General features: G+C 44.7%; 4 protein-coding genes across 6 annotated transcripts; 2 read left to right on the forward strand and 2 right to left on the reverse strand.

Annotated features, from left to right (window-relative positions):
* Positions 1–22,650: 22,650 nt before the first annotated feature.
* On the reverse strand, positions 22,651–27,781 carry LOC124647622 (PH, RCC1 and FYVE domains-containing protein 1-like). 2 transcript variants are annotated; one of them, XM_047187535.1, is made up of 5 exons: positions 27,690–27,781; positions 24,613–26,599; positions 24,383–24,529; positions 23,721–24,268; positions 22,651–23,261 (listed from the first exon to the last, which is right to left on the reverse strand). In XM_047187535.1, exons 2-5 carry the CDS (start codon positions 26,494–26,496, stop codon positions 23,132–23,134), a joined length of 2,709 nt encoding a protein of 902 aa, XP_047043491.1. In that variant the 5' UTR covers positions 26,497–26,599; positions 27,690–27,781; the 3' UTR covers positions 22,651–23,131. The 2 variants fall into 2 exon arrangements, with proteins under 2 accessions (XP_047043491.1, XP_047043490.1); XM_047187534.1 differs by lacking the exon at positions 27,690–27,781 and adding an exon at positions 27,434–27,620.
* A 10,641-nt stretch (positions 27,782–38,422) lies between these two features.
* LOC124708130 (actin-97-like) lies at positions 38,423–41,876 on the forward strand. Of its 2 annotated transcripts, none has more exons than XM_047239819.1 (5): positions 38,423–38,533; positions 39,907–39,980; positions 40,065–40,458; positions 40,750–41,368; positions 41,486–41,876. In XM_047239819.1, the coding sequence occupies exons 2-5, from the start codon at positions 39,921–39,923 to the stop codon at positions 41,580–41,582; spliced, it is 1,170 nt and encodes a 389-aa protein (XP_047095775.1). In that variant the 5' UTR covers positions 38,423–38,533; positions 39,907–39,920; the 3' UTR covers positions 41,583–41,876. The 2 variants fall into 2 exon arrangements, with proteins under 2 accessions (XP_047095775.1, XP_047095774.1); XM_047239818.1 differs by having other exon boundaries at positions 38,429–38,533; positions 40,750–41,363.
* Positions 41,877–42,350: 474 nt separating this feature from the next.
* LOC124649607 lies at positions 42,351–44,703 on the reverse strand. Its single transcript, XM_047189205.1, has 6 exons — positions 44,605–44,703; positions 43,981–44,067; positions 43,621–43,714; positions 42,912–43,209; positions 42,768–42,822; positions 42,351–42,679 (listed from the first exon to the last, which is right to left on the reverse strand). Exons 1-6 carry the CDS (start codon positions 44,701–44,703, stop codon positions 42,602–42,604), a joined length of 711 nt encoding a protein of 236 aa, XP_047045161.1. The 3' UTR covers positions 42,351–42,601.
* Positions 44,704–47,044: 2,341 nt separating this feature from the next.
* LOC124708851 (phosphoinositide phosphatase SAC7-like) lies at positions 47,045–54,078 on the forward strand. Its single transcript, XM_047240496.1, has 18 exons — positions 47,045–47,407; positions 47,492–47,583; positions 47,797–47,854; positions 48,243–48,299; positions 48,395–48,428; positions 48,917–48,997; positions 49,148–49,254; positions 49,757–49,843; positions 49,982–50,059; positions 50,432–50,502; positions 50,582–50,680; positions 51,294–51,393; positions 51,740–51,848; positions 51,941–52,013; positions 52,506–52,599; positions 52,826–52,909; positions 53,024–53,090; positions 53,661–54,078. Exons 1-18 carry the CDS (start codon positions 47,045–47,047, stop codon positions 53,789–53,791), a joined length of 1,785 nt encoding a protein of 594 aa, XP_047096452.1. The 3' UTR covers positions 53,792–54,078.
* Positions 54,079–71,096: the final 17,018 nt, after the last annotated feature.

Raw genomic sequence — 71,096 nt, forward strand, 5'->3', positions numbered from 1 at the left:
GCCTTGTACGAGAATTTGGGCTGAATTGCCCGTGTATCTGTACATTAGTAGATTGCATCTTAGTTTAGAATTAAGAGATAGAGTTTAGCTCGTACACGGTTAGGTGTACTTCCAAAGATAGAAAGTCTCCGGACTATAAATATGTACCTAGGGTTATTGAGAAAGGAGGACGATCACGTTCACAACAAACATAAACCAGGCGCATCACCACCCCTTGTTTCGAGGGTTTCTTCCGGGTAAGCATCATGCTGCCTAGATCGCATCTTGCGATCTAGGCAGTATACGTTTATTCGTTATCTGGTATTGCTCGTGCTGAAGCGTTGTTGATGGCGAGCAATACTGTTTATCTTAGGTGTTTTGGGGTTTGCATCGATGCTCTTATGATCTGCTTAATTAGCTATGCTGCCCCACGACATCTAGCTGCCCTTACACCTATCTTAGGTGTAAGGGCAGCACCTTGCTTTGTCTTTATTTAGTAGATTCGATCTGTTACGGTTGCTCCTTGTTCTTCAAGGATTAGTTTAATATCTGCATAGTTAGGCCTTGCAAACGGGTTGAACGATCCAGTAGCGCGTAGGGTACGGTTTGCTGATCCTAGAAGGGACGTTCCAGAAATCGACACCATGTTGGTTTTTAGGCCTCATCTAGGGTTAGTTTTCCGTTATCTTACGTATCTGCCAGGCTCAATCACGTGTAGGATGTTCCGGTTATGCGGTGAAAACCCTAAACTGTCGTAGATCTGATTAGTTTAGTATTGATAAAGCAAGAAACCCATGTTATTGCATATCTAACATGATCCATGGGTTGATCGGCTCCTTGAGCCGATCTACAGGGTAACCTGAGAGCCGATCGAGGCTCATTTAATGTTTATCTATCTACCATGCAGGAAACTAATCGAAGCGATCCAACACCTTCCTGACCAGGTATAGGTCAGGTGGCACGCCCTCGCATCCGCTAGGACGCGAGCCGGAGCACTGCGGGCCGTTGATCGAGGTGCCAAGGCCCACGAGCAGTCTTGGGAGCCTCCCGGCTCTTCGTGTTGCTTAACCGCTGCCCGCCGGTGGGTTTTGGCAGGCAACATATTGCATTATTGAAATATATTTCATGCTAGACGTACATAGTATTATAATTTAGCATTTTAGTTGGTATTTGTTTTCTTAATATCATTGTTAAGCTCTTATATATTCTATATGAAAGGGGAGTATAATAGAAACATTTATTTTCCTAAAAAAATGTGAAAGATAAAGAGTCACACTCTATTAATGCAATTATGCTAAATTATTTATAGGCTTTGAAAATACCTTATAGATAGAGGTAAAATTTTGTTTTCTTTTACATGAATTTATAAAAAATGGCCCTTGTTGTTTTTTATTTCTTCAATGGACAAAAATACAGGATGCCGTGACAATTTTTAGCGCTTGCCTCACTTAATCACCACACCTAGGGTAAAAATGAAAAACTAGGCACACTTATGCATCACTCAATTATAATCCACCACTATAGTACGACACGTAGGGCCTAGTATCTTAAACGTCGAGGCACGCTCGTAATCGCCGCAGTCGCACTAGGAGGGCAAACAAAGCCACCAGAGAAAACTGCTCAAGAAAATTCCATATGTGAATTCCTATAACATTGAATTATGAAAATATATTTCATGCTAGACCTAATATTATAAATTAGCATTTTAGTTGTTAGTTTTTTCTTATTGGTCATTGTTAAGCTCTTACATACTTTATATGAAAGAAGAGTATACGAGCAACTTTCTTTTCTTACAAAGTGTGAAAGATAACGAGTCACACCCTATGCATATTTATGCAAAATTATCTATCGGCTCTCGTTATACCATATAGATAGAGGTAGATTTATTATTTTCAGAAATTCCAAAAAATATTGTTGTTAATTTTTAATTCTTCAATGGACAAATTAAAATACAGGATGACATGACAACTATTAGTGACAGCCTCACTGTTGCCTCAACAAGGCTAAAGATGCAAAACTCGGCACAATTATGCGTCGCTAGATGATCGTCCTCCCAATGTAAATTAGATGTGTGTACCACCGAGGCACCAATAAATTGTTGAAAACAATAAGAACTGAGCATGTATATCCTTGTCATATGGTCAAATGCTGCAAACAAAATGAACTGTGCACATCATCTGTAACATCCCAACATTTAGGATCAAACGAGAGGTAGAATTAGGATTATGTGGCATTTGCATGCATTCATTAAAAATTGTGGGGAAATTTTCGCACTTGGAACTTAAACCACAAAGAGATCAGAGTCAAGTGGTGACTAGGTTTTAGGTCATAATTGAGTGGTATGGATTTTGATATTCCAGAAATGTGTGCCATCACTTTTGAGATGTAGAAACTAAACAAGCAGGAATTGCTTGATGATGATCACTTTTACCATATGTCTGAACTGCAGTACTATGTTACAGTGCTCCATGGAATTTATCAAGCTAACAACATCATCGTGAGTTATTATAGCTCAACCATTTTATGAGAGTGTTACTTCTGCTTCGTCTCCGATGCGTTCGAGCTCCGGCTTGCTGTTGTGCTTCTCAGTGTGTGTGGTATGGTGTCGGTGTGCTTGGATCTCCTTCCTAGGACGTCGCCGTTAGTCTGCAGTCAAGCTCAGGGGAGCGCCTCCATCGGCCGACGGTACGGCGCCCTTCGAGCCAGGGCGAGGAGGCAGGGAGCCTTCTTCGGCGATGGTATGGCTGAGGCTGATGCTCGATTCCGTGGGGTTTTCCATGTCCGACCACACTTGCTGTCTCCCTCTCGAGCTCCACCGGCGCCGGGCTGCTGATCGTTGAAGAGGACCTTGGTGTTGCAAGCTGTGTTTCATCTCTGTTGTTTTTTGCTTGTAGCTTCTTTGTGTTGTAAGCTGTTCTCAGCACCTATGTACTCTGCCGTTGTGGCTTTATTAATTTAAAGCTGGGCTTAGGCCTTATGTTTAAAAACGTTATGCCATCAAGCTTTGCACAAGGTTACAAGATCCCACGCACAGGCGGAAGTCTGTTTCTAACATATGGCATGCATGCACCTATTTCACGGAATTACATAATCCATCATGGAAACCTCAACCGGATATATCTTCTATCTCTAAATAGCTAGCCCCATTTTCCTGGTCCCACGTGAGGCCACGTCACCCCAATTTTCTCACCCCTCACCGCACGTTATCTCTCCCTTCCGCACAGTCTCTCTCACGAGCCAGCTCTGTTCCGTACTTCCATTCCATTTGTACAGAGTCGTTTCCCCTTCCTACCATACATTGATGATTGATTAACGCCTAATTCATTGCCCACCTCCCCATCAGTGCAGAATTTATCCCGTTGCCAATCTCTTCTCTCTCACTCCACCAATTTCTCCCCTTCCGTTTTCTCCTCTCCTTCCCAGTTGTTCTTCTCTGGCCATGCCAATCCGCGGCGAAGCCACCTCTGCCCGGCGGTTATATTTAAGCTCCGTATGCAGGGCCAAGGACAACGCCGTCATCAAGGATGCAGACTGTGAAGATGCTGATCAGACATATTGATCTGAACTTCTAAACCCCCATGCTCTGAAGATTTTCCACGCCCTGCACTTAAATCTGTATACTACCCAGTACAGGACCTCAGTAATCTAATGTCTCACGTTTTTCTCTTTCAGTTGTGGCGTTTTCCATGCCTTATTTCAGTTGGAGTGTCCCAGATCTACTAGGCCAATCTTCTCATGACATTCATGTTATTGCTGCGGGTAAGATTGGAATATTGAATTGTTATTCTCGATTTATTTTGCCTGCACTTTTTCTTCTGAGTTTGCTTCTCAGTATTGTCTACATGAGTACATGTCTTTTGTGTTTTTGCTGCCACTGATTTTCAGGTAATGTTAGATATGGGTTGCAGCAAAGAGATTACTATATGTACACAAGAAACGAACGCTGCAAAGGACATTCTCTACCCCCAGATTAGTTTTCTCTTTCAATGTTCCAGCCGGATTTTCTTTTCACATATAAATCTTATGGCTTATTGTGAATCAGGTTAACCCGGGTGATTACTTTATTTCAACTAATCCGCTATACAAACATCTTATCCAATTTATGAGTTGCCTTCATTCTTCTTTCCTTCTCATGGTGTGAGGTGACAGCTTCTTTCATTCTTTAATTGTCCAGGATCACCGCCATACAGAGGGAAGGGCATTCAATTTTATTATCAAGTCATGACATATTACAGTGATTGAGTTTAGGCTTTGGACTAGCTCGAATCCACATTTAGTTTGGTACAACAATAATTGGGTTTGGACTTATTACATGCAGACTCGTGTGCTTATTTTTTGCGATGAATATTTTGATTTGCAGGTTCTTACGTGTGTTGGAAGTTGGAACTAAGGCTGCTATAATGAGGTTTGATCCTGAACGAATTAGTTCCAGGTATATTTCTGTGTAACTCTGAACTTTATCGCGCCACTATGCTAAATTTTCTGATGTGTGTACTCTGATTTTTTTCCAGATAAAGATCCACAAGAGTGTGACCAATTTTTCCAGGTTTAATTCTACACTTTTTAATAGCTGATCATATACCAAAAATTTCCTTTTCCAAACAAGGCGAAGTAAAATAATTCCATTTGTCAGGACGAAGACAAATTAGATTACTGCAATATTCTTAGGCAGATTTGTATAACCACAGTACATTACCTTTTCAGGATGACATATACTACAAAGATGATGACATTATTTATATACTATTAGTCCAATGTAATAGGTACCTATTTATGTAATACAGAAAACATGTGTATGTTTACTCAGTTCCTTATTCACTATTTTCATGGCCCGTGTGCTGTTTAATAATATAATAATATTCCCTTATCAGGTTACTCAACTCTTTCTTATGGGGATGTTACCATTGTTCCATGTAATCATGCTCGCTCCTAGAATAGCATTCAACATTTCTTTCCTTCTTCCGTTAGCTTCCTGTTTGAGAAATAATCTTCTATAAGATTATCCGCAGCAACGCGCGGGGTATCAACTAGTTTCACAATGGCTGGACCGACTTCTGCAACATGAACCAACTTCCAATTGGTTCACTAGTGGTTGTGAGGGCGGAAATCAGGGAAGAATGCATTGGCTTATTTGTGGCAAAGATTCGCTGAATAGACTTAACAATAAAAAAACAGAAAGTGTGGGCTACACTATCTAGATGCATGCAAATATGTTTTATGTTGGGCACTATGAGATAACTATGTTTGTAATGTTGGGCACTATGATTTATGTTTGGCATTATGAGACAACTATGTTTCATCAATCAAGGAACTAGTCTGATATGTTCCCTCTGCTTCCCTAAATAACACAGGCACGCTGTAGAATAGTGATGACCGTTAAAGAGAACTTGAACGCACGAGATTTACTCACGGTCGAGACGGTTAGTTATTAAAACTGTATCCAACATATCTAAATTTTAAATTTTACTCAAGAGAAATTTTTAAAGAATGTTAAGTTGCTAATTCTCATGTATAAACATTCATTTAACTTTATATTTTAATATATTCTAAGCAAACTTTCGAGTTTATTTTTTCCCGGAGTATTTGGATAAATTCGTAGTGTCCGGATTGTATTAAATGAGCATTCATTGAATAAAGATTTTTCTAGGATTTTTTATTGTAATTACATAACTTAACATACCACTTAATGTTGCTAATCTGAATTTTGCATATTTTATACAGTTTATTTCCTATTTATTGAGTTAAATAAATATTTGGCTTTTTAGTGGAATTAATTGAAAATTTATACTAAGCCTTCATGAAAAAAAAAATTTGATGGATGTAAAATCAAAGTTTAAGTACTTATATAACACCAATATCTCATAGCATAAGTTCACATTAGAATTTGAATAATTTGCTTGAATGAAGTTTGGACCTACACAACCTATAGTGATTTTAATTATTTATAGTATCTAAAAATTGTTAGATAATTATGAAACTTGTCATGTGATCATTTTAGGGTACCTATATGGTATGCTAAAAATATTAGTCAATTCCAAAACACTTGCACTAATGTTCTTTGAAACAGGTGTATATCAACGTTGAAAGATCATATATATTGGGGTAAAATCCAAAGTTTGTACCAGGTGGTATACTTCCTTCATTTGAACTTTTTTTCGGCATAGAGCTTCGTTGTGCACTATTAATCCTATATGCACCTTAATTTAACTTTTATATTTGAAAATTTTGCAAATTTAAAGTTCTTTCTATTTTGGAGTGTCCGGATAATTTCGGTGTCTCCGAGTTATATTCATGTTCCGTATCCACTTCATTTTTTCGTTGATCCTCATGTCTTTCCACACATTGACAATTATTTTGTGCCCCTTTATCATTTACATTTGGAAACCTATTCAGGTTTTCCATATTTGGAAACCTATTTCGTATGCACTTCAATTTTTCGTTGATCCTCATGTTTTCAGAAGTTGTCAGATTTTTGATCCAGTCTTGTTTTACGGCCGTCTCCGACGATATATTTTTCTACAAAATAGGGGGATGGGGAAATTTTCCCCATTCTCCTGAGCCGACCGTCCAAAAACCCTCGCCGCCGCTGGTGCTCCTCGACGACTCTGCACCTGGCCGTCCGACCCAACACAAGTCCGACCGCCGCACCCCGTCCGCATCAACGCCGGCTTGCATTGGTGCTGCTGCCTCCCGTGCTGGTGAGTGCTACCACCACCTGACTCCATCCCCATTTAGACCTCCTTTGATTCATAGGTAGAGCTTTTTTTATTCATTGGATCCCTTAGGAACTTATCTTGTAGTAAGTTAGTGTAATTTTGGGGGAAACAAAGCATGAGGTCCACTCATAGTGTATTTTATAGTGTATTTTAAGTAATAACTTGTGATTTATTGTATAGGATATGGCACCGTGCCAAATTTGCATGACCCACTGAAAAGAAAGACGGCACCAAAAGGGAAAACTATTCGGTGCTCATCTCCTACCGGATTATTTCGATAATTCAGTGGTACTAAAATTTACTGGTCACACAAATATTGTACCTAGTAGCTTCCATACTTTGCATTGCGTGAGTTAGAATTAATGTATTAATTTATTTTGTGCTTTTGGTGCATACATAGTTTGTCCCATGCAATGTAAGGGATAGTGTGCAATTCCGAGGGGGGGGGGGGGCACTACGAGATTGAAGTGCAGAAAGTGCCAACTAGGACTCGAGTGAATACATGGTGGGGTCAATTCATCGCCCATCGCCGTCTAATCGGAGATGCATGGTGAGTTTGTTTGCTTTTGGTTGATGGAAAACTGACTCGCAACGATCATTGTCATCTATCTCAACGATAGTGGTGGCGAAGAGGAAGAGGTTGAACAAGAGGAAGAACCACCTCTATCTCCAATCATCTCCCTAAGATGCAAACTTACAGATGGTTAGAATGAACACATCCAACAAATCATCCCTTCAAGCAATTCCTTCACCAGGGTGCCATTTATCACCCGCTTAACGAGGATGAATGTTAAGAGGCACCTAATGGTACATGTATATATTATTTCAAGTGATCCTAACTATAAATTTTATTATAATAGCCGTGTAACATCAAGTTATCTCACTTTTGCATTGTAGAAATTACCTAAGAACATGGTTTGTCATCTTCATATCCCTCCACGTGGCATTGGTGAACTACATGATGGAGCATGTAGTCACCTGATAGCAACAACTCCGTGTGTATCAACTCGTTGGCACTCCAAGCGTAGAGTGTTGTAGCAAGCTTTTTTCTCCGCAAGGGTGACTCGAGGGTTTATATCGAACTCTCGAGGAATTGGTAAGGGGTTTATTCTTCTTCTCCTCTTCTAGCAACCTGCAAAGCAAAGTTTTTATCTTCTGTCCCAACTCCACTGTGTGGTTGTTAAGCACAAAGTTCCATAATAGTAATATGAAATATAAATATAAATAATGTAAAGTAAAGCAAGTAAACTAGGCAAGCAAGATAAATGCAATGAAAAGATGGTTGTTTTGGGGTTTTGTGTGTTTGCAAATGAAGAAAGTATTTTTTGTATTTTCGAAATAATAAATGGCAGAAAATGTAAAGTGTGATTGTTGTGTTTGAAAAGTGTTTCTTATGGTTTAAAATGGACCGGGTTCATGTTCACTTGTCTACTCTCTTTTTAGGTTTTAGTGATACAAACAATTCATTAAAAACATAATATTGGTGGAACTTCAATATGTGTTTGATAAGCATTCATATAGATATTTTATAATACTCCTCCGAATAAAAAGGCATTATTATGAAGCGGAGGAAGTAATAAACATACAAGTAAATAATATGTTTTCAATAACATGTAAATGCGTCCAAAAGCAGCATATCAAATAATTTATAGATATTACCTTAAAAAAGGATTAACATTCCTTGATGCAAAGTCACTTGTGATGGGGTCAATGTTATCCACCAGTTTTTTCTCAATGTATAATGTTGCCAAATTATTGAACCTCCATCAAGTCATTGTTGAGCTCTGAAATGTTTCTCTGGCACAGTAAATAAGATGAGATATGCGCTGGAGATATATTAGGATAACAATTAACTTGTTTGGCAAGGTAAACCTCATTATCTTTAATTCAGTAATAAGATTATATATTGCATGAACCACCATCAATAGAGAAAGTTTGTGCAATTAAGACATAATAATATCATATGCGCCATCTGCCACTTGTCTTGCTCTTTTCCTTCTAGTGTTACCATATGGACATTTTGTAGGTGAGGACGACACAAGTCACACGATAACACACAATGCTGAAAAGGTTACATCAAAATTTGATTGATATCATGTATCTAAATTAGATTCTAAAGTTGAAGATTAGGAAATAGTACTAGAACATACATTATGTTAGCCAAATCGGCGATGTGTGCGCGCGCATATTCCGACACGGGGGTCTGAAAATTGAAATCGGCGAGATGACAACTCGACAAAACTGAAGACAAAGATTAATTAGGAAAAAACGAGAACCCTGCCCCTAAGTCACGAACTGATGAACTGTTACCATGCCACGGCCAGAGGATCGCCGGTCGCAGATCGCAGATGGCGGCGTCTCACTGATCGTTGTGGTCTGTTGACTGTCTGTCGATGGGTGGTGACGGGCTGGGTAGCGTCGAGCAGGGAGGAGTCGAGGAGGTCGCGCCGTCGCGGCCTGACGGGGATCGCTATTGATGCGGGGTGGCCTTCGGACACCTCCTCACCAAGACCAACAAGTCCCCCAAGCGGACCAATGACAAGGGCTCGAGCTAAAGCTCTACATGACAAGGTGAACTCGCTCCTCACTACCCTCGATCTCGATACCCCATTGGATGGAATGCTACCTCATGCCGAAACACTTTGTGTCATTAGGTACGTGGAGCATCAAGACCACGGAGAGGACGGTACGTCATGGTCAAGGGAAGGAGAGGAGCAGCTGATCGAGAAGATGTACACGGAGCTGGACTGGACGTCGCTCGAAGAGCGCAAGGAAGAGAAGAGGGACGGCCGGTCCAGATCCCGGTCAGACCGGCTTCCTGACCGGGCCACCCGGTCCCCAGCCCGGTCTGACCGGCCTCCTGACCGGGCCGCCCGGTCCAAACCGGATTTGGCGCTCGTGCCATCCGGGCAACATACCGGGGCTTCGGGACCTCGTCCGGTCGGCGCCCGGTCACGGAGCCCGGTCGGGACCGGCCCGCCCGGTCACGAGTCCGGTCTGACCGGCTCCCTGACCGGCCTGCACGACTTAAGCTATATTTTCGGCCCAAACTTACCTTTTCGGCCCATGTCGCCTTGTAAGACTATATAAGCACCCCAAACACCCCTTTGGCTCTTTAGACTTGTTTAGAACTCAAACCTAACTTTGAGCTTAGTCTCCCTTGGGTATCATCCCTCTGTAATCAAGGCAACCCTTGTTGTTGTTTGGAGAATTGCTATGTGAGATTCTAGTGCAAGGCACTCTCTCTCCCTTACCAATTCCCTTGCTCCAACACCGATCTCTCCTCCGGGATTCTACCTCGAGTCTCTCCCGGGTGATTCTATTGGCGTGGTCCATCGAGCCACGAGGGTAAGTATCGGTTGTATCGGGTTGGTGTGCGTGCGTGAGTCTCGTGTTCCTCGTGTTCCTCGTGTTCCTCGCGCTCTCCCACCTCTTCCCCTCGAATCTTGGGTCAATTCGCGAGATCGGGCCAAACCCTAGATCTCAGATCTCATCATATGGTATCAGCAGCCTTTGGTTTCCGCGGATTTGACCCTCCACCCACCCAATTGGGTTTCTAGAAAATTTTCCAAAAAATAGCCCAAATTGCCTTTGGACCGATCTGTGATTTGGTTGAGTTTTGAGTGGTTTTGCTCCGTGGATCTGGTGTTGTTGTGCTTGATCTACTATTTCCCCAACTTTTAGCCTCCAATTCCATCGTTTCCCCTCGATTTGGTCGATTTGGCTTGGTTTTCGTGAAGAACAGGAGAGAGAAAACTCACTCCCGCGAAATCCGGTTGAGCAGCCGGTCGACCGGGCTACAGACCGGCCGGGCCGGTCCAGGATCCAGTCAACCGGCCACGCAACCGGCCGGGCCGGTCCAGAACCTGGTCCAACCGGGCCTCCGACCGGGCGACGCAACGCCCCTTCGACTTCGACATCCGGCGATCTCCACCACCACCACCACCACCACCACCACCACCATCGCAGGTATAACTTGCCGTAACCCTTGTAGCCCTCTTCTTTTTGCGATCTATCCCACGAGCGAAGCTTCCGAGTGTTGCGAAACATCGCACGAGGTCCCGACCGTGAGGGTGTGCGTTGTGTGAGTAAAGCTCGTAAGTAGAGCTCGTGAGTGGCCAGCAAAAGAGTAAGAGCATAGTGTGCTAGTGAAAAAAAAAAGAGAAAAGCAAAGTGCAAAGTGCCACCGATACAAAAAGAGTGAAAAGCTTATAAGCAAACAAGAGAGATAGAGAAGAGAGACCTCGTGCGAATCTTGGTGTTTCTAATCTATGCAACCTAGCTTCGATCTCTTCTTGCGTTAGTGTGACATTGAGCACCCTTGCTTAGGGGTTTTTCATTTTTCCGCTCGTTCCTTGGTTGCACTAACCCCGCTCATCCCGTGTGTGAGTTCCACATTTTTCCGTGTTTATAGTGATCGCCACTTTGACACTTGGATTTTTGGACCTTACCCACTCTTAACAACATACTCGATTTTGGATTTTGTCTTTTGGTTTTCCACCATCCATTCCTAACACCATATTTGCTAGCTTTTGCGTGTGCCTTTGTGTGTGTCCCGATACAATTGGTCTTACTTTCGGCTTGGTTGATTGCCTCAATACTATCTTACCACGGTAAGAGTGAGAGGTAGTCTCCTTCCACTAACATCCACAACATAGTTCTTGTCTTGTGATCATGGATAGGCATGGAGACCAAGCAAAGGAGGATGAGGTCCTACACCCCTCCGAGAGGTTGGCCACCCAACACAACCTATGGGTGCAACGCCAAGAGTTCAAGGACCAACTCAACTTGTTCGAGACACGCATCGATGAACAATATCAAGAAGTGGCCCACAACTTCGGCCAAGTGAACCAAGATATGAACCTTCTCCGTGAAGCTACGGACAACTTGCATGACCAAGTGACGGCCAATGATGCAAACATGGAGCGGCGCATGGATAGCCTCGAGCGCGCCATCAACAACTTGGGTCGTCGACATCGACATCGCTCTACTTCCTCATCGTCATCGACATCATCACATGATGACTACTCCCGTGATCGCCATTCGTCCTCAAGCTCCGACTCAAGGCATGGAGATCATCATCACTCTCGTCGACCGCACGCTCGTCATGATGATTCTCGCTCCAACTCAAGGCGCGGAGAGTTCCATCGCCATGCTCGTCCTCATGAACGTCCGCAACAAGAACAAGCTCTTCACCAAGATCGTCATCACGCGGCTCGCCATGCCCACCATGGGCATGACGACCAACCCCAAGACAACGTCCTCCACAACATGGACCCGGCACCTCATCGTCAAGCCCATGTGGATGCTCAAGACCAAGGTCATCAAGATCCACCAAGGCGTGATCTCCGGAATCATCCTCGCCATGACCAACGGGGCCGAGGGCAACCACAACATGATCAAGATGAGAGGGCCATAATTGGGCAACGCCAACAACCTCGCCAAGACCCGCAACAACATCCTCAACATGAGCCAAGTGAAGCTAGTGTTCACCTCAACCGCCAACCCAATGCTATGGTTGGTCGTGGAAGACCTCCTCTACCACCTCAAGTCGCAAGAGATGAAGGCATCCGTCCTCGCCGCCGCAACTTGGAAGATGAAGAGAACATGTATGGGAAACTCAAGTTCAACATGCCCAAGTTCAAGGGTGAAGACGATGCCGAGGCCTACCTCTCATGGGCACTCAAGGTTGACAAGATATTCCGCATACACAACTACTCCGGTGCCAAGAAAGTAGCCATGGCCTCCCTCGAGTTTGAAGATTATGCCAACACTTGGTGGGAACAAGTTGTCACTCTAAGGGAAGAAAAGGGAGATCCTCCAATTGATACTTGGGAAGACATGAAGGAGGAGATGGAAGCTCGCTTTGTCCCTAAACACTACAAGACCGACCTCTTCAACAAGCTCCAAAAGTTGAAGCAAGGCACCAAGACCGTTGAAGAATTCTTCAAGGAAATGGAGTTAACTATGATGCGAGCAAACATCCAAGAGTCCGAGGACCAAACCATCGCTAGGTTCTTCAATGGCCTCAACTACCCCATCAAGAGAGTTGTGGAGTTCCAACAATACTCCAACATGGTTGAGTTGGTTCACCAAGCTTCCAAAGCCGAGCGTCAAGTGAATGAGGACATCAAGTACTCGAAGTCCAAGCAATACTTCGCCTCCAAGCTTGCCACATCAACTCCTACAACAAGTGTCAAGCCAACCGCATCCTCTACGCCTTCCAAGCAACCTTCCATACAAAGTCGCATGAAGCAAACGGTATCCTCCACCGCCTCCTCCAAAGCCTCTACGGGACCCTCCAATGTCACTTGTTTCAAGTGTGGAACCCAAGGCCACAAGTCCTTTGAGTGCAAGAACACCAAGGTCATGATCACTATGGAGAATGGTGACATAGAGACGCTAAGTGAAGGTGAATATGAAGCCCTTGTGCAAGCCGCCGTTGCTAATGAGGAAGACTATGATGAAGAAAGTGGAGAAGACCCTCTCTTATGCACACATGATCCAAGCCCTTCTCTTGTGGTCACTCGAGTCCTCACCACTCAACCTCAAGCTATGGAAGACCAAAGATGCAACATCTTCCAAACGCGTGCCGGCATTGGCACTACAAGAAATGTGTTAACTAGTGACCTTCTCATAGTGACCGTGGATGAATTGGTCATAAATCTATGACCATTTGGCGCTAAATGGTCCTAAGGCATTTTTGAGGGTGTAAACCCGAAATCATTACGACCATTCCAGTCACAAAGGTCCTAATTTCGTTACTTGAATTGGTCATAGAGAAAATGATACGGTCCATGACCTTATTTTTAGCTGATTAAGACCAATTTAAATGGTCGTGGCTCCTAATTCAAATGATTTAATATGACTGGTTGGCCACCTCACCAATATCGCCTACGTGTCATGTCCACATGTTAACTTTTGCAGAGGTGGCTACTTTTAGACCAACCACTAACATGTGAGACCCACATACTGGCCTGGAGGTGCATGATCGACCAATGGCTTAGCAGGCTCACACACGACCACACCAGGCCGAGCCTTTGGACACGTGACACACAAACACACGGCCCCACCAAGCTAATCCAAATCTACAGGCGGGGCCAAGATCAACCAGAAACCAACTAATAAAGCAAACCAAAAAAATCATTTTTGGGGGGATTTGAACCCCGTGGTCCCTCAAAAAGTGGTCAAAATGGCGGGCGAAACCATCCTTTGCTAGGGGTTGAATATTGCACAACTCTTTGAGGATCTCTACTACCCATGAACCTAACAAAAAAAAAATTTGTAAAAAATCATAAGCATGCTATCAAACACATGTAGTTCAAATTTAACTCACTTCCTACTGAATCGGCATAAATTTGTCTTTTTTGTGGGCACTCCTCTATAGCCAATTGGAAATCATCAATCAGCTACCCACGGATCATCCCGATGTCAACCGTCCAAAAAAAACTTGCATCGAACACCCGAAATATCTACCGCCCACGTGTAATCCCGCGCTGGACTTTTGCTCGCGCGCCAAAGGAGTCTAAAATTGGGCCGAGCGATGCGTGGCATCCAAAATTCGAGCCCAGACGTGGGATACGAAATGTTGAGCGATGCGTGGCATCCAATAGAACTACTCTCCCCACGACCTAATCCCCTCCCAGGTCCCAGCGCCTCCTCCCATTTCCTCCACCTCCGCCGCCGGCCAAGATCCCGGCTAACTCCGGCGACGCCCTGGCACACTGAACCCCGCCCGTGAATCCTCTCCTCTCCCTCTATCTATTCCACCACATCGAACCTCCAAATCGTCCGCCCCAATGCAAACCCTAGCACGGGATCCGGCAACAGCTACAAGAGGTGCATGGCGACGGCGGCGCCCCGGCATCGCGCGGTGGTGTCGCGGCTCCCGATCGGCTTTACCACGCGGGGCAGATGCGGCCGGCCAGCAAGTCCCGGCCTTCACCGACGCGGGCGACCTGAGGGTCTGCAGCACGCGGACAACCGCATCCGGGCGCCACAGACTTCTCCGGTGCCGGCCACCCCTCCTCATCGTCGTTCCCCATCAAGGCAGGCTTCCACGATTCTCTCCTGAACGAGCCCCCGCGGGAGATCGACGCCGGCGCCCTCGTCCCTACACCACAAGGTCGACCCGCTGGTGGTTGCCCTCGCTGGCGTCGTGTGGCAGGCCTAGACACGGCGAGCTGCTGCTCCTTCCTCAGGCGATGTTCACGACCACAACCTGCTGGAACGCACCTCACCAACCTCATGCTGCTGGTGAGGTTCTCTACTCCTCAAAGTATTTGTCCTGGAATTTATTTCTTTCATTTATGTGGTGTAGTAGTAGGGAAATCGTGTGTGCATAGGCAGTGGGTGCATAGTAAACCAATTGTTTCAATTTGCTCTTAAAATGTGCATCAGCTCTCACATTAATTTGATCTATAAGATGGCTTGCATCTAGATGTGCAACAGCTCTCATAACTTTTGTTTCGAACTGCAGTCTTGCACGCATCCTATTGAAACTGTGCAATCTGATCTGGTCTTGATCATAGTTGTAACGGCGACAGACACGAGTTGCCTCTTTTTTTAGTGCGGTAGCAGAGACCTGGCAAAGAGACTCATATTTATTTCCTTGGAGTGCGTTGGTGGACCAGTATTTTGTTGTTGTGAATGCACACCGTCTTCTCCCCCCTTGTATCTTTCTTGATTAGAACTAACATTGGAGAAAATCTACCGCGAGTAAAGTTGGTCCATTCTATGTATGCCTGAAGCTGCATGTATGCTTTATGCTGTGAGCTGCTTTCATCAGCCCTGACCCAACAACAGCCTCTCAAGGTTCTGTGCCCTCATCCCCGTCTTTCTAAATTAATTAATGACAATGGGTAGATTTGAGGTGCCTGTGCTTGTTTCCTTGTTCGGTTTGTTATGATATGAAGTGCCTGTGCATGCTCGTATTTGTCCCTAGATGCCATGTACTTGTTTGGTTTGTTATGATCTCAATTACTGATATTCTGTTTTGAATGTTTTGTATGCATATATGTGTCAATTTGTGGCCGGATATAACACAGTGACACAAAACAATAAGCTGACATTTTGAATGCCTATTTATTTTAGAATACTGACGTTGTAATGCTTATTGATAGCTTTCCAATGGAAGTGTACTTCAATTCGAATTGATGTGTGTCGCTAGTTGCTACCTAGATAATGAGCACGTCAATTACCCTATTGTATGCTGCAAAGAAAAGTATTTGTAATATTCTGTAATACTTGCTCTATTTCATAAATAGTCCATTCAACTTCATTGAGTTATATAGTTGTATGCTGCTTATTCCCTCGCCAAATCTTTTGATTTCTATTCAACTACATTATAACGCGTGCTACAATACACATTTCTTCTTTTCTTCCATCATATATTGCTGTCACTGTATCTTCTTTTGTTGAATTGAATGCAAGTAACCAATATATATCTTTTTTTTTTTTTTGCCTTTCTCTAGAGCATCAAGAATTCTGAATGCCCAACTGAGCTTGCGCCTGTTGATGGGAGGTCTAAGGTGAATGTAAATCTTGTCCATAAGGAAGAAAAATGTCCTGTAAATATCTTCAAGGGAATCTTCTGCAGTCGCTTATTTTTTTATAGTGTTGGTGTAGCGCATGAGCACGGTGGACCGCTGAGACGATGAGGCAAGATCATAGCCAAGAAGAAAAATCATGTGTCCTCAGGTGCTCTCCACGCACCAGCTTCGAGGGGACCTCAATGAGGTGCTCCAGTCCCACACTGTCTACTCTAACGTCTTCAAGGGCGTCCGACAAACTCTCCAAAGTACGCGTCAAGGTAGACGACATACCACTGCTCTCTTGGGTTCTCTATCTTGTCCCGTGGATTGTAATCGATGCTACGAATTTCCTACTGATTTTCCAACTGGATTGCTTATTACTGTTGTTGTTATGTTCTACAAGATATTGGAGAAAGGCGAGTTCCAAGTTTCTGGCAAGGAGAGGAAGCAGCAAGCTGCAGTCAGGGAGGAGTACGCCAGACGGCCTCCGGAACAGAGGAGGAGAAGCAGAGCAAGGAGAGAACCATGCAAGACAAGGGGTAACCTGAGAGTAGGAGATCACCGTCCTCTATTAGAGTGGGTATCCTTAAACAAGCTAGGTAAAGTCATATTTGAGGGCACACGTAATCAATTCTCTGTAGGTTCAGTTCTCGTATTCAGATTTTGGTATCCTTACAACAACAACTTCTGTATGTGCGTATACGAATCAGGTTTAGAGCCTGATGTTTGATAGCTAGAACATGTTTTTGGTAAAGGTTCAGATTCCAGCTAGTACCTGTGCATTTCAGTGATGTTTTAGGAAAATATAATTTGCATGTTCATCTCTTTAAATTCACTAAACATTTATTCGGCAGCTAGAACGAGGGTAGCATGGGTTGTATGTGCACTTGCTTGCTTATTGAACTGGAGCGCGTCCTGTTTTGCAAGTTCTAGTGAAACTGGATCTTACTAATTATGGAAATGAGCATTTAGTTTACATATGACTAGAAGTATGTAGTACTCAGCTCGCTTTATGCCTGATAGTTAATTTTTAGAGAAGTCCATAGTATGAGTAGTCCTGATTGCATAGCTAGCCACTATTATGTAGGGAAATGTGAATTGCTTTAAACACATGTATTCTTGCCAAATGTGTTTCAGCTAGTTTAGTTGATAGCGGTACTGTTTTGTAAAATTTATGTACAACTACTAAAATTGCAATAAGGAGCTTGTTCCTGATTCTTTGCGGCTTCATGTACCTTGCTTCCTTGCCTGTTTGAGTGATTAAAGTGTGCAAATAGATGTGCAAATATAAATAACCAAACTGAACCATATTAACTCTGGCATGTGGCACTCGTTGTGCTAATCTCTTACTACCTCTAAACAGCTGTGTGTTTGTTGATGATATGAGATTCCTTTAAGTGAATAGTAGTACTTGGTATTTAGATAAAAATGCTTCTGTTTTTCGTTAGCTATCAAAAATTTCCCAAGACCTGTATGGTCATATGAAGTTTTAGTGTTTTGTACGTCTGCCAGAATGCACCCTTGATTCCAAACCAGTTTTGAAGCAAATGCTCGGACAAGATCATGCACCTTTTTCCAGCTAGTATGCATGTGCAAGTTCAGATATGGACTTGCCGTTATGTTATTACTATTTTAATTTAGAAGCGCTTTCATGGTATGATCTTTTTTATGTTGTATTATCATGTAGGAGTGATCAAGAGAAGTATGATAGAGCTCAAGGTTGAGGAATCTCAAAGAGAAGACTCAGCAAAGAAATGGTAGCTAGTTATTGCCCATAGTAGTTATAATTTGGTAGTTCGGACATCTATCCATGTGATACATAATGTGGAAATATTGTAATTGACTTAACTATGGCAGCAAGAGATTTTTCTTCGTATTAAAGATACGATGGTTTTCTGGTTGTGATGTGACTCGAACTACTGTGAAGTTTCATGTGCTCTCTATCTGTTATGTACGCATTACTGGCTGTTATTTTAAAATTTTCGTATGACGTGAAAGAATTAGAAATTGATGATCAGGGCCTGATACAAAAAGGCTCAAATCGAAAATAAATTATACAAAAGGTACTGGTCGAAAATGAAAAGGGCTAAAATGTTGGGCTCGGCCCATGCATCATAGAAACATTGTTGGGCTCGGCCCATGTGAAGCACCAAACTGGACTGGGCTGATTTTGATTTAGGACCATTTGGTTTGGTCGTAGATTTGCCACGTAGGATTGGCCACATCGGATCTGACGTGGATAAGCAAAATCGCCCATGACCAATAAATTAGTCATAGAATCTACGACCATCTATTTTGGTCGTAGTCCTCTGTGACCAATACAAAATAAAGGTCGTTGTGAGCCGTCAGTGACGCTCAACTGGCGACCAACAGTTTTTGGTCAAGATGTGGTCATAAATGACGTACAATGACCTTCCCGTGACCAATATGGAGGGTCGTGAGTTAGCATATTTCTTGTAGTGTGGTGGCAAGTCAATCAAGGTCATCATCGATGGTGGGAGTTGCCACAACTTGGCAAGCACCGAGCTATGTGAGAAGCTCAACCTCACCCTCCGCAAGCATCCTCACCCATACCATGTCCAATGGTTGAGTGACAAGGGCAATGTCAAGATTCAACACACGGTCACCGTCAACTTCAAGATAGGACCCTATGAAGACACCGTCGAGTGTGATGTGGTGCCTATGACCGTGTGCCACATGTTGCTTGGCCGCCCTTGGCAATTTGACAAGAAGGCCATACATGATGGTTACTCCAATGCATACACCTTCAAGGTCAAGGACAAGAAGTTCGAGCTTCGCCCAATGACTCCTAGCCAAATCATCGCCGACAATGCGAAGGCTTTAGCGAGGGCACAACACCACACCCACCATAGTGAGATGAGCGGTGAGGGAGCTACCCACCAAAAAGAGAGTGAGCGCCACCACCCACATATGAGTGAGAGAAAGAGTGTCCTCCTAGCCACCAAAAGCGAGTGGAGAGAAGTGAAAGACAACCCATCCACCACCATACACTACGTGCTCATTTGCAAGGGCCTCGCGGAGGAGACTAACGACTTAACCAATATTCCTTCGTCTTTGTTGTCTCTTTTGAAGGAGTTCCAAGACGTCTTCCCCGACGAGCTACCTCATGGACTACCACCGCTTCGGGGCATCGAGCATCGCATCGACCTCATACCCGGCGCTCCGCTACCAAACCACGCCGCCTACCGCACCAACCCCGAAGATACCAAGGAGATACAACGCCAAATTCAAGACCTCCTCGCTAAAGGCAAAAATCTTCATGAAAGAACGAACATGGACTTCGACGAGCGCACCACCGCCATGAAGAAACTACATGAAGAGACAAGAGCAACCATACAAGAGCATGTACTTCGCCAAGCTACCCGCCTCAACGCCAAGAAAAAGGAACGCGTGTTTGAAGAAGGAGACCTCGTTTGGATCCACCTAAGAAAAGAAAGGTTCCCACAAGAACGCAACTCCAAGCTCAAGCCAAGAGGAGATGAGCCTTTCAAGGTCCTCAAACGCATCAACAACAACGCCTACGTCATCGACATACCAACATCCAAGTACTTGGTGAGCAACACCTTCAACATCTCGGATCTCTCACCCTATCATGGAGATGAGGAGGAACAAGAGTCGAGGACGACTCTCTCCCAAGGGGGGGGAGATGATGCGGGGTGGCCTTCGGACACCTCCTCACCAAGACCAACAAGTCCCCCAAGTGGACCAATGACAAGGGCTCGAGCCAAAGCTCTACATGACAAGGTGAACTCGCTCCTCACTACCCTCGATCTCGATACCCCATTGGATGGAATGCTACCTCATGCCGAAACACTTTGTGTCATTAGGTACGTGGAGCATCAAGACCACGGAGGGGATGATACGCCATGGTCAAGGGAAGGAGAAGAACAGCTGATCGAGAAGATGTACACGGAGCTGGACTGGACGTCGCCCGAAGAGCGCAAGGAAGAGAAGAGGGACGGCCGGTCCAGATCCCGGTCAGACCGGCTTCCTGACCGGGCCACCCGGTCCCCAGCCCGGTCTGACCGGCCTCCTGACCGGGCCGCCCGGTCCAAACTGGATTTGGCGCTCGTGCCATCCGGGCAACATACCGGGGCTTCGGGACCTCGTCCGGTCGGCGCCCGGTCACAGGCCCGGTCAGGACCGGCCCGCCCGGTCACAGGTCCGGTCTGACCGGCTCCCTGACCGGCCTGCACGACTTAAGCTATATTTTCGGCCCAAACTTACCTTTTCGGCCCATGTCGCCTTGTAAGACTATATAAGCACCCCAAACACCCCTTTGGCTCTTTAGACTTGTTTAGAACTCAAACCTAACTTTGAGCTTAGTCTCCCTTGGGTATCATCCCTCTGTAATCAAGGCAACCCTTGTTGTTGTTTGGAGAATTGCTATGTGAGATTCTAGTGCAAGGCACTCTCTCTCCCTTACCAATTCCCTTGCTCCAACACCGATCTCTCCTCCGGGATTCTACCTCGAGTCTCTCCCGGGTGATTCTATTGGCGTGGTCCATCGAGCCACGAGGGTAAGTATCGGTTGTATCGGGTCGGTGTGCGTGCGTGAGTCTCGTGTTCCTCGTGTTCCTCGCGCTCTCCCACCTCTTCCCCTCGAATCTTGGGTCAATTCGCGAGATCGGGCCAAACCCTAGATCTCAGATCTCATCAGCTATGCTAATTGCTGGACGCGGGCGGGGATCTACTGTGGATGGTTGATTGCATTATTTTTCTGAGAACAGATCGCTGATTTGGTCATAGTGGTAAATATCATGTAGTAGTATCATGCATATGATACTATTTCTATAGTGGGTAGTATCATGGAGTAGTATTATAGTCATGCTATATTTATTATTTTTTAGAATCTCAATGCAAATTTGTGTACAAGATTTATTTAGCATTAACTTTTCTCGCTGTTTGGGCTATGATACAGTATCTACATATGTTACTATAATCTCCTCTCTCCTACTTAATTAGCTGCCACATCAGCATTTTTGTGAAACCAATATGCATGATACTAGCTATGATACTATCACATTGGCTAGCCTAAATACCTAGCGTGGGGCTCCCAGATTTTGGGGGCCTCCGGTGGTCACCGACGATGATTCCGATGACCAATGGTCTTCGCGTCGCCGCTAGTCAACGAGTGACAACTCCCCATGCCGTCTGAGCCTCCCTGGTATCCCTCGTGCCCTCCTCAGCTGTTCCGGCGATCGCCGGAGCCATATGGCCAACATGAATGCTGACATGGCCCCGCAGCCAGTGGCTCCGGCTACACTGCCCTGTGTGTAAAATGTTTCCAGGTCAATTTGATTTTCCAGAAAAATGGCAGAAATGAGTTAAAACTTGTATATAATACATAGAAACTTGATATATCAGAAAATTGCAAATAAGATATTGTATCAAAATGTTCACAACAATGAAACTTTTTCTATTTATGCCAAATTAATACATATTTAAACAACCTTAGGAGATCAAAATAGCCATCCTTCTTTAATTATGGGTTTATACAAATGCTACACGAATATGCATTCCAACCCATTTAAATTGATCTTGCACATAGTGTTAATGTTAAAACCTGTAACATGATATGTCATACATTTGTGTGCATTGCAGTATGCCATGTTAGCTCTACCAAGTGAGCAAATAAGTTACCACTTTCCAGTGAAGTGAAATGGGCGATGTGAATATGAAGTGCCAGAGTCTCCTACTACGGCTGAGCAGTGACCAGGAAACGTTCAACATTAGAACCTGGCGCTACTGTCTCCTATAAGGGCCACTCAATCTTTTCTGAGAAACTAGCAAATCAACACCATCATACGCAATTCATTCGAGATTCAAGACAAGGATGCCATCACAAATAAGAGAATCCGCCCTTAACTAACCTTAATTTGTGGATCAATTTGCTTTCAATTCACTTGATTTGGGTAAAGATCCACATCCATATTAATTAAGGAAGACGATGATAGGTCGAATGGGTAGGGGTATGATTCAGTCGGAAGAAGGGCAATAGGTTCTAATCTCCTTCTTGTACATGTAATGCTGACAAGACATTTACTATACTTGACATGTTTGGCAAATATACATGAGAGCCGTAGATTTTTTATCAACAACCGAAGAGTTGTTGATGTCAAGATCACATCGATTGATACAATTGCAAAAGTTCACGCCAAGCCTCTACATAACAAGATGCATATGGCCACACAAAGTTTCACACCACAATAAAACATGATAAGGTAAAACATAAAGAATCAGAATCTTTGAAGGGAAATACTTTTTTTACACTTCAAATGCTCATGTCGTTTCAGACATTTACATGGTCTTCAATGTTACACTTTAACTATTTTTTCGATAATGGGCGCTTTATTACTTAAACAAGCAATTACAAAAACATTGAGTACCAATGAAAATGTTGTACTATTTAAATAGAAAACGTGTAACTATTATATCAATATGGCCTTGTATATGTCTTGAGCAGGTCTTATGTCTTCCCCAAGAGTTGCATATATCTAGGTACCACAAATGTTGAAACACTGAGGACCTGATCTTGAATGGCATAGAAATAACAGCACTCGCAAATCATATGGAGGTCACTCAAACGCTCGTACAAAGAAAAGAATAAAGAAGAAAAACTTCACCTAGCCACAATGGCTAGTGTGATCTATAGCATGGTGCCCTTTGGCGCAGCTCCCTGTATGTACATTACACCAGGACACGCCCATGCTACAGCCTATCAATATTTCAGTTGAAGTGTAGAAGGACGATAAAAAAGACAGCGACAATCGCCTATGGTGGTCTCCAGCCCACTATGTATGACCTTAATTTTGTTGGTTGGTCTTGCAGTTTGACAGCAAAAGAAACGGTGCCAGCTCGTCACAGGTCGTCCCCGGTATGTTAATAGGCTGACCGGGTCGAGGCTGCTGACGACACTCGTTCAGAGCTCCTCACGTTGTACCGCTCGTACACTTTGTCGCGATTCTCGTTCCACCAGTTTTCCGCCTGATGCTCCCCAAAGCGCCTTCGACTGCATACAAGAAATGTTTCAAGACATGAAAGTGTCAACGTAAAATCGAGTTTACAAGGAAATATGGGCCTGTCAATCAGTATAGAAGAAGCTTAAGGTAGAATCTGCAGCACAACTCTCGGCAAATTATCCTGCTGAACATGATAACCTGAAGTTTTTATTTTCTCATTTGTTAACTGTAGGAATTATTATTGCTCTAGAGTATGATAAAAAAAAAACTACACAAACTGCCTGAATTCTTTGGTTGCATATGAACTTGTGGACAACACTGCCTAATATATATGTTTTTCTTACTATTCATATTCTATATAGGCAATCTGGACAGTAAAATCGCGAGACACTGACTAATCAAGCAACTAGCATTGCGATCATCAATTTTCAATGAGTTGCTTGTATGTGAAAAAATAAAAGCTAACTTGGAAGCAGAAAGCAAATAAGGGAAGAAAAAACGTGAATCACCTGAAGCGAACCCTCTTTAGATCCCGGGTGCCATCACGGAGGGTCGTGAGCGTTATGTAAACACCTGGTTCGTACTGCTCAATCCACTCCGCCTGTACTTGGTTGCTGGATATTGATACTGTGCCTCGAGACTTATAGCCGTCCTCACTGTTTTGAAGGGACCTAGCATCAATGCTGACATTATCATCAGCTCTGCTACTTGCGGACAGCATCTCGTCACTATTGCTGTGTGCTCTTCGATGAGGACGATCTGCTTCGTGAGGACTGGTAATTCGAAGGCTGTGAATGCTCCCTTCACTGTTTTCACTTATATTACTTAGTAATTTATGTTGACTCGAGATTCCGTTTGAATGTGGCGACCATCCAGAGTTTGGACTATGTGCATTTGAAGCATTGGGTAATTCATTCCTTGATGGGTGAATTTTCCCATTCATGCTAGAGTAGATAGCAACATGTGGCTCGACGCCATTAGGAGCGTGTAATTGCTTTGCTTCATTGCAATCATAAGATCCATTATCTGGTGGTAACCTCTCAGCCATGTCCTTGAGCTACATAGGACAATACAAGTTTAACAATTATTTCCAGTGAAAAAGAGGTGTCCTGTTCATTTCGAAAGAAATCAATATGATAGAACTTAAGAGAGCTAAAGCATTGATATGTACCTGTGCTGTTAGTGATTTTATAACTTCTTTTGCAGCTTTAGATTTTGCAGATTCCTCTGCAACCAGTGTCATGGCCTCTTGTACTTTCTTGGCTGATTTATGCAGTTCAAGCTCATGATGCTCACAACGCTGTCTCAGGTTATCAACCTACACATATAGAAGTACTGTAAATTTCTTGCAACTTTATTAGCACCCAAGGAAATTTCTGCTAAATAGAACAAAGTGCATACCTGTGCACGCAGCCTCTCAACTTCCTGATTTAAGAGCTCATTTGTTTTCACCAGATTATCAGTAGCACTTTTTGAGAGAGAAAGACCATGAGTAGTTGGAACTGGTGTGGTGGACCGTGGTGGACTAGACTTGCGAGAGAAAGGGGAAACAGCCCTTGAAGTGGCTACTGACCGTGCTGATGTGCGCACTGTTCTCGGAACTGATCTGTTGAGATCTACACCGCCGGAGAAAGCAATATCTCTGAGCTGCAGTAGCGAACTAACTTGAGGATTCCGGAGAAATGACAATGCATCGGTTCTCTTCCCCTGTTTTGCTGCCTTATTATCCAAACTTCTAATCATATCCATGTTACTAGAAAGGATGGATTTTCCTACTCTAGCTTCACCATTTCTTTCCCCATTACTAGTGTCGGAAGCATTGTTCAGTTTCAAGAAACAAGAATCACAAACACGCTGAAGTTTCTTGGGATTAGGAGCCAATGCTGCTCTCAAAGCCTTCCTTGAGGTGCATGCGTTACAATGGACAAGCCCACAGTTATAGCAGTTATGCCTCTTTCGGGTAAACCCAAACGGCTGTCGACATGAGGAGCACTGTGATTGATCAGATCCAGAAACCCATTTGTGCAGGCATATAGCAGCAGTGAAGTTTGCACCGCAAGCTATGTGCCGAACAGCTCTATCTCTCAATGCCTCGACCGGTGTAGGTACCTTCCGGTCCTCTATATCTCCATGGCCCAATCTCCCGTTAGCTCCCTTACCCCACGTAAAAACTTCGCTTCTACTTGTCAAAACTGCAACGTGGTAGGAACCACAAGCAACTTGTAGAACATGCTCGCTTGCAATCTTATCTTCAACTAAACATGGCCTTCCATCGGAATTTGGATTTCCGAGCTGACCGTAAACTGAGTTACCCATGCTCCACACTTTTCCAGAAGTTGTCAAGCCTACAGTAAGACTGTGGCCACATGCTACCCTGTAAAAATCATAATCAATAAGCGAAGCTACACAAGTAGGCTTAAGTCGTGCATCCTTATCACCATGACCAAGTCGACTCTTGTCGCCATCTCCCCATGTGAATAGCTTTCCAGCAGACACAGTCGCGCTGGACTGAGTGACGATGACCTCTACAATAGCTGCAGTATGCCATACACCACATGCAACCGCAATTGTTTTCAGCCCTGACAGTGATTCTATCTCCCGTGGATACGAAATGCTCTTCACATCTCCATGTCCTAATACCCCAAATGAACCATCGCCGAAGGTAAACAATTGACCCATCGATGTGATCAAGGCTGTATGCCAGGTTCCACAAGAAACATAAGCAATTTGGAGACCTTCCAGAGCTCCAGATATCCTCCTAGGTATCCAGTGTCCTACATCGGTACCATGTCCTAGAAGTCCAACATTGTGAGTTCCATCTCCCCAGGTATAAAGTTCACCAGTTGTGGTCACAGCGCAGGTATGAAACTCCCCACATGCAACAAAATCTATGTTGCAAGCAGCTAAGGACTCGACAAGACGAGGGTGAACAGAATCTTCCCGTGTTCCATGGCCAAGGCGGCCTCCAGAATCTTCACCCCATGTAAAAACTTCGCCATTTCTTGTGACCAAGGATGCATGCCTGACCCCACAATCTACATGATACACATCGAGAACCAAACTAGACTCCAACGGCTTTGGGAGGAGGAAATCAGTCTTCCCAGTTGATCTAATTACAGTGTCAGAACTGGTTCTTGCAGAGCTATCACAAACAACTTCACCCCACACATATACATCGCCTAAAGAGTCGCAGTCATCTTGTGCAGAACCATGGCTGGATGTACTAGGGGCACTAGAAATGCTTGCTCTAAGAACATCTGATGATGGCCCCTTTGTGTACATCATCGTCACATCTAATCTTCAAGCAATTACAGCGCGATGCAAACACTACCCGTAGACGCATGCACTTGCGGCTGTCATGATAGAATAAGGTGGATATCTCAAACGCCTGCACATAATTAACAGTAAGTGTAAAGCCATCATACAGAAGCAGACTGAAACACAGATAAAACTTCACAAAAGGGAAGAGGCGGCAAGGCACGTGCTGGTTGCAGGTTATGGGATGGCACAAAGGGTGTACAAAAAGAAACAGAGCAGGTTCGCGAAGTTTTATGTTGAGAAGAAAGAACTAGTATTTTCACTACTTCGCCCTAAATGAGAGCAAGCTTGTTGTATTCAGTGTAACTACAATCCTTCAGGAAATAAGGGACAATAAATTTAGGTATCATTTTCCAAAATTATTAGAACCCACATTGTACAACAGAACAGAGTTGTTCTGCTGGTAAGTTGAGATGCACAAGCACCTCTTTTTCCAGTATAAAAATCAAAATGAGTAATGTATCATGATTCATCGCCAACGCTAATCGACTATAACGATCTGCTCCATCAGCCAGATTTTCCATAATATTTGCTCTCTTCCTTCCCCAGAGGTCTAGCACTCTAGCAGTAACATGAACACTATTTTTTCTGAGAAAATCATCAAAGGTTGTGTATCCTCAGTTAGAAAACTGTGCTCCTACATTTTACTAAACAAATCGTCTGCTCCTCCTACATCTGCATTACCAGAGCACATCATGGGCACAGTCTACCTAAATGCCTCAAATCTTCAACCTAAAAGCCACAAGAACTACCAATTGGGGTGGAAACAGCCGGCTCTGCTGCCAGAGAGCAGCCAACCAAGATTCCGCGCAGAGATGCTCAGAGAAGCCTTTTTCCGGCACCAGACGCTATGAACCAACCTACGGAGTACAAATTTGTGCGGGAACGCGAAAGATTTGCTCACCGGAGTTCCAGGGGAGGACGAACCGTCTGCTCTACGTGCGCTGCAGAAGAAACCGCCGTCTCCCCTTCCTCATCCTAATCCTAGATCCGCCCCAGCCGGAGTGCCGCCGGATGCGGAAGAGATTCGCCGGCAGCCGTACGCCGGCGACTGGGGTCGATGCGCTTCGTTGCTCCTCTATTTCTTTTCTCCCCTCTGTCTCTCTCTCTCTGTCTGTCTCTCCAGGACTATTACAGTAGTTGTGAGTAGTGTGACTGACCTGTTACTCCTCTGGTTGATGCTTTCTTTCTCCTTTTGGGGCGCTCCGGATCACCCGGCGGAGTTGCGGCGGCGGTGCTCGGTAGCCATCGTCACCGCCATCATCACACCCACGCAGCCGCACACGCATGCACATGCGCTTCTTGTGTTCTTGCTTTGGACTCTTCACTCACTCACTCCCTCCTAGCTTATCTTACTTGTTCTTTAAGCCAACCTGCAGCTTAGTTAAAACCCCTCTCTGTTCTGCCCTCTCGGTGCCAATGGAAAGCAACTGAAACAGCTGGATTAGTTTGGCCTGTTCCTGCGGTTTATCACACTGTGTAGTACTACCTCCGTTTCAAGGAATAAGGCGCCCTCGTTTTACGAGCTTTTTGTTTGACCAAGAATTCCTTCAAATAGAAAAAGATTGTTTGTATGAAATTAGTATCATTAAAAAGTACTTTTCAATACGAATCCAACGATACTATATACATATAATATAATTAAGATTTTGTTGCTCAATTTTTATGATCAAAGTTCGTCTTGGAATACGTGTGCGCCTTATTCCTTGAAACGGAGGTAGTATGTGTTTAATTACTATTGGGATCTGGATGTCCTTGTTCATGTCACCATTCCTCTGATCCATATATGCATGCCTTTTGTTTCTCAAGAAATGATATTTTCCATATGATTTTCATAAAGGCAGTTCTTATTGTCTTAATAATTGCGCCGACTAAAAGATCCTTAAAATGTTGTGGCTCTTAAAAAATTGAACAATATGCCGTTATGGGCTCTTCTTTTACATCGAGCAATCACCCCATATCGGTGCGACCTGTAATAAGGATGCTCGAGTTTCTATGTCCTATTTACTGTAATTGGTTTCAGTAATTAATCCTAGTATGATCTAGTTTTTCTGTATATGATCAATGTTTCTATGTATGAACTATATGTTATATATGTATGAATATCAATGCTAAAAAGCTGCGGGAAGTACTTTTAAAAAAAAAATTACAGCTTAAATTTGCAGTTTCTGTTCGAGCAGATCAAATGTCATTCCGTAAAACAGGTTTGAAAGATATCTCAAAACTTATATGGCATTATAAAGGATCTGCTAGAGATGTTCAAAAGTGTTTATCTTGAATTTATACTTCACCGATTCTGTGTGATGATTAACAGTACAATTATCATGGTTGTATAGTATTGTTTTAATCACCCAATAACTAGAGCCACATTTGTATTATTTGTTTATTTATTTTTATTTAAGCATCTCATATATATGTACATGCTCCCAGAAAGATCTTAACACAATGTGTTGATAATATTAGTGCGTATTTTGGCATGATCAGTGGGTTATATGGTCATTTTTGTTGTCGAATAATAAATGGATGGAACTGCTTTTGAGAAGAACAGGTGGGGGAAACATGTTTACACTAGATTATTTGAATCTAGGTTGGAAATGTTGGGCAGAAACCGGCATAATTTTTTCAGCAACTTGGCTATGCTAGTTGTATATTGATGTGAGCAGCTTGATTGTTGTACCAAAATCAGCAAAGAGATCACAAGGCTTGCTTCCAATGAACTCATTTTCTTTGCTTGGTGGTGGTCACCAACCTTCCCCCGTATAAAAGGAAGAGAATGTTTCTGGCATGACTTTCTAGGACACCTCATAGCTGTAACACGCGGATTAATTAAAATATAGGTACGAAATGCAGGGCATGCAAAAGACATGAAAAAGTTGATGGATGAGGTGAGCCTCCCCCCGCCCGCGCACCCCATGCAGGACCGGGGGCGAAATCCTGCACCGTCCCCGCCCTCCTCCTTCGCAGCCCCCTCGCCGCTGATACTGCTGGCTTTTGCGCCACATGGCGGCGGCCCCCCGCTGACATGTGGTGCCGGGGTGGCTCCTTTCTCGTGGATGCATGGGCGGATGGCGAATTTGTCTGGGGCTACGATGGCGGCTCGCGGGCACAAGGATGCTGGAGCGGCGGCTCCAGGACTGTGTTGTGACGTCGTCCCCTCGGCGGCTAGCGACGGGGTGGTGGATCCGGGGCCAGCATGCCCGGATCTGATGGGGACGCAGGCCATGGCGGCGTCCCGGCGGATGCGGTGGTGCTCTGGCCGTGTGGATGGTTGGGCGGCGGGGCGGCTGCCCCGGGATCTCGGTAACGACTCATGTGCGGCGGTGGCGCCGTTGCCGCACGAGAGGTGTGTGTCACTGGGGTGCGAGCTGGCAGTGCTTCTCTCTGTCTTATTGACCGGCCATGTGGGGATGTGTAGGATCGATTGCTGGGCGAAAGCCTGACCGTGCAGCATCTGTGGATGTCACCATCCTCGTTGGGGGGTTGGGGGTCGTGGAGCTCTCTGGCCTTTGCTACCCTTGGGTTCACGTCTTTGGGTGAAAGCATTTAGCCTACTTTGCGGGATCGGACAACAACATCGTTTCCCCTCTTGAGGGCCTCATCTTGTAGTCGGTGATCCCGGCCCTTCGCACACGCCGGTGGGCTGGACACACACGGCATCTAGGTTGGCAGGAGGTCAACCGGAGATGCGGGAGTTTCGTGTGGAGACTTGTGAGGCAATAACACTGGTGATGAGCAAGGTTTGGTTGCGGGAAGACCTTGTTAGTCGGCTTTGTTCTAGCGTGTCTGAATATCTTCATGTCGGTCTCCTCTTGTTGTGAAGTCGAAGCTGCCTTTGGATGGTCCAGAATGACCTTCAAGAGGGGTCTGGCGGTGAAGGTCCTTTTTGGAGCGGGTCTTGTGCATCACCTCTCTAGGGCTCATCTTGAGAATCGGAGCAGCTAGCCTCTTCTCGTGGAGCCTTCTGTTTGGCATAGGCCAACTTGAGCCCTGTTGTAGGTTTACGCCAGATTTCCTCCTAAAAAGTAGGCACTTTTCTGCTTAATTAATGGATGATGCGAAGCTTTTGCCTGCGTTTTTTAAAAATGATGGATTATTTCGTGGTATATATACAAAGGGGCAAAGGGGATTAGCCTGGACAAATACAATGCAAATTAAGATTGATGAGATGAGTTTGTTCCACCTCCTAGTTGTGACAGTGTGAGCTCATTTTACCTCCTAGTTGTGACATTGTTTCAGATTTTAACTTTTTTTAATACTCCATCCATTCTGAAAAAGGATGTATATCTAGACAAATCTGCATAGGTGATACACAAGGGTATTAACATGTACTCCCTAATTTATTCCTAAATATAAGATGTTTTAGCAATTCAATTTAAACTGCTAGAACGTTTTTTTACAGAGAGGGGGTAAAATAGAAAGCAATTTGGCATTGATAAACCAGGTCTATTCCACCTTTCACTTCCTAGTTGTGACATCATGAATTATTTTACCTGTTTAAAGTCTCTTACCACACCATGAGCACTGACATTGTGTCGGATTTTACGCTTGTACCTCGATCAGTACATCGTCATGTGTAGGTAGTACGTCGTCCTGAATCGACGCAATTAAGCTGATCCAAGATGAGTATCTGACTAGTATCTTTTTTTTTTTTAAGTATCTGACTAGTATCATCAGTGAACATTGAATGTACTGTGCAGTACGATTAGAGCCTCACACGAGGCATGCCAACCATTAATTCGAGGAGGGATAGCTTTGGTTGCACACCATCTTTGTCCACCGTGTACAGCCAGCTTCGTGCTGGATATTTCAAAAAACAAGTGTACTTTTCAATTGATGCTTTAGTAAGAAAAAAGGAACTACAAGTACATCAAAATAGTTTGCTTGAAAAGCTTGAATCTTGCAATTACATTTGCATAAAACTGAAGTATCCCATATATATGTATATCTATGTTCCAAGAATTCAAAGTTGGACTGTACGGAAGATAAATTGGCGTCTTTGTATCCGTAGAAAAGAACAAAAAATTGTTTTAAAAAATTCACAAAATTGTAAAAAATGATTTTTTTTACCGAATGTATATTGTCAGTGTCTCTCATGTGCGTGCAAAGTTCCAGTGAAATAGTAAAAGACACATGTCGTACCTTAGGCATAAAAAACAAAACCCAGTGCTCTAAAAATGCATTTGAAGCACAAAATTTGTTTTTTTTTCTCAAATAGGCCACAAAACTCATCTTTTGTCTATGGAATTCCACTTGCACAAACAGAACGCAAACTTTTTTAAAGGAAAAAAGTTGTCAGATTATTTCTACATGGGAAACGTCTTGTGAGCCCATTTGAGTACCAGGAAGAAGTGTATTTTCTCAGGTCACATGTCAAATCATTAGACTACTCATAGTGAAGAGAAGTAACATAATGTGATGTCATGCATATGATATTACTCTATGTTACTACCTTTATAGTGTATAGTATCTTTTTTTCGAGGGTATAGAAGAAAAGCAAGTTGTTTTACAAGAGAGGATGTTTACTGCGAACAGCAAAACCGGCGAACTCCGCACTCACACACTAAGCCTAATCTCGGGGCATTTCCAAACTCCCTCCCACTCATAGTGCATAGTATCATAGTGGTAGTAACTTAGAATGCATCATCTATTTATTTATAGGCTCATTTATTTTTGGAAAGTGTGATGTTATGATAATATAGCTAGTTTTTTTTGAAATGGGAGCATAGCCCTAGCCTCTGCATCCAAAGGATGCACACAGCTTTTTTATATTAGATTATTCATGAAGCCTTACAAGGAAGATACAAAGATCAACTCGAAGTCACCTTTCCAGTGACAACTCGCTATACCTACAAAAGTGATGAAGGGGGCAACCATGAACAGGGCCATTACCCTGACAATACACCAACACACATCATCTAAAACCGAGTGCTTTCACAAGCCGCCCATTGGCGGGTGAGAAGCACAACCAGTCAAGCAGATCCTCAGCGCACGCCATTGCACACGCCGCAGAAATCGCTACCGCTGTCTTCCTCGAACCCATCTCCAAGAGAGATCATCGCATTGATCTTGCCAGGCCTGCCATCGATGCCGCCACGGCGCCAGACGACACCAACATCATGCGCGCGTCCATCACACTGCGTCCGTCTCCGAGACACCACGGCACCATGCTGCCAGACTCGACGACGCCGACACAGCAGAAACACACCGCTCCACCTCAGCACCACCACCATCCGTTGTCTGCTCCAAAAATGATGCCCCCAACATGTAGAACGATGCTACGCGCCGCCATCGTCCGATCCGGGAGACCCGGGTCTGGGGCTTCCCCCTAGCAGCCCAGGCGAGAAGAAAACATAGACTACAGAGACAATGCCTTCAACAAGGTAGCGATGAACAGACGCCGCCATCGTCCTCCATGACCGAAATCATGGCCGACTTTCACCGGCAGCCACACCTCGCCGTCGGGGGATATTTGCCGGATCGCGAGACCCGTCAAAATAGCCACAAACTGGCCGATCCCCTCCGGGGAAGGAGGAGACCACCACCGCCATGGATTCCTCATGCTGCAGGACCACCCCAAGGGCACCGTCGGCTGCCAACGTCGAGGTGCGGATAGCCCGGCCAAACCCATCTGGGCTCAGATCAGGCCCTCTTGCCCCACGTCGCACCCTTCACCGGAAGACCCCCGGGATCCCAGGCCGCCTCCGTCGCCTGCAGATGGTCGCAGATGGTCGGAGCGGGCGCCGCCGCTGTGCCTCCATGGGGACCGAGGATCTCCGCTGCTGCCACCACGCCACACGGGCTTTGCCCGGTGACGCCTCCGGCAGTGGCGGCGGGAGGAGAGGCACCGAAGGGGAGAGGAGGAGGAGGGGGCGGCGGGGGCACCCAGGTGCGGTGCGGGGCACCGCAGCACGGGGGTGGGAGATGGGTTAGGGACGGGGGTGGGAGCTGAGCGCAAGTTTTTGATCTAGACACGCTTTTCTCGTGGTTAATTTAATATAGCTAGTTACTGCAAAGCATCTCTCTTGGTTTAATAGCATGACATGTCATGAAAATGCCTAGTTGGCATTGCATGTGGGTGTATGTTACCACCTAAGTTAGGTCCACTATGAATAGTCTTGATTGGTTCTCTTTACCCACCATAGTACTAATTATTAGTTAATTCGGGCGACACAAGTAGATCAACCAGAATTCCTTTGCGACAAACTATACAATTGGCATTTTCTTGGCTTGGTGGCATGTGATCATTATTTGACGACAAGCTAGAACTAGAGATTAGCCGCCAGGTTATATCTTTACTTTGTGTAGCTGATCAATAATTCGATGAGGCCCATGCACGGGAGCATGTGATTCCACAACCAAGAAGCGTCCAAGAGCTAGAAGTGCTGAAAACCCGACGATGTATCATGGCCCAAGAATCTATGCATGTATAGCCTCCCATGCATGATCGTCATATCATATCCTTAAACGCCTCCAAGCAACAAGGGTACAAAAATGGATATGTCGTTCAATCGACAAAACGTGTCCAGCATACATAGATGGAGATAGGATTAACATATATGCATATGCTAGGATGGTAATGCGACATTTGTTTGTGGCGTTTGGAGTTGTGTATTCATCATGCATGACTTGGTTTTTAATTTAGTTATTTTGAAACCCGAAGGGCATAATACTCTGCAATTCAAGCAGAAGAATATATTTTTCCAGTTAATTAGTGAAACACGGGATCCAGATACAAAGGGGATGAAGTCCTACGCCACCGTTCACAAAAGAAAAAAATCCCTCGCTGATCGACAAAGAGAAAGAAACTGACATTTTAGGGGAATTGGAGAAGGCATCGGCACACCAATGAAGGCCAAAGTGGAGAAGATCATCGTTGCATCATGATACATCACACCTTAAAAGTACATATGTAGGATTGCTAAAGGGGTTTTTGATGATTCATGACAATTAAGTGTAGGGCTTTACTCCTATTTTCAAAGTGGATCATGCCAATGGTGGCTCATAAAAAAAGCTACAAAATGTATAAGCAGCTTATCATGCAATCTCTGTTTTCTTGAGTTCTAGGGCATCTCTAGCCTACCCTTATGATTTAGAGGAGTAAACCGACACCTTTAGAGAACCATATTTGCTCTTCTAAACAAGTGTGGTTTCTAGCCGAACCCCTAAATTTAACTCCCTAAACTTATGTAAGGGTACATTGCCCCTATGTGTGGTTTTGGTAATTAATGACAACCTCTATGGACTAATGTTTTCATTGAGTTTATATGAAGGAATATTTCATAGGTACTACTTGTACTCCATATGTTGGATTCAAGTATGGATGCCATGAAGATAAAAGATATACCTTGTGTATTGGTATCAAGATCATTGGTTTGAAGATATATATGTGATATGATCAAGAAGAAGAAATGAAGATGGAGTTCTTATGTGGAACTCAACATTAGCCATGCTCTATCTTAACTTGCCGTCCATGTGGCGATAATGGACATGTGAAGATGTGCATCAATGGAGCTTTCCTATCATGGTGTATGGGGGAGCATTTGTGAGTCTTCACGAAGCAACGATGATCAAGTGAGGCATTCCGGCTTGAGTGGAGCTTGAAGAGTCATCATCAAGATCAAGCGGGATGCGCAAGGCAAAGGTATGACCTTGATAGGTTTTCCTTTTACCGGTCTCAAGGTGGTTGTTGGGAGACCGAATTATAGGATAGATAGCCGCACTATCAAGAGGGGCTTTCGGTTGGGTAACTTGATCGCATCGTCTTAGGGAGCTCAATCCTTTGCATACTTTGCATATCCCTATTGCTTCTTGGTGTTTCTCTGTGAGAAGTTCTTGAGCTTGTTGCTAGCTTTACAACAAGCCCAAGTTCATCGAAAACGGAATCCGCATGCATCTTCTATTGCGTTTTCGAGTTTGGACGTCTTCACCGTTTCTTGACGGTGGGAGAATCCCTCTCTAAAAACATCTAAAAATATCCTGTGAGGAGTCTCCATATTTCCAATTTTTGTTGGGGTTCTATTCGTCGTTATCTTTCCAACAAAATTGGTTTCATGTCAATCGGGGTCCGGACACAAAAGTTATCACAGTTTTAGTAAAACATGTTTTCCTGCTCACCCGGTCAGGGACCCGGTCGGACCTGCCCATGCGCCGGCCGGTTCCGGTCTGCCGCCCGGTCAGCCGGCCTACAGACCGGCGGGCCCGGCGTGCCGTCCGGTCGACCGGTCGCCAACCGGGCGCCAACCGGAGGAGCTCCTGGACGACGCAAAGTGACCCCGGTTGGGGTCCGGCCTGCCGACCGGTTTGGACCGGATGGTCCGGTCTGTGGCCCGGTGGCCCTGGACCGGACGGCCCGGCCTCTGACCCGGTTGACCGGCCTCCTCGATGGTTGACTCAGCCCAACTTTTCCCCAACGGTTATATTTTCTCTTGGGCTATAAATAGCCCTTCTTCCACCTTGGGCTGAGCTAGTTCTTCCCCTTTCTTCACTTCCATTGTTGCTCTTGGAAGAACTTGCTCTCCCCTTTGATTCCTCCCATAGTTCTTGCTAATTCTTGAGGGATCTAAGAGAGGAGATCTAGATCTACACTTCCACCAAACCATTTCTTCTCTAAGTGAGGGGAACTCTTGGGATCTAGATCTTGGAGTCTTTTGTCGACTTTCCCCATTGTTCTTCCTCTCCAATCTCATCCTAGCATTTGTTGTTTGGGTGGGATTTGAGAGTGAAGGACTTGAGCACCTCTAGTGTTCTTGCTTTGCATCATTGCATAGTGTTGAGCTCTCCACCACGATTAGTTCGAGTGAGAGACCGTGAGCTTGTTACTCTTGGAGGGAGACCTCCTAGTTGGCTTGGCGGTTGGTGCTCCGGTGATCTCTTCAAGAAGATTGTGAAGAGGTCCGGGCTTCTCCTTCGTGGAGCTTGTGAAGTGGTTGTGGAGCTTGCCATCTACGGAGCGGAGGAAAAGCTAACCATAAGGAAAGGGCCATTATCCTTCGTGGATGTGGTTCGGAGAATAGGGTGAGCCTTCGTGGCGCGGGGAATCCTTCGTGGGACCTCCACTCCTCCAAACGTGACGTACCTTGTTGCAAAGCAAGGGAACACGGGAATACATCCTCGTCTCCGCGTGCCTCGGTTTATTCTATACCCGAGCTCTCTTACCTTGTGATAGCCATCGTGCTTGAAGTACATATATCTTGCTATCACTTGTGCTACATATATCTTGTGCCTATCTTGCTTAGCTCTAGTTGTTATTGTTACACTTAGTTGAGCTTAGCATATCTAGAGTTTGTGCTTGTAAACTAAACGATAGTTTAATTCCGCATTTATACAAGACAAATCTGTAAGAGTTTTTAATTGCCTATTCACCCCTCCCCCTCTAGGCGACATCTCGATATTTCAACTTATCTTTGGCTTACACATTTCATCGAACACTTGCTATGCGTCTTCACGGCGGCGACCGGCGACAATGCATACCATGTTGGGATGAGCAGTACTGGCCTGCATGTCGCCTATAACTAAGACATGTCTTAACCCCCACCTAATCCATTGCGCAGCTGCATGAAGAGGAACTCCAGTGACGGCATCTGGATTCTCCATGCCTCCTGCACGAACACATAATCAAATCTATCCATCACGAGCGACTGTGTTGTGCCTACGATGGATACCAGGACACGATCTACGCATATCGCTCCACAAGTTCTACCGCGACTCCGCGTCACCGGGACAGTGGACTTCGTCTTCGCCAACGCCGCCACGGTGTTCCAGAACCGGACCCTCCTGGCTCGCATCCACTCCAGGAATAAAAGAACTCCACCACCGTGCAAGGCCGCGTCAGTGGCTCCATGAAAATTGGTGATAGCTCTGATTTATATATATAGTGATTTTCGAGGTGTTTTCACTTGTTACTAGTTTTCGGCTTCTAACTAACGACACTATGCAAAAAAGAAATGAAACCATGTATTTTCCTGTCACTTTTAGGCAGTAAGCACTTCAAGGAAAGAAAATCAAGCCATCAAGTGTAGATTTAAAGGAAAACAAGCAACTTCCCAATTGGAATCATTGGTCTCATTTAAGCCACTAGCCGCTTTAACAAGCGCTGGTCCGGTAATCATGATTGTATCTTGTGGCCGTACAATGTGGCGACACCTTTGCCTCTTCAAACAGACAACTTTCGTGAAGGCACAACTGATGTCTGGGTTCCTGCGATCAATAACAAAGTTATTGCAATAGTTGTAGCAGCAACTATTTATTAGAAAGTTCTTCCCAAAGGATCTTTGCAAATAGCAATCACACAACCCCGCAGCCGCGTTGTCAGTGCGGCCACTTTCACACCCAAAACAGAGTTTGGAAATAGTATACTCTATAGGTTATAGCATGACGGTATTTGACAGAGGTTTAAGGTAAGAAATAACAATGAACTTAACAAGAATAAAGTAAAACAATACTGAAAGTAAACAAAAGGGATTGTACTTGTATGATTAAATAGAAAGGATGTATCTAGGCATTCGGTCTCACTAGTACTAGAGGAGCAACTACGTAGCCATCTATTGGAATTACCTAAGATAATATTTAGATAAATAAATCGATGGCCCATATGTGGCTATGGATCGCGCCGGCCTGAGCGGAGACAATCTTCCGCTCCGCTTAAGGCGGCCAATAGGTGCTCTCAGGGATGGGCCCGTCCCATGTGCAACCCACTGAAGGGGCCGGCCTGGATCCACAGCAAAGCCCAGCGTGTTCTGGGCCAGCCGTTCCGTTCCGACGAGTGCGCGTTGAAAGTTCAAAGAATGATCCGAGAAAAAAGAAAGAAACGGTTTTTTCTTCTTCTCGTGGTCGCGTCAGCAGGCCGACAGCAGACAGCGGCGTGAGTGAGGAGCGAGATCCAGCGCCAGAGCGGCAGCAGTTATAGCGCCAGCCACCCTCCTCTTCTCCTCTTCCACCCTCCTCCTCCTGCTCCGATCGCATCGCCACCCGCAGCCCGCAGCCGCCTCCGCCACGCCGAGCAACGGTAACCTCTCTCTCTCCCCCTCTGCTCCTCCCTGTAGCGAGCGTGGTCCGCTAGCAGCAGCAGGGAGCTGGATCTTGCGCTCGTGCGACTTCGCGGCGTCCGAGATCCGGCCCCGGGGCGCCGGATCTGGGCGGCCGGGGCAAAGATCCGCCACCGGGCTGGTTGCTGTTGCTTTCCTCAAGCACGATCGCTTCCCGTCCTGCGCAGATCCGTGGCGGCCGGGTCGCTGGCCCGGTTTCCTGCTTGCGTTCTACCGGTCGTTGCAGCTGTAGACGCCACGTCGACGCGCGCGCGTAGATTTCCCCCCTGTTCCTCCACTGACCGATCCCTGCTTCATCGCTACTGGCTCCTGCCAAGGTTTCGGTTCGGGGACACGGACACCGATTTCATGTGTGGCATGTGGAGTAGCAGAGAGCTGCGAACTATACGGTCGAAACATACGGGTCACTCCTCCCGTTACTGCTCGCAAGAAAACCGTCCGAATTGCGCATCGGCGTCTCATGGGGCACCTAGGCGAGCCCTGCTGTTGGGTACACGGGGCACCAAATGACATTGATGTAGGCATGCTTTCAGAGATTTTCGTTTCGGTTTTGCGTTAGTCATAGGCAAGCTGGTCTGAGGCTTGGACCTCCTGCAGTCCTTGTGCCGGGTAGCTGTCTTGAAAGTTTAGGTAAAATCCTAGCTTTATGTGGAGCAGTTCCAGCACAGAAAATTGTAGCTTTAGTTGTAGGAATCGGAATGTGCAGTTGCGGGATGCACATGTTTTATTTATAAAGTACTATTGCCTGCAAGCTACAAGCTTACAGGCATACTTAGTGTTTGGAGCCAGAGTAATGCGTAATGCATTGCTTTCGGTGTTTTTTTTATTTAATAACAGCGTAGTGTGTAAATGCATTGCTTTTGGTGAACTTTAAGTTGTTTCCACAGTCTCTTGTTTATTCCTTGTGAGAAATTTACAGAAGATCAGGGGGCTTTCCCTGATTTTGTGTCAAAAAGATTGAACCACTTTTACACATTAAGTTGTTTTTCACAAACTCTTTGTGATTCTGTGTCAAAATTTTACTTTTTTTTAACAGCGTACTCTACTGTGTAAAAGCATTACTTTTGGCCAATCTTCTATTCAACAAGAAGATGGAACTATAACACATTAAGTTGTTTACACAGTCTCCTGTGAGAAATTTCCGGAAAATCAGGGGCCTTCCCTAGTTCCATTTCAGTGTTTTCTTTGTAAATTTTGATCGGTGTCTTTTGACTTTCTAGGCAGCACATAGCACACTTCCATCGCTGTTTTGCCAAAACTCACAAGCCATGGATTTCTCTAGCGGGACACTAGTGCTTGCTGTTAATTGATATCATTCTTATGCTACTTGCAGATATTCTGTAGACAATGGCTGACGGTGAGGACATCCAGCCTCTTGTTTGCGACAATGGAACCGGAATGGTCAAGGTCAGAATTTTTTTTCTCTCTCAGCTGTTACACTGTCATCTCCTGCATTTGTTAATATGACATTTCTCATGGTTTATTATCTAGGCTGGTTTCGCTGGAGATGATGCACCAAGGGCTGTTTTCCCTAGCATAGTTGGCCGCCCTCGGCACACTGGTGTTATGGTAGGAATGGGACAGAAGGATGCCTATGTTGGTGATGAGGCACAGTCCAAGAGAGGTATCCTCACGCTGAAATACCCAATCGAGCATGGTATTGTGAGCAACTGGGATGACATGGAGAAGATCTGGCATCACACTTTTTACAATGAGCTCCGTGTGGCGCCTGAGGAGCACCCTGTGTTGCTTACTGAGGCTCCTTTGAACCCAAAGGCCAACAGAGAGAAGATGACCCAGATTATGTTTGAGACTTTCAATGTTCCTGCCATGTATGTTGCGATTCAGGCGGTGCTCTCCCTTTATGCAAGTGGCCGTACTACTGGTATGAATTGTTTCCACTTTTTAGTTCAATTTGATGCTTCGCTTATGCTGCCATCCACTGGTAGAACTGTTGTCAAGTTCCTATAATTAAGTCATGATATATGTTAAACAGTTTTCGTAATGCTTATCATATGCCATCCACTAATTTGCGTAAGTTGGATATGCCAATTTTGATTACTGCTCAGTGCTTGCTATACCATATGCATTCAGAAAGTAATTGTAATTATCATGCTGTGAAGCTATATTTAGTTTAGTGCAGTAATTTGTGGCTGAAGGTTTTTTCAATCTACAGGTATTGTTCTCGACTCTGGTGATGGTGTCAGCCACACTGTGCCCATTTACGAAGGATATGCGCTTCCTCATGCCATTCTTCGTTTGGATCTTGCTGGCCGGGATCTCACGGATTCTCTAATGAAGATTCTCACCGAAAGAGGCTACTCCTTCACAACCTCAGCCGAGCGGGAAATTGTAAGGGACATCAAGGAGAAGCTTGCATACGTTGCCCTTGATTATGAACAGGAGCTGGAAACTGCCAAGAACAGTTCCTCAGTTGAGAAAAGCTACGAGCTGCCTGACGGTCAAGTAATCACGATTGGGGCAGAGAGGTTCAGGTGTCCTGAGGTCCTCTTCCAGCCATCCATGATCGGCATGGAGTCCTCTGGAATCCACGAGACGACCTACAACTCCATCATGAAGTGTGACGTGGATATCAGGAAGGACCTGTATGGCAACATCGTGCTCAGTGGAGGCACAACTATGTTCCCAGGTATTGCTGACCGTATGAGCAAGGAGATCACCGCGCTCGCTCCGAGCAGCATGAAGATCAAGGTCGTTGCTCCACCTGAGAGGAAGTACAGTGTCTGGATCGGAGGGTCCATTCTAGCCTCACTCAGCACTTTCCAACAGGTACTGTCTTGCACTAGTCTACTGCATACACTTGTTCAACTTCACCTTTATACCTTACTATATCAGGCTTCAGGCAAACCAACATCTGAATTATGTTATGATACGTGACTATTTTTTACCAGATGTGGATATCGAAGGACGAGTATGATGAATCTGGCCCAGCAATCGTCCACAGGAAGTGCTTCTGATTTCCGCGAGTGCTCTGCTGTTATCGTCTAGTCTTGGGAGTTATCTTTGGTTCATTCTTCTAGCTATGTATTGCAGATTTGCAAGCTGTGTTTTTTTCCCAGACATGACTACTCTTGGGATACGCCACTTGTATATGTGGTGGCCCCATGTGCAAGTGCAAGTACACTATCTATGTTTGTGCATGTCACAGTGTGTGTTTGTGAGATCAGTTGTCAAACTTGGTTGGTTGGATTGGATTTATTGGAGCTTGAGCTGTAATAGCTTATAAGTTATATGTATTATTGCTCTGATTGGTGAATTATGTCGAATTTTTGATTTATTTTAGATCTGAAAGTGTTATACAGTGGCCATCCATGGATGAAGTATGAACTGCTTTTCCATGTGGTCATCAACTGTTTATCTTTGGCTTACATGTCTTTTAATCTGAAAATGTTATGAATGGTTCAGTTACTGCGGTGTTCAGATCCAGTTACCTGATAACCTTCTAAAAACTTCCATGGTAAGACCAAGAATAAAATTCAAATATTTGAACAAACAACCAAAACCAAATTTGTTTTAGTAGGACATTGTGCATTACCTGACACTCAGAAATAACTTGGTTATAAATCAAAATGACACTACATGAACACTAGAAAACAAAAGCTCTGAAAAAATCATTTTAAATTTTTGGTATTTTTGAAGATCTGAGTGTTATACAGTGATCATCCATGGATGAGGTATGAACTGCTTTTCCACAGGATCATCAACTGTTCATTACTGGTTTATGTCTTTCATCTGAAAGTGTTACAACTGGTTAGGTATGCCATTGTCAGTTTCAATTACCTGATGAAAGTTTCAAAGGTTTACATGCTACGAACAAGAACCAAACCCAGATATAGGGTTTGTTTTATTAGCACATTGTGCATTAGCTGACACTGGAAATAACTTGTTTCTAGCTAAAAAATGTATAACATGAACACTTCAAAACCAAGTTTTGGCGATGCTCCAAAATCCAGGAAAGAGAACTCCAATGCTCCTGGATGCTTGACATGAACCAGACTGGTGGCTGGTTAGCTACTCGGTTTGAAAGGGCCAGCCAATTCGTTGTATGCTTCTACGCAGCGTCTGAACTTCTCCTCTGCTTCAGGCTGCAAATACAGTTGTTTTCAGCACCTTTACACAGGTTCTAGCTCAGAATTTGCACCCAGTGAGATAGAAGTTGCAAAGCCTACTAACCTGTGAAGACCCTTGGTGCTTGTCCGGGTGCCACTTGAGAGCTGATGCGCGAAAACTGCGGAAGCATAGCGCACAAGAAAAAACAAATTTAAAACTCTACCGTATGAAACATTGCAAATGCGACAGACATGCTCTAAGACTTACGCAGACTTGATGTGGTCAAGTTTTAAGGGACCCGAGGCTGGCAAGCCAAGAGATAATCTATGGCTCTTTAGATCATCACGACAAGGCTGCTCTTCCTCGTCTACATCACTTTCATTCCAAACTCTTTCCCTCGATTTGGTAGACCGAGGCTCTTCCCTCCACTGAAACCCGTTAGGAGTACTGCCAAGGTCATCATCCTCCCCGGGCCAGTACCAGGTAAAAGACGCCTTGCCGCCAAAGGTCCCAGAAGGGCCATCACTGCAGTCGTCGTCATCAAAGTTTCGCCAGTCTATCCCACCTATAGAACAAATCATGGTGCGTTTGTTATCGCCAAAAATATACTGAAAATAATTGTAAAGTAAATGTTGTTTACCCTTTTCAAGGTAGAGAAAGATAAACTATGCTCCAAGAACAGTTAGACTCCAGAAGCTAGTAATGATAGTCCACGTACATTAAAGAGAACGCTGTACTACAAGTTGAAGTCCGTAATATAACAGCATGGACTATAGAAAAGCATGTACACTGAATAAATGACAATCCAGTTAAAGAACAGAAAAGAAACTTTAAGAAGATAGTCAATGCTCTCGCACAATTTTAATTGTGAACAAATCCAGCCAATGTACACTTGAAGGTGTTCAACAGCAGGCTGTTTAGGGATCACAAAATGCAGGCTGGTCTTGAGTAAATACAGGTTGGAGAGTGAACTTACGTCTGCCTTTGCTATGTGGATTAATTCCAGGACCAGAGCGGACTTTCGATTTGCCACCAGATTTCTGCTGCCTCGATTGTTTATTACCTCTTTCCTATTGACAAAGTTTAGACTGGTTTCAAAATATGCCCGTTAACAGAAAAACGCAAATGCTTTCAAAGCAATCAAATAAAAGAAGCGCGTTGTCGCAGAGTTGATTTTCCCATTGGTCAAGCATAGATCGAAGAGATCTGAATAGTTCAGCTATACCACGATAAAATGTTCTGAATGACTTTTTTCTCTCTTTGCCTAGGTAGCTAGCACAAGTTCGCAAACTAGGAAGTCGACAAATTGGCGGAAATGGTGAGTTGGTGACAATACCTGAAAAGGGCCACCGTTAAGCAGAATGTTCTTGAGAGCATTCTTTGCATCAGTGCGCCTCTCCCGGACGTTGAATCGGATGTGAGGCTGCATGAGAAGAGTTCCTGAACCATCAAAGTCAGGTCTGAAATGATAATCGAATAAACGCAAATGCTGCATCTTTCCACAGGCGCTCGGGCATCCGTTTAATGGGATACAGTTTGGTGTTACATATAGTACATCATCAGGAAACTAGTGTACAAGAAATGCGTGCAACTGTTGAATTCTAGCCACAAACTGAATTGCATGAACTGACATACTTCCGAGTTAGCACATGGATTGCACAGAAAAGATGACCCAATCTCTCCGATACCGCTGGGTCACCATTCAGAACTGCGGCATCGATGTTAGTCGCAGAAGGGATGCATCCAGTGCCTAGCTGACACGGTGACTCGTTCTATCTATGTATCATCCTGCAGGCTTTGCGTAGTAATTATTCCTCTTTTAAAGACTTTGGTACTACTTCAGTTCGTGAAAATATTCCTCTTTAAAATTCGTGGCGAGAATTGGGGTTGATTTGATTCAGACGAAAGGGAAGGGGGACAGGGAGACGTTGGAGCGGAGGACGGGGTGGGGTGGGCGTACCGTGGATTTGGAGAGCGCCGCGGCGGCGGTGGAGTGGAAGCTCGCTGCCGCCGCCGCCGCCGCAGCTGCCGCCGCGCCTCTCCGTGAAGCTGCTTGCATCCCTGCGGCGGCGCGGTGGGACGAGGACAAAATTCAGACTTCCTGTGCTGTGCCTCGGGCCTGGAGATTCGTGCTGTCAGTGGGAGAGCCACGATTTCTTCCAGCTTGGGTATGCGACGGAGCTTTTTAGAATAACGAAAATGAAAAACTGCGTACTGCTTTTAAACCTTTGCTCTTGCTCAACTCAGTAGAAAAAACTCTAGCGGACCATCAAATTTTTTCGTAGGTTCACTTCAAATTTCAAGCCAGGTAATTCAGGGGTAATTCATTTCGAGTTTCTGAACGTGACACCTAAATTTTGCTTAGGAAAGTTACTACCTCACAATTCGGGTTCCCCACTTTTCAGATCCGGGTTCGCATAAATCCTAGCTTGCCTGAAATATACACAAGTGAAAGCAACTCAAGATCGGGCTGGTGGTGACTCTCGAGCGGTCAGACACGGCGACTGATCTATGACGGTTTGAGCAGCTTGACGTTGTGGCGTTGGGCGTGGGAGAGGCGAACACAGGGTGGGGAGTTGGGTAGTGGTGGAGGTGTGTGTGTGTGTGGGATGGGGTGGGGGGTGTGGGGGGGGGGGTCGAGTGGGCATGCATTGCGAAATCCGGGTATCGTGACTTACTAACCGAATTTCCTAAAGTAAATTCAGCTTCTTCTGGTACCCAATGTAGTGCTCAGGTTTTTCTATACCAATTTGGGAAATCTGGGCTTGGGTTTCGCATACCTGCCACTATATCACCACGCCACAGTCGACTCCGCCCACGCCCACATATTTCTTTCGGTAACATTTCCCAAATTTTGTGCATCTTCCGATGCAATGCCAATACTACTGAAGACAATAATAGGTACTTCAAGTGGCAAAAGAACGCCGGTGGGGAACTTGGGTTCAAAAGTGTGCGGAAGGTCACCATGATCAATGTCCGTGCTTGCATATGAAGTCGCAATACTTGCACATTAGGAAGGATACCGCTCTCAAGAGCACGACAAAAAGAATATAGAAACCGTGTGAAGGTCTTCGAGCGCGAGTACATAGACTCACAACAGAGGATGCCGCAAGAATTTTGGCAAACGGGTGAATCTCGACGAACAATTTAGAATCTAGGTGAGCACGAGAGACAGATACATACTTTAGTGCTCGGTGGTGGGGCATGATTCTTTGTAGGATTTTTATTTACCCTGCACCTTGGGTTTATTCACATTTCTAAGCAGTTTTATAAAGTTTGATTAAGTATATAGAAAATATTAACCTCCATAATACAAAACGCATACTAATATGAAAGCATACTTTTTGATAATTTTAGTGCAATAGGTTTTGTATTGTAGATGGTAATATTTGTTTTGCACCTAGATGTTAATAATATTTTTATGTAAACAATTGGTTTTTAATTTTTTTAATCTGCAATAACAAAGGTAAAAACAACTTATCCAGGAATACCTTATTTCCCAATAAAAAAAAGTACATTAACGTGGAAATGAACTCCCTCGGCCGACCTTCGCGCGTCCGTCCATGGAGCCGCGCCCGCCCGCGACGCGCGGGCCACCACGAAGCACGCCCCCCGCCGCGCGCCTCTCCTCCCCCTCCTCCCCGTATACTTCTCACCGTCCGCCCCCGCGCTCTCGCGACCTCGCCTCCACCCCGACCCCGACCGCGCGTCGCCACACGGATCCACCGCGCGCCTCCGCTCCTCTCCCAGGTAACGCCGCCGGAGCTCCGTCCCAATGCTAGCAGGTTTTCTCCTTCCAGATTGTAGAATGTAGGATCAATCCTCCTTTCCGAATCTTGGACGATTCGTGACTCGTCTTACGGAGCCGCGCGCATTCCCTTGCCGTTTCCGTGATTTCACTAGTGGCCCTGTAAAGAACAGCTTTGTCTCTCACCCGCCCCTAGCTAGGAGATCGATAGTTTCAAACATTCAAATACAGTAAGGGATGCCAACGACTTTTCAAGAAAGTTTCTGCGCCATTTATTTTGCACAACATTAGTACAACGACGGTGTTTGTCTTTTTGCACAATATTCTGCATACAATTCACTGCTGAAAACATATCGACATTTCTCCTCTTGGAACACAATAAAGTAACCGGTATATATACACCGAAACTATCTTACCAGGTCCCTTTACATCATTGGCTTAATGTTCAAAATGGTAAATGTGAGAGCTTTTTAGTGGTCACAGGAATAACTGATACGGAACGGGACAAGTTTTCAGTGAAAAATTAAGTTTCTTTGTCTATATATTCTTGTTCTATCGTAACTGCCATTTCTTAAGCCCAACTATCCACTGCTACCATGAATCTCTGTCGTTCAGAAGATTCACCATGCTTACTGTTTCAGGGTACACAGCAATGGCCGCGCCGAACGAGGCGTCTCCATCCCCGCCCCCGAAGCTGCACACGCGGCTGCGGCTGTGGGAGTTCGCGGACCGGTACCTGTTCGAGCCGGTCGACGGCCTCGCCGACCTGTTCCTGTCAGTAAACCGCACCAACGGGTCCATGAACCTGGTGGAGGAGCTGCCGCCGCGCGGCCCCTCTGCGAACCCGAAAGTCAGGATCGTGTTTGGTGTGATGGGAGTGCTCAGGCTCGCGGCCGGCTCGTACTGCCTGGTGATCACCGACCGCGACTGCGTCGGCTCCTACATGGGGCACGCGGTCTTCAGAGTCACGGGGCTCAAGGCTCTGCCCTGCCACACCGCTTCTTCGGCTGAGCAGGTCCGGCGCGCGATGGTTACTCACTTGTTCCTATGGTGTTTCCGTCTGTGTTGCGTTTAATTGACCTGGAGTTGTTGTCGCCAGAAAAAGATGGAGAACGAGTTCTCTGAACTCATTGATGCTGCGGAGAGGTCTATAGGCCTGTACTTCTCATACGAGACCAACTTGACACTTACGTGGGTATCGTATATGGTTCCTTTCTTTTACCATGTCGTTTAGTTGTATACATAGTTCCAAAGAAAACATGTACTTGGCCTTGTAAACTGGCTACCAAATATTCATCCAGTTAAAATTCTGGAATCAACCAATGTAGTCTTGCTATCGTCTTAATTTTCTCTTGTCATTACAAGTCTGCAAGCCATTTATCTTTGCCCCTTCGATTATTACAGTTTACAGAGGCTATATGACCTCGGCGACAAGTTCAAGGCGCTTCCACTTTGGAGACAGGTTTGTTGCCTTCTATTTATGTGATGCTGGATCTTGCTTACACATTGAGGGGCCAATCTTTTGTCCATTCTTTTGACTTTTTGAGTAGTCTGCAATCATTTGTAGTTTGTTCTGTGCTACATGGGATGCTAGGTAGGAATTTCTGTTGCAGCCTTCCATGGTCAGAAGATTACAGTGCAACTGTAGAAAAATTAATCATTGATTTGATGTCTGTAGAAAATTTGGAGTGACTATATGAACTAAGCGCCAATATCATGCATAAACAATCTGCATATTTTTCAAAAGATAACATCATTTTCCCCTATTTTTTTCTTGTATTAAATGTGCAGTACTCTGAACATGTGAACACGATTCTAGTGCACAGACCAATTTACTACGTTCTTTGCAGGCAGAACCAAGATTTCTTTGGAATGGTTACTTGTTGGAGCCACTAATTGAGAGCAAAGTAGGATTAACCTTTTCTTTTTGTAATTTCCATTTTTAAGAATCTAAGATCCAATATCTGTAAAGTATTTTGATCTCTTCTTTCTTCCTTCACAGCTCGACCAATACTTATTGCCGGTCATTCAAGGAAGTATCCTTCGCTCAATGTCATATTCCAACTCGTTACCCACGATAACAGATCATGATTTAGTCTCCCGTTCCAAAATAGATGACGTTTTTGACTTTGCATTGACCATTACTTTTGAGATTAATATGTAAGTAGAAGATTTAAAAAGAATGTATTACCATTTGTATCTAACCAATCTGAGTACATTGTGGGAGTTCACACCAACACCACTACTTTTGAACTCAATTCAGATTCCGCCATTTCTGTTTTTGACTTTTCATGGTCTAAACATATACAACTTTGACCATTACTTTGGCATTTGTATAATTCGTTGAAAAACAATGGCAGAAGCTGAACTGGGTTTGAGAATAGTGCAATTGCTGTAAATTTGTGTTCATTGATAGAGAAGTTTGACTGCACTCTTTTTAGGACGTCATCTGTTTTGGAACATAGTGACTATTTTTAGGATCAAGTATATTTATTTTAGTTGTTGTAACTTAACTACATATCAGATTTTCAGAACATACATGCAGAAGTTAGGTCAGAAAAGGTAAATGTAACCATGATTGCACGCAGGTGCACACGAAGGATAGGTGAGAGTTCTGAAGCATCAAAATAAGTTTGATCATGAGTTCCCTTTCACTAATTTGTAAATTTGTACTCATTCCCGGCCATACTTTCTCAAGAAATTCAGCAGTGTGTGTACCATTAAATATTTATTACGAAGCTATTGGTTACTGAAGGTACACGGTGTTGGAGACGAGGCGCTGATCCAGAGGGCCATGCAGCAAATTTTGTTGAATCAGAGCAGATAATGCAATCAAAGGGATTTACAGCATCTTATGTACAAGTAGGTTTCTACACAAAAATTGAAAATCACCCGGTTGGGCTATTGGTTTATTTAATGCTTCTGATGTTCAAGGGTCTTCTCTTCTTTTTTAGCTATTTGGTTTCGTTTGATGTAGTTTGTGTGATAAAAGCCTTCAAATCGTCACGAGGATCTTCAGACTCAATTACAGTTTCACCACCTAATTTGACACCACTTGCAGTGGAGCTCCACCATTAATATTTCTCTGCCATAGGCCCTTCTGTTGTTGTTTGCAAAGAAATACAACCCGATCTGACCCGTGAACCTGACTGTTCGGGCCTGATGTAGGCAAATGACGGCCTGGCTGTCAGATTCGCAGGTCGGTGTCTACAACTACTGCAATGAAGGTTGAAATATGTGATGTTAGCAGCAAAGAAATACTAACCCTCATGTTTCACGCAAGGGATGCCAAATTAGGACGAGCAAACTGCAATTTACTTTTTACCATCTCCGAATAACTCAATTTAACTACGGTATATTGCAGGTTCGAGGTTCAATGCCTTTTCTGTGGGAGCAGATAGTTGATTTGACATACAAACCTAGTTTTGATGTCATTAGAGTAGAGGAGGCGGTAAGCTGTCTGAAACTTTTTTTAATTCTATTTTGATTTATCATCAGGGCATTGATATGTTATTTTAACTATGCACTGGAATGCAGTATTGGTTTAAGATTTCTTCATCCTAAGTTGTCGTGAGTTTTTGTTATGCAGGCTCGTGTGCTTGAGCGACACTTTCATGATTTACAAAAGAAATATGGAGCTGTCGTGGCTATTGATCTTGTCAACAGTGTAAGTATTGCACTCTTGGACTCACTGAACTAAGTGGTTTCTAGAAAAACTGCTACGATTTTTGGCTGCTGCTCCAGCGTAAGGGTGTGCGATTTACCAGATCAGATTCGGAATTCTTCATTTAGGAATTGTCCCATATTTGCCACTCCGCTGTTGCATTTCTGATTGTGCATATGGCACTCCTTCCAGTGGAACTACGTTACTCCGTTCAGCTTATGTCCAATAAAAAAGTCTACCTATGTTGTGCCAGAAGTTGCAAAAAGCTTATTTACTGATTTTGTTTTCATATTTGTATTTCTAGTCATGCTTGTGTATGCATATTTGTTGGCCTAATGGTACTAGCTTACTTGCCTTTCTAATTCCTATATTCAGAGTGGTGCTGAAGGCCGTCTCTATAAAAGATATGAACAATCAATTGAGCCTATCCTCAGTGAAGATATAAGGTGATATTTTGGTCCACGTTAGAGTTCCCCTATTGTGTTGTCTGTTCCTAAATGTGTTATGTTCGCCTACTTACTGCAGATTCGTGCATTTTGACTTCCATAAAATCTGTGGCCATATTCATTTTGAGCGCCTTTCTCAGTTGTATGATCAAATTGAGGATTATCTTAAGAAGCATAAGTAAGTGATATGAAATGAAGTTATACATGATTTATACTACTTGCCAGTTTTTTAGAATGTTTGTTAATGTCAATCTGCTTTTACACTTTCTCTTGTTGCCTATTTCTGCAGTTTCTTAACTGTATCTGGATTCGTTGCTTAACTGTATCAGCTTAAAAAATGTATTTGATGCTATATTAGATTAGTAATACGTATTTGATGTAAAAAAAATAATGCTCACTGCAGAAAATAAACGTGTTTAATTTGTGGTGTCCGGTTCCTGGTTTAGGGTCCCAAGCTTCTACAACAGATACCTCAGTCATATAGCACTCTTTCTTACGACATCTGAGGTTTTAATATTGTGGAGGCACTAGCATACTTATATGGAGTTTATATACACATTCCTGGTTGTGGATTATTCTTGTCACAGAAAACTGTGCAAGTTAAAGTGCATTGCTTGTGTGGTGTATCTACTCATCTAAGAAAAAGAAGTCAAATCTCCCTCTCCCAAAGAAAAGGAGAAGATGTCATGGAACTAGGATTTTCTTAGGACAGTACATTGTAATGATCATACATTGTTATAGATTTCTCTTACTTCTTCCGTTTTCATGGTCTTACTACTCTTATGGTATAGGTACTTCCTTTTGAATGAGGAAGGCAAGAAAACTGAGGAACAGACTGGCACTGTCAGAACAAATTGTATTGATTGCTTAGATCGCACTAATGTAACTCAGGTACATAATCAATATCAGAAGATATCCTCTTTTTTAACCTCCCTCCCTCCCTCCCACCAGGCTCATAGGTTCTTATATATATATGTGCCTTTTAGACCACCATTATCTCTGTTCTCGAACGGAAGATCATATTAATGTAGTCAGAATGTCAGATTACATGCCTCACTTACGTCTAGTTGTAGATCATAATGTACTTTATCAGTTTCTAAATATTTGTACTTGCGTGTTGGTCCAATTTTTTTGTGATGATCCATTAATGTCTCGATCTTTTTAAGTACTGCATTTTCTCTTATCTTCCATCCTGACCTGCATACTGAACAAGATAATATGTACAATGGTTAAACAGAGCATGGTTGGGAGAAAAATTCTCGAAAGCCAGCTCCAACGGCTAGGTGTTCTTGGTGCTAATGATACAATAAGCAATTATCCAGCTTTTGATGCAGATTATAAAGTTTGTAAGTATTATGTATGGTATTCACTAACCATGGTTCCTATTTATACCCTCCCTACACTTGGCTTTAAACAATGCTACTGGAACCAATTTCAGTGTGGGCTAATCATGGAGATGCAATAAGCACCCAGTACTCTGGTACTCCTGCTTTGAAGGGAGACTTTGTCCGGTAATCTCTATAAAGCAAATTCAACACTCATATTTTTCAAGTGTTGCATTAAAGTTGTTAGCATCCTTATTTCCTACCTTTTCATTTCCCCAATTTGGTTTACTAAATATTAATTATTTCCACCTTGAGTATGCTCACTGCTGAGCTGCTAATATTTTATTTGATTCAAGGTTTTTAAGATGCTTCAACATTAATGTGCAGTAAATCTCTTCTCCCTGTTTCACCTTCATAACTTTCACTGTTAAATTGATATACGTTTTACTGCTGCTGCGAAATCTCCCTTTAAATCCAACAGCAATCCAATCCAGGGAAATTGACCCGTAAAACTAAAACACTTGTTTTATATTCTGTTCTTTCGACTTTTGAAGTTTTTTCAGCTTTATGTTTGTATATCCATTTTTCTTGCCATTCTTTACAAAGAAAATATTATTGCACACTTTATTTTCTTTTACTTAAGTTGTCCATATTTATGAATTTGTTTTCATCTATTAGGTACGGGAAACGAACTACTCAGGGGATTCTAAATGATCTGTGGAATGCACTTGCTAGATACTACTTGAACAACTTTGCAGATGGTACTAAGCAGGTAGTTTGCCCTCTTAGGATGCATTTTCTGGCCCAGGGGAAGTATCTGCAACATGAGAAGACCTTGATTTGTAGAACGGGCTAAAATATAGCTGTTTTCTTTTATTGTATATGAATGGGCACTAGTTTATGGGAAGCTAAGTCAAGTATCTGGCTGAGCAGATGTGTTAAGATGGAACCGTAGTGCATCTATACCTAATTATTTTGCTAACTTCTTGTCTTTCTAGGATGCCATGGATCTTATTCAAGGACATTACGTGTCATCTGTTAGTCGGGACATTGCAGTTCCAGGCAAACCAGGAGCTCTGGAGGTGCGTGTTTAGCTGGTTCAGTGCTCAAAACTTCTTTAACGTATGACATCACAATTGTTATCAGTTCTACATTGCACTGAAAGCTGTCTTACTCGCACGGTTTCTCCTTTGCAGTCCTTCCGTGTTGCTTTTGCATTGGTTCTGGGTGCTGCTATGTTCATGTTGATATCACTACGACAAGGTAAGGTTTCAGACTGTAGAAATTTACACGGTTGAATGGTTTTAATTAGTTTAAGGCTTTAAGCTGATTAGGGTGCTCGTAATGGTTTACTTACATTGTGGCACACGGTGGCATTCACCATCCCTTTGTTAATCTGCATATGAATGTGGACCGTTCATGAATGTAATATTGTTGACTTGATATTCTCTTTGCACAAAGAGAATCAAATAATTGCAGAACACATGGAAATGGCCTGGGTAGTCATTTGGACAGGACACGTGAATACTATAGGAAACTGCCTCAAACCTCAATCCTGCATGCATGAGTAGAAAAAAGAGGTTGGAGTGGATGTTGAAACTCTTATGGTATCAATGGCATATGGAAGAATGAATTTGGTAGAATCATTCCTATGCTTCAAATGGCCTCTATAGGATAAAATCCAAGAGATTCTGGGACTTACGAAAATCCCACAATCCAAGGCATGCGTGTATGGGGGATTTTTTTCCATGCTTCAGTGAATTCTTGTAGAAGTTCTTCTATATCGACATGTGTAACTTGATTTGATTGCCTTTTTAAAACCATAATCTGCAGCCCGGAACGATCTTCGCCACTTGGTGGTAGCCCTCGTGTGGGCTGGTCTCTGCATTGGCATCACACAATACGTCAAGAAGAACGGTCGGAAATTCTGCAACCGACCTCGGTTTTTCCTCTCACGCCATTGATTGGTATGTGAAGGCACCGTCTGCGTATGCTAATTGATCCTGGTAGCTCGTCGCAAGCTTCTTCTCGCGGCAACTTCTACTGTGCGATGTTTTATCAATAGCTGTTTTTTCTTTTCTTCTGAAGAGCACTTTCCCTTCTCAAATTTGTATCAAGTCCTATCTTTTGCACTTCCCTATCCCAAATTTGTATCAAAAGTTTCATCGCCGCCATGCTGCAATTTTGTTTATATATTCTTTCCCTGTCCCGCCACAACAAGGTTTGTTTAGTTCAACATAATTGAAAAAAACATTTAGTGACGCAATAACAACAAATGATGTACATGCACTACTATTCGATATATCTAGCTCTAGTCATTAAAATATATACTTGTTACTGTTAAAGTTTATGTGGATTTTTTCACGTGATCCCAACATTGGATCGGGTACATCCTGTAGAAGGAATTGATTGTTGCTCATAAAGGGCTCTGCTTCCCATATACTCCCTGTCCAACAACAGGATGGGATGTTTCTTCCCTTTTTTCTAGGGTTAATTATTGGTTTGCCACTACAGCCCGCGCATGACTCAGTTTTGCCACTAGAGCAGAATGGTGCTCAGTTTTGCCACCGCTTCTGGCGCAGCTGCTCTGTCGAGGCCAAACGGCCAGGCTTCAAACGTTTCCGTCTCTTGCCGTTACTGAAAGTGGGGCCAGATCTTACAGGTAGGACCGCGCAATGACAAATAGGTGAAGACCGAACTACCCCTGCTCCCGCCACACAGCAACACACCGATCTGCTGCACGCACCACCATCCGCGCCCCTGCCGCCACGACCTGCGACGCCACCACCTGCGCGGCGCCGCCGCGCGGCCATCCCGCGTGGACCCCTTCTCCACCGCCTCCAGGAGCACCTGCTCTGCCCCCACCCCCTTGCGACTTAGTCGCTCGTTCCGCCACTGCGCCCTCCACCTGCTCGACGGAATGGCTAGTGGCGGCGACGACCTTGGCGAGGCAGGCGTGGGGCCGGAGACCCGCCGCGTCCACGACTGGGTTCTCGAGGGGTAAGACTTGTTCCTATTGAGCTTTCTTGTGTAGTGCAATAGTCGATTTGACATGGAGTGCTCATTGCGTTTGATTTTGCTTTTGGTGTGCTCATTGCCTCTCTGTTTTTGGTTGATTAGGATGGAATTGCGGTTTGCTTTCTTGGTGAACATTAGAAGGGAGCGATTCATTGTGGATGCAAAGGATCAAAAGAAATTCCAAGAAGGGTTTGATTATCGGTTGCCAATGGATTGTAATTGGAGTTTTAGACAATTTGGCGAGGTAATTTGCGGCCCATATCCTTGGGGTATGCATGATGAAGTGGAATTCAAATACTACGATGGGGGAATTGATTGGGTGAAAGTTAGTAATGATGAAGAGCTCTCTACCATGTTTGCTAAGCATAAGGAGAAAGAGCAATTTCATGTGAGGCTGCAAAATGATGTGGTTGTGCCGGCAGTTGGAACTTCTCGGACAGATTCATGTCGTCGTAATGGCAGCTCTAGCCAGAACAGTTCAGTTAGGGGAGCTTCAGTTAGTGCACGACGATGTGGTGGCTCGTCAAACATGGGCACCGGCAGTAGGGTCCCAAGAGAAGTGGAGCCTGAATACATCGATGATGAAGAGAGGCTATATTCTGATGTTGTGCAGAATTTACGACGGCCATGTCGGGCTGAAAACCGAGATGAGTGTGACAATGAGGCTTTTGTGATTGATGATGAGGAGGTTGAGGACGAAGACCTTCCAGCTATTGAATGGGACCCTCGCAAACTCTCGGATGGAAGAAGGTACCATCTTTGCATCCATGAGTGAGTGTAGAAATGCACTTGTGACATACCGCATCGTGGGCATAGCGTACATTTGAAGTTGACAAGAGCGACAGAGTACGTTACGAGTGCACTTGTCCGACCGAAGATTGTCCATGGAGGATGCACGCGTCTAAAATGCGAAATAGCACGAATGTTCAAGTCAAAGTGAACCCTTTTAGGCACACATGCCCGGAATCAACCCCGAGGAAGGAAACAATCGAGTAGAGCCAAGTCAAGATGGGTGGCTGAAGAAGTAAAACGGTGGGTGACAGAAGACCATCAAGTGGGTACAAAGGAGTTGCGGAAGAAGCTCAAAGAAAAGTTCAAGATAGAGGTACCATACATGAGGGTTTTCAATGGAAAACAACATGCTATGGATTCTATTTATGGTAATTGGCGGGAAAGTTTTAAACTGTTGTATTCATTTAAGGGTGAAGTGGAGAAGACCAGCCCAGGTAGTATTGTAGATATTGATCACCACACCATGGAGTACACGTTGAGGGGAATGACAATGACCAAAGAGTGCTTTAGAAGGGTTTTTGTCTGCTTTGAGGCTTGTCGCCGGGTTTTTTGGAAGGTCGCTGAGGCCCTATTTGGCTATTGATGCTGCTTTTCTCACGGGGAGGTTTAAAGGACAGTTAGTAGCAGCTTGTGCGCTTGATGGACACAATTTTGTATTTCCGATTGCTTATGGCGTGATAGAGGCGAGTCCGAGGAGAGCTGGACTTGGTTTTGCAGAATCTGCGCCGGGCTATTGCACATCCCAATGGGTTGGTAATTCATACAGATGCTTGCAAGGGTTTAGAAGTAGCCGTGGACAATGTGTTCCCTGGAGTAGAGCATAGGGAATGCATGCGTCACCTTGCTGCAAATTTTGGGAAGAAATTCAAAGGAAAGGTGTATGCCGACAATTTATGGCCAGCATCTTTGACTTGCAAGTGTGAAGAAGCACAACTATCACATGAGGCGGTTATACAAAAATGACAAGGTGAAGGAATACTTGGAAACACACCACTCCAAGTTATGGGTCAGAAGCCAATTCAGTGAAGTGAGCAAAGTTGACTATGTGCATAATAATCTTGCAGAGTCTTTCAACTCAACGATCTGAAAACTAAAGGGTCTTTATTTGGCGGATTTGCTTGACAAGATAAGGGTAGAATACGTGCAGAAATTTCTTGTTCGTGCAGGAATAGCCGAGGAAAAATTCATGGGACACATTATAATCCCTTCCGTGATGAATGAATTGAAGAAGAAAACAAGAGGCTTGGAAATGGACATGACTCGTTGCTCAGCTACGACGGCAGAGGTATCATTTTTGGATAAAGAGAAGAGGGAATGGAGATATCCAAGTGGATTTAGAAGCTAGAACTTGCGGTTGTAGGCAATGGCGGATAACCGGGTTGCCATGCATTCATGCCTTGTTTTTCATCACTACTCGTCAGGTCAAGCGGGTAACATACAACGAGTATGTGCATGATTACTACTCGTTGCAAAGTTCAAAGCCACATATGCACATGCCTTACCCGCTTTGGAGGGAAAACAACAATGGGATCCAGTGAACCCTGGTTTTAAGCTTTGCCCTCCAGGTTCGAAGAGAGCGACGGTAGACCGAGGAAAAGTAGAATAAGACCTCGCAGCGAAGGAGCTGGACTTGGACCGAGGAGACGTAAGTGCACAAGGTGTGGTGGGTCTGGTCATTTCGCTAAGTACTGTGATAACGCAGTAGATCTAGCGTTCGGAGAGTGTTTTGATGTTTCAAATGATGAGCAAAATGAGGATGCAGTGGAGGCTACAAGTGATGATCCAATTGATGATCCAATTGATGATCCAATTGATGATCCAATTGATGATCCACAAAATGATCAAATTGATGATCCAATTGATGATCCGATTGATGAGCCACAAAATTATAAAAATGATGATCCAATTGATAATGAAAATGATGATCCAATTGATGATCCAATTGAGGAGAAAATTGAGGCTCCAAATGTTGGTGTCCAACCTTCTGTGGTTGTGAGTTCTACTTGGTATGTAAATCTTTCCAATACTAGTGTACATTTATCATTTGACACAATCTTACCGCCCTTTGTTTTGTACAGCTCTGTTGTAGGTTCGAACAAAGTTGTGGCAATGAGCTCCGAGGTAGTTAAGGTGCCAACCAAGAGGAGAAGAAAAGAAGCAATGAGCACAAGGATCACAAGGAGCAAAGTAGTGGCAAGAAGCGCAAGGACCAAGAAGAAGCCGCAACGCTTTGTAGATGATTGAGTGGGAACCAACTAAAGTTCATGAATAATGTTGTATTTGTGTTTGAATGTCTGTTGGAATGATTAGAGTACATGTTTGAACTATGTTTGAATGATGTTGGAGTGATGAGATTACATGTTTTGAGGAACTCATGTCAAAATGTGCTAAAAAAGGGCTCCAAAGGTAGGGTAAATGGCCTCGTGCTAAAAAAGGGCTCCAAAGGTAGGTGCTGCGGCAGGTGGTGCGGCCAAGATGTGTTCTCGTCAAGCTCGTCATGTTTTTTTTTAGCTTTTTTCATTTTCTATGTGGTTCCGTGTCGAGTCGTGTCAAGTCGTGTGTCACTGAACTTATCTATCTAGGGTACCCATCTATCTATCTATCTAGGGTACCCATCTATCTATCTAAGTTATTTCCGTGTAATGGTGGAACTAAGCATCTTATGTATCGAATTTATCTAAGTTATTTTGCGTGATGATCTGGTTACCAATATTTGCATCTCATATATCTTACTTTTCTATGATTTCGATGTAATATATCAAGGGTGTATGAATTATGAAATCACAAACATGGATCCAAGTATGAACTTTGATGTTATATAAGTAGGGTACCCATATAAGTATGAAACAAAAAATCACAAACACGCAATGCTTGAAATCAGGTAAATGCACCCTTTTTCCCTCGCAAAAATAGAAAGATGCACCTTTTTTTGTCTGATTATTTTTCCAACCTAAACCACAAACACGTAATGCTTGAAATAACAAAGACGCACCCTTTTTTTTGGTTAAGCAGCGTGCATAAACACAAAGAACAAACATATGCGTCCTTACACCATAAACCAAGTCACGAACTAGAACTAACTATAGCTAGATTTCTTCCTTTTGATTTTCAATATCTGTCCATCACCCCACTGGTTACCAGAGCAATCCTTCACGCTACCAAACAAAGCGGTCTTGGGTTCGAGTCCTGGCCGCACCCTTTTTTGTTTGTTCATTTTTCACCGTTTTTTTAAACACCCTTCTCATCTGCCCAAAGCCAAATCTTTGCCACTATCGAATTTTGATCAGATTTATTTATTTCAAGCTTGCAAATTCAAGCTTACAAGTTCAGACAGTTTGAAGCCTACAAATTCATCACAAATTCATGACAAAGTCATGCCTTTCCATACAATGTCAACATTAAACCTAGTGCGATGACAATACCACCTACAAATGCACAAATGTAATTCCAAATTTTTGATTGATCTTCGAGCTCTCTAATCTTCTGGTTCATCCATCTTAGCTCAAAAGCTACCTCTCTGTCAATGCGTGCTCCGCCCTGCCTCTCTTCTGCACTAGCTATCGCGGCGACCCGTGTCGTCTGTGGCAAGATGGGCAACCATTCTTCATGCTCATCTAGCAGCTGATTCATCAGCGTCTGGAGCAAAACATCGACCCAAACGAAGAAGCATTTTATCTGCAAGCACACGAAAGAGATCAACCACATTGAGCACAAACTATGCACAAAATACTGAAATTTCCACTATTCTTACCCCTTTCTCGCTGATGCACACGTAGAACGGACGATTGGTGTTCTTCGGTGTGCACGAAATCCTCCGATCAACGGGCGCCCGGCACCGCGGACAGAGGAGGATCGGCATCTCCATGCGCACCGGAAGCTCGAACCGAGAGGTGGCATGGGAGCTAGAAGAAGACATGGATAGAGGTGGCGCGGGATCTGAACCGTGAGGTGCTTCTGGCAGACGGCTGCGCCCTCCGCAGCTCCCGCCGTCGGCGGCGCTCCCCGTCAACAAGGCCCTCTCACTCGCCCCCGCCGCACCTCTGCGAGGGGCCGTCTCCAACCCCGTCGATTTCTTCTCACCGCTGCGAGCTCCGCCGCGCGATCAGGGATTTTAAATGGGGTTGAGCTCCAACGGTTGCCTTGTGGGTCCCACGTGAAACGGCCAGCAACGGTCCTCTTTTCAAATGCGTCTCCGCCTGGTCCCACCTGAAACAGCCGAGTCAAGGACGTTGACCTGAATGAAACGACAGACTCACGGAACGAGTCATTGCACACAGACTAGTGGCAAAACTGAGCACCATTCTGCTCTAGTGGCAAAACTGAGTGTTGCGCGGGGTGTAGTGGCAAACCAATAATTAACCCTTTTTTCTAAGTTTAATGAAATGCCTATAGTTTTCTTGTGAGTACCAAGTTAGTCCTGGAAAAATATAAACACTATTAATACACAAATTATTGAGCAGGACCTGGGATTAATGATGCCAACATATGGCACTTTCCACCTACGTCAATATCTGGAATCCTCAAGCCCACTCGTGTCTTCTGTCCTGGCAGAAAAATCTGAACCAAAAGGAACCTCGTTGGGGCGTAACCCTCTTAGTGACACGCCACATCGGAACCCGGGTGTGGTGTCAAATGGGCAAGGGCCGGGCCGTCACCCCCTTGGTGGCGCGCCGTATCTTGATCTGGATACGGTGATAAGTGAGCAAGGGTCGGGTCGCCGCATCCTTAGTGGCGCGCTGCACCGACGCCCCGGTGTAGTGAAAAATGAGCAAGGGTCTCCGCATTTGACTCGACGAGTGCGGAGGGTAAGGAAGTTAGCCAAGCCTAGGAGGATACGCTTAGGTAGCTGGAACGTAGGGTCCCTGACGGGTAAGTTACGGGAGTTAGGTTATATGGCGGTGAGGAGGCGTGTTGATGTCCTATGTGTCCAAGAGACCAAATGGAAGGGACAGAAGGCGAAGGAGGTGGAGGATACCGGTTTCAAGTTGTGGTACACGGGGACAACTTCAAACAAAAATGGAGTAGGCATCTTTTGGTCAATAAGAGCCTCAGGGATGGAGTTGTGGACATCAAGAGGCAAGGGGACCGGATGATCCTTGTCAAGCTGGTTGTTGGGGACTTAGTCCTCAATGTTATCAGCGCGTATGCCCCACAAGTAGGTCACAATGAGAGCACCAAGAGGGAGTTCTGGGAAGACCTGGAGGACTTGGTTAGGAGGGTACCTATTGGTGAGAAGCTCTTCATAGGAGGAGACCTCAATAGCCATGTGGGTACATATAACACAGGTTTTGAAAGGGTGCATGGGGGCTTTGGCTATGGCATCAGGAACCAAGAAGGAGAAGACGTCCTGAGCTTCGCTCTAGCCTATGACACGGTCGTAGCTAACACCCTCTTTAGGAAGAGAGAATCCCATCTAGTGACGTTCAGTAGTGGTCTACACTCTAGCCAGATTGATTTTTTCCTCTCTAGAAGAGAAGACAGACGTGCCTGCATTGATTGTAAGGTGATACCTGAAGAGAGTGTTGTCCCTCAACATAAGCTGGTGGTTGCTGACTTTCGCTTTAGGATCCGTGTCCAACGGGGTAAGCGCGCCAAAGTCGCTAGAACAAAATGGTGGAAGCTCAAGGGTGAGGCATCTCAGGCTTTCAGGGAGAGGGTTATTAAGGAGGGCTCTTGGGAGAAGGAGGCGATGCAAACATGATGTGGACAAGTATGGTGACCTGCTTGCGGAAGGTCGCTGTAGAGGAGTTTGGGGTGACTAAGGGAAGTAGAAGGGAAGCTAAGGATACCTGGTGGTGGAACGATGAGGTCCATAAGGATATTAGGGAGAAGAAGGACTGTTTCAAATGCCTATATCTGGACAGGAGTGCAGCTAACATGGAGAAGTACAAGGTGGCGAAGAAGGATGCAAAGCGGGCGGTGAGTGAAGCAAGGGGTCGGGCGTATGAGGACCTCTACCAACATTTAAATGCGAAGGAAGGCGAAAGGGACATCTATAAGATGGCCAAGTTTAGGGAGAGGAAGACGAGAGATGTCAACGAAGTCAAATGCATCAAGGACGGAGAGGATCAACTTCTTGTGAAGGATGAGGCGATCAAGCGTAGATGGCGGGAGTACTTTGACAACCTTTGCAATGGAGAGGTTGAGAGCTCTACCATTGAGCTAGACGACTCCTTTGATGATACCAACATATGCTTTGTGCGACATATCCAGGAGTCTGAGGTTAAGGAGGCGTTAAGGAGGATGAAAGGAGGCAAGGCGATGGGTCCTGATGGTATCCCCATCGAGGCGTGGAGAGGCCTTGGAGACATAGCGATAGTATGGCTAACTAAGCTTTTCAACCTCATTTTTCGGTCAAACAACATGCCCGAAGAATGGAGGCGGAGTATTTTAGTACCAATCTTCAAGAACAAGGGGGATGTTCAAAGTTGTACTAATTACCCTGGAATCAAGCTGATGAGCCATACTATGAAGCTATGGGAGAGAGTCATTGAGCACCGCTTAAGAAGGTTGACAAGCGTGACCAAAAACCAATTTGGTTTCATGCCTGGGAGGTCTACCATGGAAGCCATCTTCTTGGTACGACAAGCTGATGGAGAGATACAGGGAGCAAAAGAAGGACCTTCATATGGTGTTCATTGATTTGGAGAAGGCCTATGATAAGATACCTCGGAATGTCATGTGGTGGGTCTTGGAGAAACACAAAGTCCCAATAAAGTACATTACCCTCATCAAGGATATGTGTGATAATATTGTGACAAGTGTTCGAACAAGTGATGGCGACACTGATGACTTTCCAATTAGAATAGGGCTACACCAAGGGTCAGCTTTGAGCTCTTATCTTTTTGATTTGGTGATGGATGAGGTCACAAGGGATATACAAGGAGATATCCCATTGTGTATGCTCTTTGCGGATGATGTGGTGCTAGTCGATGATAGCCGAACGGGGGTTAATAGAAAGTTAGAGTTGTGGAGGTGAACTCTAGAATCGAAAGGTTTTAGGCTTAGTAGAACTAAAACTGAATACATGAGGTGCAGTTTCAGTTCTACTAGGCACGAGAAGGGAGAGGTGATAAGGGATTAACTTATCAATGCCTACAAGTTGTAGACTAGGGTTTAGTTGGAAGTAGAGGGCAAGTAGATCTCGAAGGTTTCAGCCGGAAAGTACTCGACTGCTATGAAAACTAGAGTTGTCTGGAAAACAATGAATCGATCCTCTCTTTGTCTCTCGACTCCCCCTTATATAGGAGGCGGAGCCGAGGGTTTCGTGATACACAAGTTACAGAGTTCGGGAGGGTTTCTGACCCGTCCCGCAATAGTTACAAGTCAATATTCCTAATACAATTCTATCTTTCCAAACTATCTCTCGATTGGGCTTCTGGGCTTTGTAAATCCTCGGATCGTGGGCCTTCAGTAAACCCCGGGTACCTTCTTCGGCAGGCCTATTGGGGATTCCTATGTCAGTAGCCCCCAAGATTTTGCTTGAATCGAAGAGTCAGGGAAAATCTCCATCTTTACAATCTACAAATGAGCTCTTCAACTCAACAAATAATCTTTTTGAAGGATTCATATATTGTACAGGGATATCGGTAATTGGGGTTGGTTCATCTGATAGATCAGGTACCAGTTAACTGCTCTCGTAGCAATCCACCAAAACCTACTTCAAAATCACGTCCCTGGACATGATCTCGGGATACTGGTGTAAATTCGACATGTGCCACTTAAGGTCTTACCAGATGCCAAATCCCAGTCATAATTTATCGGTTACCTAACGCGTCCGTTAGGATTTTTCTTTGCATCTGTTGACACGGAAAAAGTAGCAAAGCGCCGTCAGAGGCGGTGCTACGCCGCATAGGACGGATCCCGGGGACTTACCTTCGCAGAGTTTTGCGGCATTCAGAGATTATTTTGCGACTTAGGCGCTCTGAGAATATATTGTCGAGTGCTTTTTCCGGCTGTTGGAATAGCACATTTATTCGAGTCAGCGGATGACTTATATTGCTTTTAACTTATCCTCCCGATGGGAGTATATGAAGAGTTATTTTGATAACTCGAAATATACTCATCAGTACTTAAATTTCATCGGGCACGCGAACAACGTTCCCGATGGGAGTAGCCCCCGAGGCTACAGCCAAGTGCTTGTACTTGGTTGTAGGCTCACCTTTGTAACCACTATATTGTTATTTTTCATGCTTCTGTGCATATTTATCGGGTGCGCGAACAGCGCTCCCGATGGGAGTAGCCCCCGAGGCTACAGTCAAGGATTTATACTTGGCTGTAGGCTCCCACTTGTCTTTGTCGCAATATTCATGATTCTTCCTCTTCCGAATCATTTCCATCAACTTTCTTGACATATCCTTATAAAGTAGCCCCCGAGCATTTGAACAAAAACTTGTATTTGGGCAAAAGCTCTCGAAATTATCAGTCGTCCTTCCTTGTCGCCAATTTTCATATCTCCTCAGCCGATGTTTTTCCATTGATATTGTGACGTCAGTGCTGACGACAGCCACGACCACTGCATTGGGAAGACGCGAGAACTGTCCCTTCGCTGACCTGCGGGCCCAAAATCCGTGGCACGTTGACACGTTACGCAAGTGGGGGACACACGTCCTCCACTTTTTCTGGCACGCGCGCTGTAGCGTCTGTCTAGTTCCATCACAGTAAAAATACTGCTTTACCCCTTGAGCCACATGTAAATCATCGAGTCCATTCATTCATCATCTAACGGTGCGATGCTTTGACTAAAACCACCATAAATAGCCATCGTCTTCTTCGTTCATCCCCTTCGCCGCGCCATTACTCTCATAGTCTCTGCTCCAATCCCTCTTCCAATCACCATAGCTCAAATGCCCACGCACTTTCGCACTTTCCGCGATGCCGCTGCTGATGCCGCCGCGCCCAAAGCTCACCAGGCACAACACTCCTGACTCCATGGCGGCGCAAGATCTGGGAAACACCGAGTGGGAGAGATCCAAGATCTCTGCGCAGGACGTCAACCTGCTGAAGAAACTTGGGCTGAGCAAGAAGAAGGATGCGCTGCTCTTCCCCAGCGAAGAAAGCTACCCGGCGCCTCCCATTGGTTATCGGGTTAGTTTCGTTGACCATCTGATCCGCGGCCTCTCTGCACCCATCCACGAGTTTTTGCGTGGTCTGCTTTTTGTGTATGGGTTGCAACTTCACCATCTTACTCCCAACTCCATCCTCCACATTGCTATTTTCATCACTCTTTGCGAATCCTTCCTCGGAGTCCATCCTAACTGGGCTCTGTGGAAGCGTATCTTCCTCCTCCGCCGTAATGGCTCCCACAACATCGCCTACAACATAGGCGGTGTTGTTATTTGCGTCCGCCCTGATGTCGAGTACTTTGACGTCAAATTTCCCGACTCCGTCCAAGGGTGGCGCAAAAGGTGGTTGTACGTCCGCGAGGAGTGCCATGACTCGTAGGAATTCAACATTGCTCCTTTTGACGGCAGCTCCAGAATTCTTCGTCGCCGATCCTAGGATGCAGAGGCGACTGAAGACGAAAAAATGGCGACAGAAGCGCTGATGACTCGCATCCACGAGCTTCAAAATACCCACGGCCAAGAGCTGTCGGGTATCCAAATAACGGCGTACTTTCTTAGGATTAGGGTGCAGCCTCTGCAGGCTCGCAAAAACCCCCTCTGGATGTATGCTGGCGACAAAGATGTGGATCGTCTGTCGATAGATTTATCGGTCAAGGATTTGGAAAAACTTGTCCGAAAAATCTCTTCGCTCAGCAAGAAGGATGCCATCCCTTCATCTTGCCGCGTGACACCATACAGTGGTACCAACGCCCTTCCTCAGGTAATTTATCTTCTGTCGACTACTTTTTATTGCTCATTCTGTCTTGACTGTCATTGTACTTCTTTTTTTTTCAACTACTGCTCTATTGTGATTTGATACTGCTTTTTATTGATACGCTCCTATCTTTTACAGAACCATCAAACTGCATCACCTCTTCCTCCCCTTCCTGAAGGTGGAGATGTCGATGATCGGGCAGTTGTTACCGATGACCCCCAGGTTCCTTCTCAACCTGAGAATGAAACCGTGGTTTCTCAGAAATCCACAGCTCGCTCGGAAAAAGAAGTTGAATCCGAGGCTTCCGAATCAACCGAGTCCATCCCTGCCGCTGTTTCTCCAAAAAACAGACGGAAGAGGGGTGACGTGGAAGATTCCGGCACCTCCAAGCTGAGCGGTTCTCCTGTCGAGGAAACTGCTCCCGAAGGACCGCAACCCTTCGACGCCTACGCATCCGCCCTTATTAGCTCGTAAATTGCCTTGTCGCTCTTTTTAGTTTATTATGTGCCGAATAATCTATTTCCATGTCAAATAATCTCATTCTATTTTGTACTCAGCGACGAGGAAGAAGAAGAAGAACCCGCCGCCAATGTGACCGCTCCTATGAGCGCGTCTCATACTCTGACTGTGTCGGAGACGCCCCGCACGGCGGAAGAAACCTCGACTCCACATTCAGATCCTCAGAGGTCAACTCCTGTCACTAGCCCCCGAGCCTCTTCGCCAAAGAGAGCAAGGATCGAGCTAGGCGACCAATTCTTCCTTGCCGGAGTTTCACCGACTCCCGCTTTGGATGATGTAAGTCTTCTATCCCTTGCGTTTCTGTTTGCCGTATTTTTCACTTTTCTGAACCTTTCTTTTCGTTTGCTCCCCTGTAGCATTTGATGCAGCCCTTCATCAACCTTGGTGCTCAATTTATTGGGTACCGCAACACTGTTGAAGGGTTAAAAGGTAACCTGTCGAATAATCCATATTTTTCACTCCTCAAAATATCATCCTTAGCCTGTGTGCCATTTTAACTTCCCTCTTATGGCTTTTCAACAGAATCTCTCCTTGCGGCGAACAAACGGGCTGACGACCTTGCCACCAAACTCAAGGCAAGCGAAGAAGCTCGCGAGAAAGCTGAAAAGGACGCTTCTTGCATCGAAGATCTTCGGAAGAGGCTTCATGAGGCAGAAACTGCTCTGAGTGACAAAATCGCCCAGAATACTGCTAATGAAGGAAAAATCGCCGCCCGCCTCGAGTCGTTGAATCGGCGTTTTGTCAGTAAGTTCACTAATCCATCTTCATCCTTGTCTTTGATTTTCCGCCCCTTCTTTTTGTTGAAGACCCAAACTTTCGTTTTAGCAGGGAAGATGAGTCAAGATTTTGTGCTAGAGAAGCCTGAGGATAACCGTCTTCTCGACGCGTTGTCCCTTCTCGGGATTCATGCTGACCTGGTGTGCCGGAGCATTTTTTTTATGCCCAGACGGCGTTTTCACGCTTGTTCCCTTACTTCTTCCCGAAGAAAAAGGAACCCGACACCTTTGCTGCCCTTGCCGAAAGCTTCATCCCCAAAAAAGATCTTGGCCTTGCTCTTCGCCAAGAAAATTTGAAGATTGGCGTTGAAGGTACCATAGCACTGGTGGCGGAGAGCCAGCAAAACGTCGACTGGACGAAAGTTGGCGAGGCCACGAAGATGAAGCAAGATAAATGGCCAAACCTAATCAGGACTGCAAAGCCCCACTCCAAGAAAATCTTGGCTTTCCTCGGGTACAAGTCAACTCCTTCCTCCAGTTCCGCCAAAACGGAGGTCAAGTAGATTACCCCCACCTGTCCCTTTTTTTCTTTTTCTTTCTTTTGACGCTTGTCGCAATAGATGTAGCTCGCGACAGCGTATGGTTGGGTCGCTAGGATCCATACTTTTGTAAGGACCATGTAAATATTTTGCAAATCAATGGAAATCTATTTTGCTTGATGATTGATGTCAAACCTTTATTTCCAGCTGGTATTTGATAACTACACTTCAACTCCTCATAATTCCGATGCTTTGCCTGCTTCATCCCACTCGAAGAAAACGTCTGTCGATGATGAGTTCATTGAAGATTCCTCGAGTATGGGTTCAGTACAAGACTTGGAAGAACTCCGCCAACAGCTTCAGTCTATGAAGAAGCAAGCACTTGTAATAATGGAACAATCTCGAAGATCAACTGAAAGGGAGCAAATTGCACGACAACAAGCTTCCGAAGCTATGGCTACAAAAGAGACCGCAATTACTGAGGCTAAACAGGCTACTTCTCGAGAAAATTTTATGCTTGAACTATTGACTGACGCCAGCGTGGAAATGGCAGGTAAACTTCGCGAGCTGAAACTTTGTCCTATTGTTTTCTTCTTCTCTCTAACTGGTATGATATCGCTGAATAGGTTCGTTTGTGGACGCTGCTGCCGAAGATCAAAGGGTGGATACAAGGTCGAATTTCCTTGTCAACCTTGCGCTAGACCATGGCTCCCTTTTTTGGGCTACCCCTGAGCGCACCCGACAAATCGTCAGATTCCAAGATCGCGCCTGCCAAGTTCTTGAGTTCCTTGAGTTTTGTACTAAAACGCTGTCCATGGTCTACAACTCCATGTTTCCTCGAAATGTTCAGCCTAAGACTCTGCCTGAACTGATGATCAAATTTAAGGACTCTCGTCAAATCCATGGTTTTGTAAGAGCTCAACTAGTAGCAGGTGCTAGATTTGCACTTATTATGCTTCAGATCTGCCACTCAAAATTGGATATGACCAAAGTGGTTGAGAAAGTCCATGACAAGCGGAGGCAACGACGGAGGGGTGTCGACAGGATTGACGCGATAGTTACGCCAGTGGCCGAAGAAATAATCGGTGACCTTCTTCGGATGGATGTTGACTTTTTTGCAGATGGTCATTATGCTGATTTCCTGGGTGCCTCAAATGATGAAGATAGAATAAATATAGACGACCTGTTAGGCCGTGACTGAATCTATGTTTCCAGTGTTTAACTATCTTGTCGAGAAACTTGTAAATTTTCTGTATATATTGTAGAATAAAAAATATCTCTAGCCCCCGAGTATTTTGGTGGCCTGTGTCTTTATTTTTACTTTTCTTGCGAGTTGTTTTAAACGAAGGCAAAAATCGTTATAAATTTATATATTGTATGGATGTCTATAGTAAGACAGACTTTGTCGGGTCAAAAACACCGAGTTTGTCGAAGAAAAAGATGTATATCACCAATATCTTTATTATATTGCAGCACCGTGAGCCCGCCTCATTAAAAACCTTCCAGCCCCACTCGGAGCCCTGAAAGGAAAGAGTGCGTCTGAAAACTCGCGGGCGTTTCAGTACATTGTATGTTTACATATATATTTTGACTTAAGCGTAAAAACGCCTAAGTTGCGTCACGTTCCAGGGATTTGGCTCCGCAATCCCTGTCTTCTTGTCCTTTATCCTGTACGCTCCTCATTCGATTACTTCAGTGACGATGTAAGGTCCTAGCCATGGTGACTCGAGTTTCTCGTGGCTATCTTGTGTGAGTCGAAGAACTAAATCGCCAACCTGGAAAGACCTTGGTCGCAATCGTCTACTGTGATAGTTTTTCATATCTTGCCGGTACTTGGCGACTCTTGACAATACTTCGTCGCGAGCCTCGTCAAGTGCATCCATATCGTCTTCCCGCGCCTTTCTCGAAGTTTCTTCATCATACTCCGCCACTCTCGGGGAATTGTGTTCTATTTCTATCGGCAACACTGGTTCTGCTCCATGAACCAGGAAGAACGGGGTTTCCTGAGTTGCTGTATTGGGTGTCGTTCGTATGCTCCATAGCACACTTTCTAACTCCTCTAGCCAAGTATGCCGAGCTTTTTCCAGTGGTCCTAACAAGCGCTTCTTGATACCATTGCAGATGACACCGTTTGCTTTTTCGACTTGACCATTAGTTTGCGGGTGTGCGACTGACGCAAAGTGTAGTTTGATGCCTACCTCTGCACAATAAGCCTTGAATTTCCTTGGATGTGAAATTGCTGCCATTATCTGTGACGATGCTATGAGGAACTCCAAACCGAAAAACAATACTTTTGATGAACTTGATCGCCGATGCTGCATCTGGCGAATTTATCGGCTTCGCTTCAACCCACTTGGTAAACTTGTCGACAGCTACAAGCATATACTCGTATCCTCCTGGCCACGCCTTGTGTAATTTGCCCACCATATCAAGACCCCATTGAGCAAAGGGCCACGACAAAGGTATTGGCATCAATTCCGCTGCCGGAGAGTGGGGTTTGGCGGCAAACCTTTGACACGCATCACAAGTACGCACTATGTCCTTTGCATCCTCGATGACTGTTAACCAATAAAATCCTGCTCTGAAAACCTTGGCCGCAATAACTCGACTGCTGGCATGGTGTCCGCATACTCCCTCGTGCACGTCCTTTAAAAGTACCCGACCTTGTTCAGCTGTGACGCAGCGCTGTAAGACTCCCGATATACTTTTCTTGTAAAGCTCGCCTTTAACCACAGTAAAAGCTTTAGATCTCCGAATAATTCGCCTTGCTTCTACTGGATCGCCGGGTATCTGCTGCCTTGAAATATATGCAATATAAGCCTGCATCCATGGTACTTGTACTACCATTACCTCGTGTGATTCTTCCTCATCTCCAGGTGCGCCTGCTTCGAGGGCTGTCGAAGCCCCGGAGCCCTTCTCAACCTTTTCTTTCTTCTTTGGTTGTTTCCTTGCCTTGGTCGAGCTTTCACTTATTTCCTCCCAAAATACTCCAGGTGGTATTGCTAGGCATTGTGACCCGATGTTTGCCAAAATATCGGCTTCGTCATTGCTGAGCCTGCTAACATGATTCACTTCACACCCGTCGAAAAGCTTCTTGAGTTCATTATATAACTCCTTGTATGCTATCATGCTATCATTGACTGCGTCACATTGATTCATGACTTGTTGAGCCACTAGCTAGGAGTCGCCGTATATTTTTAATCGGGTCGCACCACAAGCCTTCGCCATCCTCATCCCATGTATCAGTGCTTCATACTCTGCCTCGTTGTTAGATGCGTTGGGAAACGTCATCCGTAGTACATATTTTAGCTTGTCTCCTTGAGGTCAAACCAATATCACGCCAGCTCCTGCTCCCTCTAACCTCTTGGACCCGTCAAAGTTCATGGTCTAGGTTCTCGATAGATCGGGTGGTCCCGTGTTTTGCAGCTCCATCCACTCTGCGACGAAGTCTGGAAAGATCTGCGACTTGATCGCTTTTCTTTTTTCGTATGTGATATCTCGAGGGGAAAGTTCTATTCCCCAAAGGGAGACACGAACCGTAGCTTCCGGGTTATTCAGTATATTTGACAATGGTGCCTCATTGACCACTATTATCGGGTGTGCCGAAAAATAGTGTCGTAACTTTCTTGCTGTTGTAAATACTCCGTAAGCTAGCTTCTGATACTGCGGGTACCTCTGTTTTGAAGGCGATAGAACTTCACTGATGAAGTATACCGGCCTTTGTACTCCATGTAATTTCCCTTCTTCCTCTCGCTCAACCACGAGTACCGAGCTGACCACCTGAGGTGTGGCCGCGATGTATAACAGGAGAGGTTCCTTTTCCTTGGGCGCCACCAGTATTGGAGGTGTTGAGATTGTGCGCTTGA

The sequence above is a fragment of the Lolium rigidum genome, chromosome 4, assembly GCF_022539505.1.
Source record: "Lolium rigidum isolate FL_2022 chromosome 4, APGP_CSIRO_Lrig_0.1, whole genome shotgun sequence".
NCBI classification, from domain to species: Eukaryota; Viridiplantae; Streptophyta; class Magnoliopsida; order Poales; family Poaceae; genus Lolium; species Lolium rigidum.

Coding starts and splice junctions, on each gene's coding strand:
- LOC124708851 (XM_047240496.1), top strand. CDS start 47,045: ATGGCCGCGCCGAACGAGGCGTCTCCATCCCCGCCCCCGAAGCTGCAC. Junction 47,408..47,491: donor CCGCTTCTTCGGCTGAGCAG/GTCCGGCGCGCG, acceptor TGTTGTCGCCAG/AAAAAGATGGAGAACGAGTT. Junction 51,849..51,940: donor TGATGCAGATTATAAAGTTT/GTAAGTATTATG, acceptor AACCAATTTCAG/TGTGGGCTAATCATGGAGAT.
- LOC124649607 (XM_047189205.1), bottom strand. CDS start 44,703: ATGCAAGCAGCTTCACGGAGAGGCGCGGCGGCAGCTGCGGCGGCGGCG. Junction 43,715..43,980: donor TTAACGGTGGCCCTTTTCAG/GTATTGTCACCA, acceptor CTTTGTCAATAG/GAAAGAGGTAATAAACAATC. Junction 43,210..43,620: donor TCCACATAGCAAAGGCAGAC/GTAAGTTCACTC, acceptor TTTGTTCTATAG/GTGGGATAGACTGGCGAAAC.
- LOC124647622 (XM_047187535.1), bottom strand. CDS start 26,496: ATGATGTACACAAAGGGGCCATCATCAGATGTTCTTAGAGCAAGCATT. Junction 24,530..24,612: donor TTGAGAGGCTGCGTGCACAG/GTATGCACTTTG, acceptor CTATATGTGTAG/GTTGATAACCTGAGACAGCG. Junction 23,262..23,720: donor CTAAAGAGGGTTCGCTTCAG/GTGATTCACGTT, acceptor TCTTGTATGCAG/TCGAAGGCGCTTTGGGGAGC.
- LOC124708130 (XM_047239819.1), top strand. CDS start 39,921: ATGGCTGACGGTGAGGACATCCAGCCTCTTGTTTGCGACAATGGAACC. Junction 39,981..40,064: donor ATGGAACCGGAATGGTCAAG/GTCAGAATTTTT, acceptor TTTATTATCTAG/GCTGGTTTCGCTGGAGATGA. Junction 40,459..40,749: donor TGCAAGTGGCCGTACTACTG/GTATGAATTGTT, acceptor TTCAATCTACAG/GTATTGTTCTCGACTCTGGT.